Below are 72089 nucleotides of genomic sequence, written 5' to 3'. Positions count from 1 at the left end.
GCTCATGGTTTAGATGACCATTTTTAGGGTATTACAGAACCCACCTCAAGAGTGGGGAGAATCACCCACAACTCAACATGGAAGAGTTGGGAGGGGGAAGACTTACCTTTATGCCTATGACAAACAATAGTCCAAGCAATATATATGTGAGAGAGAGAGAGAGAGAGAGAGAGAGAGAGAGAGAGAGAGAGAGAGTAATTAGGGGGTATGAGGAGAGGGGGAGAGGGGGAAGTATTAAAAAAGGGAGAGAGTGAGAGATGGAGAGAGAGAGTTGGGGGTAATTAGGGGAGAGAGAGAGAGAGAGAGAGAGAGAGAGAGAGAGAGAGAGAGAGAGAGAGAGAGAGAGAGAGAGTATCAAAAAAGGGAGAGGGGAGAGAGGTTAGAGAGAGACATGTTAACGAGGGAGAAGAGAGAATGATAGTGTTGGAGGTAATTAGGGGGCAGGAGGAGAGGGGGAGAGGGGAATTTATCAACAAAGGGAGAGATGGGGAGAGAGGTGAAAAAAAAAGACAAAAGGATAGGGTAATTAGGGGGGGAGGGAAGTATCAACAAAGGAGAGAGAGAGAGAGAGAGAGAGAGAGAGAGAGAGAGAGAGAGAGAGAGAGAGAGAGAGAGAGAGAGTTGGGTACAAATAGCTATAACGTGAGAGAGATAGTGGGAGAGGTAGACTTGTGGATAGAGGGAGATATTGTCCAAAAGGGAGAGTATAAGAGGGATAGAGGGAAACATAATTTATTTAATATAAAGTGTTATATCAAGGATATATATAATATTTTTAATATATTTTATATATAAATATAACTAATTATATCATATTATATGTATTAGTAATATATATAGATATTTATATATATCAAATAAAAAATATATAATGTATATTAATATTATATATTATATATAATTATATAATTTAAGATAATAATATTTTATACATTATTGACTAATAAATTAATCATCAAAATATACAGTTGAAATTATAAAAAATCATTTATAATAAATAAACTAACAAACAATTAAAAAAACATGCAGTTGAAAAAAAATACAAAAAAATATGTGACACATTTGGGCATGTGTCCTCTACTTATATTTAAAGTTTCATAATTTTTTAAATTTTTTTTCTTGTACTTAGGCTTGTCAGACATACACCTTTTTATCTTTTTCCTCAAAAAATAGTACTACTACATGGAAATTTCAAATTTTCACCAAATCGATTTTTTTTTTTCAAAAACCAACTAGTAGCTTAGAAATTATATTCAATTTGATACACACATTGTTTTTACGTATTTTTGAAATTATGTTGATAACCTATTAAAATTTTCATGTCAAGTTGTCTAACTCTATTTTTTTGAATTTTCATCGCTACTTAGGGCCTAGTTTGGCCCCTCATGATCATGTATACACCCAAAATAGTTACAGATGAATGCATGTGATGTGGCACCATAAGGGAATGCCATGAGGTCAAGGAGAACCCAGCCCAAAAGTTGCACATACCATGTTGGAGGGTGATGCTTTGGGTTAGGATGGAATTTTGGATATTGGGATTTATATTGGATCCAATTGATTGTTGTACATCTTGGCATGTAGGGGTACAAAATGGATTTAGTATTTTTAGAGGGAGATCAAAGGATTCATGATGACATGTTTGGGAACTTATTAGTTTGAACTAGGGATGAACACCCAAGACCAAGGAGGGAGGAAGTAAGGTAGTAGTATCAATCAATCAAGAATGACACTACTATCTATAGGATGAATGAAGATGGCTTGATGAAGCTGAAAAGTTGATGATTTAGAGACCACAAATGAAATAGGTAGATTGGTAGGTTCGAATAGAAAACACTTCAAGTTGGTTTTGAATTGATGTCCACTCCTTTTGACCTCAAATCTAGTCCATCCACGTTTTTTGTTGCTTCTCTCTACTATTGATCACAAGTTTGGTCACTATCTCATGTAAACTCTTATGTTTCCCACTCCATACTATACGTGGGAATAGCTTAGGAATGGAGGCCTTTTATTTTTATGACACATCCCACAAGTGCACTTTTCTTCGAAACCTTACTCTAGCTACTATCCAAGTAGACAATCGAACAACTATATATAGTTATTTCCCATCCCACACGAATAGGGCTAGCTTGACTAGATAGTGGGGGAAGTTTTCCATATACATCTAGGCACTCCAACTTACAAAAATGGCCAAGATGAGATGACTATTGATGCCACCAAATCATTGACCCTTATAGATGTAGGCACTTGGATGCTATCTCCTCCAAGAAGGGGAGCTCCATGGACAATTGATTACCATAAATCCATCTATTTCTAAAGCTTTTATTTTTTCTATTTTCCTACAAAAACCAATGAAAATTCTGTACTATAGTATATACTATATTATATAAAAAGTAGGGGGCATGGCGTGAGGGGAGGGGAGGGGAGGTGCTCCTAGTTAAGCTCATTATTGCATCGTTACCAAGCATAACCAATATGAGGAAGACACTCTAAAAAGCATTTGTAGTCTAAAAGTATCTCATATTAAAGAGATATAAGAATGAAAGCTAAGATCGTGAATGTAAAGCCAAGATTTTAGAGTGAATATACATTTATTCGATAAATCAAGTAGATAGAGAGACCCAAGGTTGGACTAACAAACCTCTTATGTACATCATTCAATAGATTAGCCTAAAAGATTGTAAAAAAAAGGTGTATCAAAGTATTTAGAAGAGAAGGTCTCAATAATAATGAGCAACCTATCATCTTATGTTCAAAGTACGTATGACCAGACTTGAACCTACAATCATTAGATTCCGTATAACTTGCTCTAGCACACCCTACTAAAAATGGCAGGATTTGGATCTTTATATTAATTCATTCTATCAAAATTATTTTTGAACTTAATAGGATTTGGTATGGGCATCGCAAATTTCGCCATTACACAACAAACTTGATAACAGCAAAATAAAAATAAAAATAAAATGTAATCTTCAAACTACATCTCTTCTATATTTTCTCATCGAATACATAAATATAATACTTATTTGGAATCCTAATCCGAAATTCATGTGCAACAGATAAGTAAACAAAAGTTGATTGGCCCTATGTTATCTTTTGTCCTCTTCTTTCAATTAATTTTCTTGTGATGTGTGTTCATCTTATAATCAGTGTCGTTTCATATAATTTATATTGGCAATCTCCGCTATATTCCGTGCAGTGTTAAGAAACAGGTATTTATAGGCTGTTTCCACTGTTTCTTTATTTGAGAAATCTATAAACAAATATTTAAATTGTGATACCAACAAACGATTACAAACAATTAAATGTTTAAACTAGACAAAGCTTTATTATCAGAGTTCATAAATAGTCTTGAATTATGGTTTAAATTCTACCATCAAACATTGTTTGAGCAAATGCATGCATTGTTCTCAGATGCTTGCCTTCTGCTGTGAATGACTCATTGCCACCTTAATAATTACTCTCTCTCTCTCTCTTCTTTCCGCATTTTTTATCCCTAATCTTCAGTCCCATTATAGCAAAATCATAACTTCCATTCTGTGCAATGGATTTTATTAAGGTGGTAGAATTGGGTATTGTATTTGCACTGCTTATGGTTCATAATTCTATTGCTGCTCCTGAATCTGATCTGATAGAGAAGTTGCCAGGCCAAAAAGAGAAAGTTCCCTTCAAGCAGTATGGTGGGTACATTACTACTGATGAACATCATGGTAGAGCATTGTACTATTACTTTGTAGAGGCCCAGACCAATGCTACATCTAGGCCCCTGGTCTTGTGGCTCAATGGAGGTGAATAATCCATTCCATCTTCAATGATTCACTTCACTTGTCAATTTCATAAATTTTATCATCATAATCTCTTCCAATTAACTCTACCTTTTATGTGACATACATTTGAATTTTGTCAATCATGGCAGGGCCTGGATGCTCATCAGTTGGAATAGGAGCATTTGAGGAGAATGGTCCTTTCAAATTCAATGATAAAGATTTGGAACAGAACAAGTTTTCTTGGAATACAGGTACAGATTTTCAACATTCATGTGTGTATGCTTATTCCCTCTATCTTATCTTCCCATCTCTCAAATCATGTTCTCCTCAGTGATATGTCAAAGTTGTTTATGGCAGAGGCAAACATGCTGTATATAGAGAGCCCAGTTGGAGTGGGATTTTCTTACTCAAATACAACTTCAGATTATGACATTTTTAATGACACTTTGACTGGTAATTCATCTCCCACCTCAAATTCATCTCTTACCTCTTTTTAGATGGTAATGTTTATATGCTGATATTTTCTCTTCTGCACTAAGATAGGTTGAAATCTCTTAGAATACCCATGTTGATATGGTTGAAAAGGAAAAAGCTATATGAATGATCAAAATATCATAGGCATTAGGACTGTTAAAGTTCTACAATCTTATAATAGATAAGAGAAGGAGAATTGAATGAAGAAGATAAAATTTTTAGGAAGGCATTTAGAACATTTCAAGAGTCCATTTCCTATCATTCTAAAGTAATTTCAACATTACAATTATATATATGATTTATAAAATTTATTTAAATTGCAATTTGTTTATAAATTTTGATAAATATTAATATATTTAATAAAAAAATGACTAAAAATTATATTTCCTATGACTGATATAGAATTATTTAAAAAAAATACAATAGATAGCAAAAATCAGAAATAGAAACAAAAGAAAGAATTTGGTTTCTATTGCATATAGAATTTAGATTACAACAAATAATATACAACAATAATTAAAATTTTACACCATCCCCACTCCCATTAGCTCCTAAAATCAGTTACTCATTAAAACTATTCCATATGTCCTTAAAATCCACTAGTTGGGTGGAATTTTTGTCCATCAAGATTTTTGTCTATATCAAGCAAAATTAAATATTAGAATAATTAACTTGCATCCGTGGTAGTTTAGGTTACATAGGACTTAGTTGAAAAGTAATAAATTAGTGGTAGTTTGGTTGATAATATATTAATCAATAAAGTCCATGTCTTTATAAATTGTTTATCATGTGCATGGCATACTTTTAAGAAAGATGTATAAATTGCTCAAGGCTAATTTGTATATCTATTAGTCTATTTCAAATATGTGCACATAGTTTACATGTCATGAAGTTTGAGATTCATTATGAATTTTAACCATTCCAATGTGAAGTTGAACCATTTCTACATGTGAATCATCATCTCCCGAGTGATGTGGTTGATTTGTTTTTACATGACCTAATATAGCACAATCTCAAATAGTACCACCTTGATTACCATGGTGAATACATTGTTTGGTGTCTAAAGTGTAAAGCTTGAAACAATCTAGTGATGTGAATTTTGAGTTAGTCTTTGAAGTTTGGCTTGGAGGTGTGTCTAACCCTAATGAAGTTGTGTTAGAAACTCTTAAGTATTCAGTTAATAAACTAGAATATAGCGCAAGCTCAAATAGTACCACCTTGATTACCATTGCGTGTCTAATCATCATCTCCTAAGTGGTATGGTTGATTTGTTTTTAGATGACTATTAGAAACTCTTTAAGTATTCACTTAATAAACTAGAATATAGCACAAGCTCAAATAGTACCACCTTGATTACCATGGTGTGTCTAATCATCATCTCATAAGTGGTGTGGTTGATTTGTTTTTAGATGACCTAATATAGCACAAGCTCAAATAGTACCACCTTGATTACCATGGTGAGTACATTGTTTGGTGTCTATAGTGTAAAGCTTGAAACAATCCGACAATGGAAATTTTGAGTTAGTCTTTGAAGTTTGGCTTGGAGGTGTGTCTAGCCCTAATGAAGTTGTGTTAGAAACTCTTAAGTATTCACTTAATAAACTAGAATATCATAGCATCTATGTTCATAATGTATTAATAAACATCCCTAATTTCATTTCTACTATCAAATTTATTTTTTTGATACTCCCTCTACATACAATAGTATAATTATAATTCCTTCACATTTTCATCAAGTCTCTTATGTACTTATAATTATTTTATACCCCCTTATTATTTCTACCCTATCAACAACCAAGGAAACTATCCACACCTACATCTAATTTTATGTAGTGCTTTGTACCACAACTAGAGAGTTTGTGACATTTGTTAAATGACTTGATACTACTTATGTGTGTGACCCTTTTTTTTTTTTTTTTCAAATTATATTTATTTTTTCCTCAACTTTAAAAAAAAATTAATAATTGTATTCAATATTAGGAAGTCTCACTAGGCTTAGTTCTTCTTGAATGCTTGACTTTGATCCATTGATATATCTTTCTACCTTTTTCGTTGTTGGCTTCAAAATGTCCTATTCTAATCAAAAGACTATGAAATTCCTCAATGTTATCTTTAACCAATTTTCCTCCTTGTCTTAATTCATGCATTTTCTTTGACAAATCAAACTCATAGAATTGTCTCTTCAACTTCTCAACTATTATTATCTTTTCTTTTCCTCTTGTCTTAATTCATGCATTTTCTTTGACAAATCAAACTCATAATCCACTAGAATAGATTGTCTCTTCAACTTCTCAACTATTATGATCTTTTCTTTTCCTCTTCTTCCTCCATCTAGTTGAAACTTATGTCTACCATATGATTGCATTACCTTTCAGTTTGTCTTTACAAATATAACTTAGTTAGAATCTCCTTAAAATAAAAATACTCCTAGTCTAGAGCTAAGCAAAACACTAGGGTAGGAGGCAATGAACCCTTAGATTTATCTTCCACAGAACCCTCGTACATCCAGGCAAGATCCACAAAAATTCCATCCACAACCTCTTTGGCAAAAACCTAAGCACTTGACAATGCAAACACTTTTGACTTACTCCCATTCACCTTTGCAAACCCTACACCCCACTTTAACACCCTCAAAGGGACAACTCTCCAAAATGCCATTGCCATAACAAAAATAAACAAGGTACGATCCAAACTAAGGCACAAGGCAAAGGAGAAAGGCCTGATAATAGAAACATGTAGATAAGGTCTCACATTGCACAAGAAAAGAATCCAGAGGCAAGGCAGAAACAAAGAGAACCATGTAGAAAATGCCTTCACAAACCTCCTCATAATCACTACCAACACCAACATTTGGAAACAAGGCAACACCATCACAATCCTCTTCAGAGGCATCATCATCACCATCCTCTTTAGACTTGTCATCGCCCTCACTCCCAAAACCCTAACAGACTTGCTTGAACACCCACTCAAACTCTCACATACCATTTTTTTATTAAAGATATTAGTTTTTCATCATTTATGTTGTTTTCTATTATTGCTTCTAGATTAGATTGTGTGTTTATTTGCATCAACTTTTTAAAGAATGCGATTTGAAATGTCGATGCAAACAAACACACACAATCTTCTTTATTCTTATTAAAAAAATTATTCATTCATACTGATAAAATCAATAAATATTCTAGTGTATTCCCTTTCATCCACATCTATGAATGAATCAATCATTTTAGCATTTGACGAGCTATGAACGGTACTTTTGTAGTATTGACTAGAACACTAAAATCACTAATACATTTGGGGTCAAATTCCGACGGAGGTTTCCGACGGACAAGGAGCATTGTGTGAAAATTTGATTTTTTTTTTTTAAAATGCCCATGTTCGTCAGAATTCTAACGACCTCGGGCATTTTATTAAAAAAAAAAAAACACAACGTATTTTCATTTTGAAAGAAAACCGGAGCAAGCGGAGACCGTCTTGCCTCCCTGCCCCCCCCGTCGGAGCAATCTCTGCACAAGCAAGGTAAGGTTTTTTTTGCAATCAAAGGAACTCTTTGTTTTTCAATGAAGGGCAACTAATTTTTTTTCGCAATCAAGGGCAACTGGTTTTTTTTTGCAAATTAATCCATTTTGTGCATATCCTGCGATCTTAAAATTCCATGAAATGACATCTCTTTGAGGTATTCCGTCATACAGTTCACATGCCATGTGTATGCTACCCCATTTTGCGATTTTTGTTATTGGAGTATTTGCAACTAATTTCTGACAAAAAACCCCCTTCGATTATGCTTTGATGGATGTCCATACCTTGTTCCAAAGCTCCTATTTTGGCACACGCAGGGAGGATGCTGGCAAACGTTGCTTTGAGATAAACATGATTGTATTTCATGAGGATTTGAACTCAAAGCATTGGCATTATCACTTATGGCTATATTAGCTTTTTAAGATACTTTCATAGTGCACTTCACCTGTCCTAATAATGGACTATCATGAGATTCTTAAGAATGGAAATACTCCAAACATTCATGCCCTCTATGTTGTCATTGTGGTTTTCAATCATTGCGACTACATGCTTTTCAAGGACCAAGTAGTGTTCTTTTTTCATTGTTCTACTATGCTTCTCAAGCTGCACCAACATAGTTTTATTTAATGGCTTTGTTTTGATAGTGATTTCTCCATGGCTTCCACTGTCTTTTTCTTGGCACATTCAATGCATTGTCATCTATCACTACTATTTATTATCCTTTTTACCTTTATTGAGGTTGTTCTCATACATGTCATTCACTTTGTCTATTAGTATATCTCAACCAATTCACTATTGTAAGTAGAAATAAAAGATTAGTCTCATCTCTTTTACTATTTTAGACCTTCATAGTAATCTTTGCAATATATCATTTCCTTCCAATTATATGGAATAATAATTTTCTTTTTATGGAATGTGATGAAGGCTTGATTGTGTCTTCTTGAACTCACTTATTATTAGCTCCTCTATGATTACCTTAGATCTTTGTGGCTAAGAATTGTTCTTGATGAACTTATGCTCTTTATTGATTTCTTTTACTACCATTATATTATCCTAAAAAAGGCTTGTTCAATACTCCCTTAGCATGCATGTGCTCTCTTTGTATTGATCTAGGGCTACTGATTAATGTATCTATAGATCTCCCTTATTCACTATGTTGTGACAGTCATTTGCAAATTTGGGACTATCATCTTTCATAATTTGATGTCTTTAAGATGCGGGTACATTGCTTGACAAGAAAAGCTCAAGCATTTGTGAAGTTCAAAGAGTTTAAACCCCTTGTTGAATGGTCATCCAGTTGTTCTCAAAATGCAAAATGCTCAAGTAAATGAGAAATTCACTCAAAATGGTTTATCCACAACTAAAAGAAAACAACTAACCACTACATATATGCATCAACAAAACAATGTTTTATAGAGACCTAATCATGCCTTCATGGATATGTAGATCAAGTTCCTACATTTTGGACAAAAGCAATTCACACAATAATATATTTGTTTAACACACCCACCACAAAGATTTGGTTATGCAATAATATATTTGTTGTTAAATTTATCATGGAGGATTTTGTTATGCTTGTTACAATCAAGGTTTGACCAAATTAATTCTTAAATATACAAATGAAGAGTGTGGTTGGTTGGTGACTAATTACTCATTTTAACACCATTTACAAGATCATATCTAAATCAAGTGTCTCAAGAATTAAGCTACTACTAAGAAGATAGTTTGCCTAAAGCAAATGGGTTTCTTGGGTGGCTATTTATTGTAGATAACTTAGTTCCTTCATGAGAATCAATCAATTTGGAACATGTATAACTCACATTTGTGACATGTCACTAATGCAATTTCTTAGTACTTACTTGAGTACTATCTCCTGTATTGTTTTCTATCCACTTTTGTGTCCTTCTTAGAACAAATAATAGATTAATGAGAAGGTGGAAAAGGTGGATTCACCTAAGAGGGAGTGGATTTTCCCAATAATATGTTAGATTCTCCCAAGGATGGATAAACTATACACTTGAAAGGTAGATGATTAAGGATGATGACAAGGTGAATTTTCCTTAGAATGATAGGGTTGATTTTCCTAAGAACAAGTAGATTCATGTAAACTAGAGGATACAAATTTGGACAAAATAATGGAAGGAGACTAAAACTAGATAGATTCACCTAAATGGGAGTGTAGTCATCTAAGGATAGGAAAAATTCACCATTTGCGTAAGAAAGATGGATAAGATAAATGATTTATGTGAAATAGATTCACCTAAGAGAAAGTAGATTCACATAAGGATAGGTGGATTTTCCTAAAGATGAAGGGATAAGACTTAACAAAAAGAGGACTTAGGATGATGACAAGGAGGATTCATTTAAGGATATGGTATATTCACCTAAGGGATAGTGTATTCTCCCAAGAATATGGAAAAATTATTGATTGGTGGAATGACATACTAGATCAAGGAATGATACAAGGGTAGATTCACCTAAATATAGGGTAAATTCAGCTAAAAGGGTACCCATGAGATTGTGGTACTGAGTACCTATCTATGGATGGTGTATTTGGATACAAGTATGATGAAACCATGCTTGTGTATGATGAAACAAAGTCCAGATCTCTATTATAGGTCCAACATAATCGCTATTATTTGAGACACCATTTTATTAGCATATCCAATTAGGGTAATTTATGGGTTTAATTATGGATCATGTTGTCTATTTCCATGCACTATTGAACTTATTTGGATGTATTGTGATTATTTTAATTTTGAAGTTATAAATAAATTATGTTTGTACCTTAGAAAGGGTAACTCCAATTGATGTTTGGGCAGTTTATTTGAAAACTTATGGTGATTATTGCCCTATGTTATGTAATGGAGTTATTTTTACACTAAGTAATTAACTAGAAAAATGAATTTGTATTGTTGTACAAGTATGATGACACCATGCTTGTGTGTTTACATGTTTGTGCATCCTATTGAGAACCAACCTCGCTGTTGAGGTACTCAATAAATGTGGTGTTAAGTAGAAGAATGGAAAACTCAAGAAGCTATGGTGACATATTGTGGCATTAGTAGGGATTATCTCTATTGACCACACCTTTCAAAGATAGTATCCCCTAGTTCTCCTCATAGAATGGACCATTGGATGGCTCATAGTGGTATCCTATCCTACATTTATCTTGATGGCATTGCCGATAGTTGGTATGTGGTTCTTGGTACGGGTTTCCTCTTACCCTATTATCTTATTTATATCTTTGTTCCAAAATGTGGAGATTGATTTTTGTCATGCTATGATTATTTTCATGTTTGCATGTGTTTTGACATTATGCAAATAGATATGATGTCACACCATACTTATGTTCTGATATAGTGTAGGTGATGGTTACATGTTGTTGATGGTAGCGATTTGGGTTCAAAGACACAATTCCACACACACACACAAATATTTGAAGATGCATTTTATATTATTCCTTCTTAGTGGCGATTAGTGTTGGAAGATTTGCACACATGTAGAGAGGAACTCATGTTAGATACAATAGGTTGTGTTTGATAACATATGAATGTGCCTCATGATGTATACATATATCTTTGGTGTGTGACATGCATGCACATTTTTCCATAAGACACATTGCTATGTGGCATGTGCCCTATGCATGTCTTCTTTGTGAGGCATGTTGCTATGTGAAATGTGGCCCTAGGTGTGTCTTCTCTATGAGGTGTATTGCCATGATATGTTAGGATTTGTAGTGTGCATGCCACAAATGCATGCATGAGGGAATATTATTATAGTCATGTTTTTTGGGCATGTAGCCTAGGCATGTCTTCTCCATTAGGTACATGGCCATGCCATGTGGGAGTTTTTGTGTTCATGCCACAAATGCACACATGAGGGACTATTATTGGAGTCATGATGAATCTTCACTCTATTTAGCCACAATTTCTAGTCGTATAGTTATGTAATGTGCACTTTTAAGGATTGTGAAGTTTCCTTCAATTATTGATGATCTCTCATCTTTGTTGCATGGGCCAACAATTTTATTTTATCTTGTTTGAATTAGTTTAATCACTATTGTGAGTTTTCTCTATTGTGTAGTTATTGTGGCTATGTTTGATTTGCTATTGGAATTGAACACATTTATTTGACTTATTATTGGTACTATTTTTTCTTTCTTTCAATATTTATGATCTTGGTAGTTTAGTGAAACTCTTGCTATTTTTAAATGTTACCTTCTTTGTTGTGATGTGATTCCTCACCAAGATCGACGTAGATAACCTTGGATGAGTGTATATAAGGAATCAAACATTGGGAAAATTTGAGGATAGGGGTAAGTGTTTGTTGTATGGGTAGCTACGATCCACTTGTACATTCTTAGTGATTATTGACAGCTATGTCTTGGAGGCTAATCCCATTAAACAAACAAGGGGGAAGTCATACATAATTGTATGGATCCTCCCTAGTTGTGTGTGGATTCAAGACCATCATTTCATATGGTTCTTGGTTACTTTGTGAGACCATGACATCCTCTTAGACCAATATGTGAGCCTTGTATTGTTACCCCTACAATGTGGATGAATAAGTGTATGTTAAAATAAATGCTTTGCATGCCATATAGTTGCATATGAGTTGTTCACATCATCAGATCATGATTTAGAATATGTGAATTCTTTTATCCATGTGAAGTCGAATGATTGATTATGAAAATGTGTTATACATTGAAGCATAATCTGTAAGATGTTCTCTTTAAGAAAAAATATTTATGCTTTCATAGTGAAATGTTGACGAAATGGGGTCCTAGTCTAGGAAATTAAACTACAAACTTATACATTCACCATTTCAAAACATTTTATTGGGGAATAGTCAATTTGGTTCAATTTAATTCCTCTAGGAGAGACCAGCAATATGATTAATTGTTCCATTTTGATGCGATTGGATATGATTAGATATAATTTCATTGAAGATGCAAGAACTAAGTAAAATTATGCAAAATTGACAAGATTAAGCATAAGCAGGCAAATAATAAAGCAAAAAGCTAACATAGAGGTACATATTTGGAAATAAGACTCTAAAATGAACCTAATCAGTTACCTATAGGGAAAATGAGGTTAGAGATAATCTACCTATATGGAAAGTGGTTAAACTCTACCTCTAAGTGGCTCATCTTGAGCATTGTCAGTATATAGGCATTGATGGCATATTATATCTGGTTCTATCATTTTTGTGGGTGCAAAATTAACAAGGCAAAATAGTATTAGTGGGATCATGATCTCATCAAAATGGTTTTGGCTTTGCATTTATGATAGCACATTGATCACACCTTACAAAAGGTTCCAATCTCATACATAACATCCCAAAGTAAGGTCAATAATGATGTAACTTAATGCTTAAACTGGAGTTCTGGGTAGTCATATACCGATCATTTCCAGGATTGATGCTCAAACTGGAGTTCTGGGTAGTCATATACCCATGGCATAGGGTAGGGGTGACCTGCAAACAATGCTAGTTCTAGATGCTTGTTTGCTTGGTGTATAACTTGTCAAAATTAGTTCTAGATGCTTGTTTGCTTGGTGTATAACTTGTAAAATATGAAATAACCCCAAATTATAAAGAGAGTGTACCCTCTTGAAGTAGAGACTAGAAAATCCATAGGACAAAACTCCATCCCAAGTGACATATGTGAAGGATAATATAGACCCACCCCATCCCCTAAAGTTGGTGCCTCCACAAAGAAGAGAGAAAAGCAACGCAAAATGTTGAATTGTGAATGTTGTAGTAGGTTCATTTGCAACAAATGATGCACCTTCCTTTCACAATATGGAAATCTTGAGTTTTCAAATTGTTGAATTCCCATTCAAGTGGAATGTAGAAAGGAATTCAGATGTATGGTTTTTGAAGCGACTCACGTGTCTTGATGTTGATGTTAAGCTGTGATTGTTCCATAGAAGATTCAGGGACTGCAATCATTGAAGTGTGAGACCTTAATTAATGTGAAATAGAATGTGTCATGTTGCATGATATGGTGGGGATAGAACAAGTGAATTTACAATGGGAGACGATGTAACTCGATGGGCATTGTCATCAATGAGAAGACAAATATTCTCAATTGTTTCATCAATATTTGAAAGGTGAGAGTCCACAAACAGATGTGAAATGTTTAAGTAGGCCTCCCAATGAAGTGGATCTTATAGACACGAAGAATCCTATATAGAGAATCATTGAGAGCCCTTGAAGAAGCAAATTTGAACTTCGATGAAGCAATAAATGATGGAGGAATATCTTGCAAGAGGAAATCAAAGTCATTATGGTGTCATCTAGATCTGAAATGTGGTCTACTTTTCAAAAAAGTAAAGATGCTTGATAGGAATGTGTCCTAGTGGGGTGAATCTAGAAGACATATAATCCTATTGTAAAGAATCATGGAAAGTTCTAGAAGAAGCAACTTTTAATTCTGAAGTAGCAACGCGTATAAGAGTTGTTCTCATTTGTAGATGGAGTATCAAGAGGAGTATCACTAGTCCATGGCCCATGTCATTGTTGTTAAATACCTACGCTTTTGTTCATAGTCACTTGGTGTAGGAATGAATTCAAAGAGATAGGGTAGGAGATCCTACATAATGTAATTTTTTACTATCCCTTGTTTCGAGTACAAATGGTTCTCTGAATTTATCTTGACAATAGAATGTCAGAATTTAATACCATAATCTATGATGAAAACTACCAAAAATGGAAATTTATCTTAGTTCGCAATTACAAAATGCTTTTGTATAGGCCCCTCGAAGATTAAGTACATCAAATTGAGACTTTATAAATTGAGTGTATGTATTAGCAATCTCCCAAATTGTTCAATGGTCTCCAAACCTTGTCAATTTTTTATTTTTATTTTAACTCAAATATGTATGGTATAGGCATATCATTGGTTGTGTGATTTTTTTTTTCTTAAATGCTTCTACGACCAAAAGAGACAAGTTTTAGATGAAAATGGGGTCTTATGGGCCTTTTTGACACAATGGTAGGTTCTTTAGACCTGAAAATGCCCCAAAAACTAGTCAATTGCCTTAAGTTACAAACAAATCCTTGTTTGTGAGCATGCTTCTTGATCTCCAATTTTGGTGGAATGAAAGATAATATTGAATTTCTCAAGCCTTTTGGATGCTTCGAAACCACCAAAAAAAAGCTACTTTGATCATTGAAATGTTGTAGTGACTTGGATAAAAAAAGAAAACTAAGTCTAAACTTTAGAAGTTAGCTTTTTCTTGTCAAATTGTTTTCAATTTTCAAATCATCCAAGGATGCAAGAGGAGTATATTTTGTTATGACAAGATAAAAAAAAAACTGAGAATCTTTTGAAACCATTGAAACATGGGGACCCCTTCCCCCCCTCCAAAATCCCTATTTTTTCAGGATGCAATACTTAGGGGAAACATCCCCTTGCCGCACCACTTAGGGACGTCCTAGGGACTCCAAGGAGTCTCTTGACAATCTTGAGGATGCCTATGAGTCTCCCATGGCCCCCAATTAGAAACTCCAATTCTAAACAAAAATGGTGAAATTATTGTGAAAATGTCATCCGTATTAAAGGTTTGGCAATGCCCCCTAACCTTGATGGGGGCTCTGCCCCAAACCCCCCACAAGGGGCACTACCCTTTGACCCCAAACCTCTACCCACCATTCTTATTGTTAATGCAATCATTTCCATTTTTTTTATGTTGACTAGTTTAAACACTTAGTATGCCAAAGTTTCATTTGCAATTCTTATACTTATTCTTAGTTTGTTCCCAAAGTTCCAAAACTCTACCACCATTGTTAATGTTCAAATTTAAATGCAATCACTAACATATTTTTAATGTTTATTGTAAAATTTACATAGTGTGGCAAAGTTTTATTTACAGTTGTTATACTTATTCTATACACATCCTTTTATAATTAATTTTTTAAGTTGTATATATATTTGCATCCCATCCCACCCCCTTCGTCATCCCCCCGTCGTCCCCAAACTTAAGCCCTTGGTATGTTAAGATATGAAAGCTCACAATAGTTTCATTTGATATGTTAATCGAGGAAAAACCTACAATATATAGCTTCCAAGATTCCAAATCCATGAGGATCATGAAGAGGTGGAAAACAAAATAAAAGAAATTGCTTATCCAAGTTTCCAAATTTGTGACAAGGAAAAAGTAGAATCTCAATCAAAGAAGGAGAATGTGCAACTTATTATCTTATTCTACCTAAGTAAAAATATTACCTAATTAAGCTTTTTAATAGTGGAATATCACACTTAGGATAAAACATATCCAAGGTAAATAAAATATTACATTGATAGGCTTCTTTGGTTGCTCTAAAAGTGGTGCCTTATGAATTATGTTCTTGGATACTAAAGTTTCCAAATTCTGGGCACTCTTGATAGCTTCTCGTAGAGATTGTGATTCGAAGGCTTTAACCAAACCTTTCAATGGTTTCTGTTGATGTGTTTTTTATGCACTATGCAACACAAAATAAAATACTAAGTATTCTATCCTCTCTTGAACAAAATCCTTCCAAGTGCTAAACTACGTGATCAAATGGGATGACTCCAAGATTCCAATAGTCAAGTCTTGACTTTATATTTGCAGATAGACTCAATGATTGTGATGTGATATCTACTGGAATCACAAGGGGGACTTACGTTGCTTGGGTCAAGACCTATCCATTCTCATGTTTCATGATTGATTTACACTCCATGATTTAGGTCATCCTTGAGCAACATCTCGACTTAGCCAAATTTTGTTTTTTGTACCCTAATTCTTTAATTTTGACCCCTTACTAGCATTGCCTTAGGTTTTATTGGAATTCTTGCTTCTCTAGCATGGGCACATTTCTAGGGTTCATTCGCATAAATTGCTCTTGATGAGCAAGCTAGTATCATGACCATGACTTAAACAAAATTTTAACTTAGTCAAATTATCTCCTCCAAACTTCTATGGGTTCATCGCCTTCATTCTTCATCATTTGGATGTCTTTTGTCATTGGAAGGTAATTCTTGACCACCATACCTCAATCTTGACCTATGCTACCCTAAAACCCTAGAACCTAGTCATGTTTACAATTGAGATCTTGGTGACTTGATCACTTAATACAGCTTAATCATGCAGGTCTCATCTAACTCTGACTCCAACACTTAAGCAAATCAACCCTAGCAACCAAGTACTTTGGGAAATATCTTGCAACTTGACAACATGGGTAATGATGGAGGAACGGAAGGTGAGACCTATAGATGTGTGTGTGTGTGTGTGTGTGTGTGTGAGAGAGAGAGAGAGAGAGAGAGAGAGAGAGAGAGAGAGAGAGAGAGAGAGAGAGAGAGAGAGAGAGAGAGAGAGAGAGAGAGAGAGAGAGAGAGAGAGATAATGACCTAGAGAGGGTAGAGAAAGAGAAGTAGAGAGGGAGAGAAGAAGAGAGGGATGGAGAAAGAGACCCAGAGAGGGGAGAGAGAAGAGAGATAGTAGAGAGGGATAGAGAAAGAGATAGAAGAGAGATACCAATGTCAATCTTTTTCTATAAATTTTTTTTTTTCAAAAAATCGGCCTATCGTCGGAATTCCGACAATAGGCCGAGATCGTGACGGTATTCTTTCGGGGTATGAGCATCCATGACGGCCGTTGGAAAGGTTGGAGGTGATGTCGGAATTGTGACGACCACAAGGATAGTCGGAACTTCTGACACAAAGTTTTTGATGGCTTTTTTTGTCGATAGTGTGATGAAATTGTGTCGGAATCCCCACAATTTACCATCGAAATTTTGACCTGAATGTACTAGTGAATTTGTGTCAATGGTTCCATCTAAGGTCTTGACTTGACCATCCTATACTTTATCCTATGAAAAAAAAAATTATTAGAAGAATGGAACTTAGTGTTAGAATAATTACTACTTTTATGTTAGTCACACCATTTGCCTAGCTTAGATTGTTTTTGATTGTCCATATATAGCTATGCCTTCATTAGTGTGGTGGTCATTTCATACTTTTCCTTATACTTGGAATCCTCCTCAAAGGTTTTTATATAGTGAGATATTTCTTCTATCATCTTAAATTTAACCATATTTATTCTAACACTCAATAGATGTATGATGTTGTGGTACTCAAGGTCTCAATACTAATCTAACTCAATGAACCTAATCTTAGATAGAAGTCATGGAAGGAACCAATCTAACTTTGTACAAAATTATCATTTTCTTTCCACGGCTATGACCACTATGTGTATGAATCATTATATGCCTCTTTATGATATTCTAGTAACCATTGAAGGCTTCTAGGAATGTATCCCAACTAGATATATTTTCTTTCTACCGAGTATTCCTCTAAAAGGGTATTGGTATGCCACTTCTTGATGGGTGAAGAGACTTTCAAAAGTGAGATATTAATATTCTCTTCATCAAAAAAAAAGTTCATGGATAAACATGAATAACCAATCTAATCAATTATTTACTACATGTGCATTGATCTTCCCTAAAATATAGAAACATTTGGGCTTAACTAAAACATATGAATCCAATTCAACAAATACAATATGTACATAATTATAATGTAATAGAACCAACCACTTAGTGAATTCTACAACCAAACTAAACATAAAGGATTATTTTTCTCAAAGAGTAGGCTTCCTTGATAAACATATGGATTGTAGCCTACTCATTTTCCATCCAACACAATTTGAAATATGTTTGAAGATTATTTGATCGATCTTATTGTTTGAAAGTAAGAATAAAATAATATAATATTATTCAATAGGAAATGAAATATTAATAACTCTAATACCTCTTATTCAAGGGCCACGAGGAATCCCAATGAATAACTCTCTAGATGAGGATGTAGATGAATTTATGTGCATGTGTGGAAGATTTATAAAAAAGGTAGTACACATATTGAGAGATGAATATACCTATAGTAGATGAGTATTTATTTTTTATTCATTCTATACATAGTATACCCTTGAGAGATATGGCTGACATTCATCTTCTAATGTGTCATTGCTATCTATCAATCTCTATCCTTATTTGTCTTCTATTAATATTACATACATACATACATATTGATGAGCACATAGTTATACTGAAAGGGGGAGAGGGGGAGGGGAGGTAGGTAGGTTGGGGAGGGGAAATCAATATAACGACAAACTTTTACTTTTTCAACTCAATATCATATAGCATACAACTTAATCTCAATGAATATTCATTGCATATTAACATTCACATGGGATCTAACTATCATGTAACACAAATAGAACACAAGATATATGTAGAAACCCTAATGAGAGAAAACCAAATCAATGTTTTTATATAAAATATTATTTTACAAATTTGTAGACACCAACCTACTAGAAACACCATCCCCTCATTCAATTTTTGAGCACCAACTCATTAAAATCACCAACCCCTTATTCTCTTCATGAGCAACAATTCACTAGAAGCATCGACCCCTTGTTCTCTTCTTCAAACTATTATAATCTTTTCTCATAAAACTAATATAATGATAACAACAAATCTGCCACAAAACTGATTACTATCTTCTTATAAAAATGCCATAAAAACTTCACACAATACTGCTGCAAAGTCTTTTCTACCTTCACCTCTTCCAAAAATCTTCACAATTGAACTTATGGAGACAATACAAATCTTTGCACTTATTTGATACCAATGAAATCGCTGCATTTTGATCTTATTGCTGATCTCAATGTCTTTGCTTATTACCTTCTAAAATATAATCATTGTCCTCTTTAATAATCGCTGCTTCTTTAATTTATCATTAATCATTGCTGCGTATTATTCATGTTTATTCTTCACTAAAAAATCAGCCACATCAAGAATTAAGTACCGAGTCGTCTTTCATTCTCAATGGAGTCGGCAATTACTCATAGTTTCTTCTTCAACATCAGTCACACCTCTGCAATGTCTTAATGATTTGAACAATCTTAGTCGGCCATCTTAGATAATTAATCATGTTTGCAAGCTATGTATGTCTTTCTTTTCTTTTGGATTGTTAATTATTACTTCATCTTATTTAAGATACAATTTCTTAAATATGATCAATGTATAAGATTTGTATAATCACATCTTATATGGCAACACCCATTTTTCATGCTATCTTTGACATCAATGATAATTTCCACATCAATGACAATATTTTCAACACATACATACGTACATACATACACACACATATCTATTATATGACATGAAGGTTGAGATCGTTATGAAAGTCGAACCATTTCTACATGAGTTCAAATAATTTATATATCTTAAGAGATCCCAATATTTGTGAAATGTGATTGTTATATGCAACTTACTAAAAAATGATCTAACTCAATGTGATCCTTAAGAGTACCACCTAAATTATTATTATATTATTTATTGTCCTTGATGTTTCTAACCCTATTACTAAAGATGACTAGATCATCCTTATGTTACATGAATGTAAGAATTAATTATTTTATCTAATGTACTATATATACTAGGAAAGTGTAACCAAGTATAACCAAGTACTACAAGGTGTGATAATGCTCTTCACATTACCCTGGTGACCACTATTAGTACATCCACCTATGCAAGGCTAGATTTTAAATATGGTAGTTGAGCCAAATTCATAGTGAATAGTGTATGAGGGCTAATATGCCATGGTCTAGTAAATCTATAACTAATATAAAGGTTTACTATAAGTGAGTAGTCTCATATTTTTTTAAAAAAATAGCTAGTTAAATAGGTGAAGAATATTTTTAATGTACTTTGTTTGTTATGTTAATAGAAAATCAATAACCAAGTGGGAGTAGAGAGGCATAAAATAACTATCCATAATTTTGTCTAATTAGAAGGATTTCATAATCAATTTTATTTTAGAAAAAATAAAGGATATTCAACATGTATTGAATCATATATTTATTGCACCTACATATGGGTGATGAAGAACTAGCATGATCACACATATCAACAAATTTAAATCTCTATTGAATCAATTGACTATTGTTATTCATCCAATCTAACAAGAGGATACTAATATAAAAATATTTGGCGAATCTTCCAAATTCATTTGAAATATTGGTGCTCTCTTCAAGTACACAAGTTAACCTTAAACCTCAAATAGTAATTAGTGTATTAATATAGGATCTGAGAAGACAATATATGGGAGTGAAGTCAATGTTAGGAATGAAAATATACTATATGAGCAAGAATTTAGCCACCGTTGATTGTAAAAATTAATTGAAGAAGAGATTAAAAAATAGCTATTACAAGAAATAAATTTTCTATTTAAAAAATTATTAGAAGAAAGTAATAGATGTTGTGGGCAAAGACATCACAAATCAATAATAAAATGTATGGAATGAAGGAGTTTAGAAGTCTAAGATGTTTGTAACAACGTTAATCACCACTATAAACAATCAAAAACATCTACTATATTGATTAAGAAGTCTCGTAATGTATGATGCCCATGTAGAGATTTATTTGTTTCATATCCAAAACTCTTTAATGAGAAGAATATTTATTTAGGAGACAACTAAAGTGACAAATATGTGGTGAATCGGTGATTTTGGTAGAGCTCTCAAATGGTGTCTAAAAATAGATCCATAATGTTCTACATGTTCCAGAGCTAATAAAATTAAATAATATAATATATTTAATAATTATGATATACTTTTAATTAATTAATTAATGACAAAACATTAGTATGGAGGGAGGCTACCTAGACTAATATTAATATAATGGTGAATAGTAGTATAATGTTAGGAATAGTTTATGTCTATATCAATTATTACTTATCGTATCTAGAAATATAGATTAGATAGAGATTTAATTAATGCATTAAATTAGTGATAATTTAATTAATTCCCTCTTAATGAGTAACCCTAATTTATTAAGATTTATTCTAGTAAACAAATTACTAAACTATGATATGATTAGAGGATTCTATTTTAAATACTTCAAATCATAAACAACAAATCATTTGAATAAAAAATAAGTTTTCATATATTTTCTCTCTTTTCTATTTACATTTTCTAATATTGAATTATGTAGGCCATATTTTGAATATGAAAACTAATTACTGTTTATATATGTTTTCAGCCCAAGACAACTTGGCATTCCTTTTGAATTGGTTTAAAATTTTTTCAGAATTCCGAGATTTAGACTTTTACATAACAGGAGAGAGCTATGGAGGTATTTCAACCTTCTTTATTTTTATTTTTTGAAGAAATTTTGTATAAATATACTAGTTCAATTGATCAATATTTTTTTTTAAAAGAAATGATTGAAGTATAGTTTTCGGCATGATAATTATGCTCATAATTAAAGTTTATTGTAGGGCACTATATACCTCAATTGGCAACCCTTGTGTTAGATTACAACAAAAAGCCAAGCATCAAACCTATTAACCTTAAAGGAATCATTGTAAGTTTAGAGTTTTGTTTTTCCTTGAGTATATTATATCTATGTGATTTACTAATGAAAAAAATTAGAATGTGATATATCCCTCATATAATATAAGTAAAATTTTCTTTTCCAAATACCATGTCATTATGTGTAATGTTAATGACACATTTGAAATTTCAAATGGTTGCAGATGGGAAATCCTTATGTTGACATTGAGATTAGTATAAACAATGATGAATATCAATGGTCACATGGCTTGATTTCAGATGAAACTTATCAATTGACACAAACTATTTGCAATAATTCTAGATTTTGGATAGAGCAATATGTTGATCAAAATACATCCGATGCTTGTAGTGATATATACTACAAAAAGATTGATGAAATTGGAGCTATTAATATATACGATGTTACCTTAGGTAATTGCTTAAGTAATAATGCACCTAAAACACAGTTATCCAAGCTTCAAGAAGGAGTAAGTCCATGAAACCTTGAAATGAGCATATAAAGTTTTATTTAATATTTTTTTGTGTATGGGGCATGTGTTTAATCTAGGTTGATCAATATTTTCTATCCAACATGTCTTATCAAAATTTTTTCAGAAGAAGTCAAATGTTGAAAATGGAATCAACCTTTGTTCTGGAGACATCATAGATACATACCTCAACACATATGATGTGCAAAATGTAATTCATGCAAGTAGAAGTAATGATACATACTCATGGAGCTCTTGTTATGGGTATGTTTCTCTCCCTTCTTTTCTTTAAAAAAATATACTTTCTTTACTTGATGAATGTTATCATGATGGTTACAAACCCAAAATTAGATGCTAAGAGTTTCCAATCTAGTATCAAACAATCACTACAATATATATCTTTCTTTTTAATTTCATAATGATACAGTTTTACCATGAAACCTACTTGATTGAACTAGAAGATCCTACCCTAAAATACCCTAATTTAATTCATTGTTTATATCAATTTTCCTATTTCTATAACATTTATCTCTTATTTAGTTAAATTTACAAAAAAATATCTGAATTTGAAATTTACTATATTTTAGTTGGATTCTAACAAAGCAGAATCATCATAAATATCATGTAATTACAATCAATGTAATTTTTTTGTATTAATGTCATGGACATCAAAATTTTGGATGCATAATAGTATAAAAAGAATCCCTTTTAAAATAAAAATGTTAAGGGATAATACTTATAAGCCTATGTTAACGTTTGCAAAAATATGTTATCTACTTAAATTTTTGTGATAGTCTTATACTGCCATTACATATTCTAGAGAACTGATCCATAATTTGATATGCATTGCATGCAGGCCTTTGAATTATGATCAATCAAATAGAGGAATTAACATTATACCCATTCTCACCGAACTTCTAAATTCTGGTCTACCAATTATGCTTTTTAGGTAATTCTTCCTTACCAACCTAATGAAAATAAATTTATTATTATTGTTAATTCTCACTTCAAGATTTTTTTGTGACTAAATATCAAATAAAATTTACAGTGGAGATCAAGATTCAGTTGTCCCATTTACCGCAACACGAACAATTGCTAATATTCTAGCAAAGCAATCAAAGCTATTCACAATCAACGAATATGGTAGTTGGTATGATAATCAACAGGTAAGTTTTTGAAGATTAATTTTAAATTAATGAACTAGTAATACATAAATATATATATTTATGATATGTATTGATTGTATGTTATAAAAACTTAATTAGGTGGCAGGGTGGACTCAATCTTATGGGCACCCAGTGGATGGCAAGAATCAAACTATTCTAACATTTGCATCAGTGAGAGGTGCAGCACATGAAGTGCCATACACCTCTCCATCTGAAGCACTAACTTTGTTGAAGGCTTTCATTGGAAGACTACCATTGCCTACTAGTTGACCTTCATTATATAACAAGCTAATGGTAGTTCAAACAATAAGATGTTTTCAATTTTTATTTTCTCATAGAATTAATTTGCTATTAAATCTAAAATTATTTTGAACAACATTGACTATTAAATAATTGACTTCCCATGATAATTTATACAATGCCCCAGTCCTTATATTTTTAAGGTTGTATTCATTTATCGTTCCAAGCTCTTAATAGAGCCTAAAGGAACTTTTTGTCTATTTTATAATAATATTCAAGTTTACTAAGTATATACTGCAAATTTTAATACATCTTCTAAGATTTATCTCATTCATTTTTTTTGTGTATATGTTGCAATCCTAACTACACTCTCGTAAAGAGAGCTTCTAGAATAGTGCAATGTTATTTTAATAAAAGCATATTTTTCTTATATAATGTGGGCCTACAAATGAATTTTTGTATTTATCTTATATAACATCTAGGAATGTGTCCTCCATTGAGATTTGTTGTAGTGCATTTTTAAGGCATTACACATGAATTAGAGCTTTGCCATGAAAGGGTTACATTATCAAAACTAATTAAAAATAAAAAAGTTAAGTAAATATAAAAATAATAAATGTCAATTTAATAAAAAAAATCTAAGAGATTAAATCATTTAGGTCTATGAAAAACGGTGAAGAATAAATTTTGTTTAAGGTAGAATTCACTCATTTAAATATAGTAAATGATTTTTTTTTATTGTCTAAAAGTCATCGTAGATTTAGAGTAGTTTACAAATTCATTAATTCTATAGACACAATAAGAAATCACCTATAAATGGCTCAACACTACTATTAGTGAGAAACCAGGAGTCACAAATGAAAATGATTTCACTTCCTTATCAAAATGTTTCAATTTACCTAGTTAATCTCAACCTTCATGATATATAATCCATTTATGTACATATTTATATTAGAAAAAAATAGAGAGGCATAAGAGATAGACTAGAGGATAATAGTAATATGTTTTTGTCAAGATTAGTATATGTATATGGTAAATAACTAAATAATAACAAACATTAAGTTTCCACAATCCATGAGATAATATTTAGTTGCTTCCAGATTAGATTGCGTGTGATTTTTTGCATCAAAATTTCACACGCAATCTAATCTAGAAGCAACTGAATATTAACTAAATAATATTATATTTATTATTTAAATTCTTGATAGAACTCTATATTTTTATTATTTTATCTCAAAAATATACTACACATATAACTACTTTTAGATTTTTATTTAGAGAGTGGTCCATAAGGATTTAACTTGGGCCTCAAACCGATAACGTTAAAGTGGACCATCTCGCATGTCCTACTTAATGATATTAGAGTATTTAAGCCTTATTTTAAAAAATGATAAACATTATACTATAGGTTCCAAGTTGTTTAAAATATGTTTAGATGATGAATGAGAAGGATATAGTTTGCATATTAATCAAAGTTCAAATTTTTAAGGATCTTAAAGTAAAATAGTCATTTCCATTGAATCAAAACATATACGTGATTAGCTTTATTGAATTAATCATCAAGTAAATATTTTGATAATTAATTAATTCATAATTCAAGCAAATCTAGATGTTTCAATGTTTGAGGGCAAGATAAATTCAAATGCATTAGACAACCATTTAAATTGGCTAGAGTCATTTTTTCATGAATGAATATTTTGATGAAGATAAGAATAATATTGTATTTTTGAACTTATCTTAACCCATGAAGAAGTGTCTATAGGACCATGCACTTAGGTAGGAAGATTAAGAAAAGGGAAATATGAGCCTACAAGTTGGGATACATTCCTACTATCATTCATAAATAAAATTGTTTTTAACATTGATTCTTGTGGTAACATTAAGACCATTCTCATGGATTATAATACTTTCAATTACATATGCAGGATCTAGGATATTCCAAAACACCTCATAAATGCTTGTGAAAAGACAAATTTATCATCTATCTATCTCTAACATATGCCATATATGCTCTAATAATGACACATACAACTCTACACAAGAGTAGAATCCATTGTATCCATACTTCTACCAAACCTTACCTTTTTCTTAAAATGGTTTCAATAGGTTTTGATGCACCTTTATAACCAAATATAGTCTAGATCACATCAAGTATAACCAAATTAGTTTTTATGTCACAACTTTGAATATTGAATAATGTTCAATGCAATCAAGGATGGAGGGTCCAAAAATAGATTGTCCAACCTTGTAGGAAAATTGAACACAACTAAAACATTTGAAATAACATGCAACCTTGAGAGGAGGGTATAGATAGGAATAAGATATGCCCACATGACTTCTTACATGTAGAGTATAGATAGGCTCTTTGAACACAATCATAGACTCATTGTAAGGAATTTAAGTAGTGAAACAACTTCCTACACTAACCTTGAGAGGAGGGTAATGGGAAATGTTTTATAGATTGATGCAACCATGACCGATGGATCCTCAAAGAGAACTGACCAACTCATGCAACAAGAGTAACACAATGGAAGCAATAGGAAAACATAGAAGGAACATAGATTTAGATCATATTATTATCATAGAACATCTGGTATTCAACCGAATATCATCATAAATTCATAACTAAACATCCAGTAAACAACCGGTTACATGTCGGCTAACATGCCAGATTACAGCTCTATCGAAACTCTCACAATCATCGGGATCGCTAATCATGAATCTAAAATTATATCATCATCATCATTAAATTGCCTCTACCTCCTACAAATAATCACATAAAACCCTATATATACCCTCCAGAACATATCCAGGTCAACCACAAAAGATTACATTCACCAATGCAGGAAAATGAAATGTGTAAATAGGTCAGCCCTAAGAATGAAAGAAATTCCTCTGGAAAATAACAACCAAGAAGTGCAGATCAACAGGAAGGTTAGCCACACACCAAAGAACATTAGACAAGACCCCAAATAGATCCACACGCCAAGAAACCACTTCGGAAATGAAGGAAAACCAACCGGTAAGCTCAAGAACAGTCCCAAAACCCAAAAACAGTCAAACCAAGAGATATAACTTTATCGTAAAGACTCCAAATGAACTGAGAATCTAGAATTAAGCATATGAACCAACCTAAAAAATGGAAATATGATTTGCAATGAAAAAAAAACTACCACCAGAATATACCGGTAGGAACACATAAAACTACACACATTAATGAACAAGAATTAAACTTAAAAGGAAATATTTTTGGTTGATGCAAGATTGCTCATAGACCGAGGATGCTCCTGCATCAGACACCCCAAGTAGAAAGAGATGTTTTATGAGAGGATTCAAGATATAGATCCCATGCTCATTCCTAATCCAAACATCCTCCTTATCTACAAACCTCTTCCTTAGCTCCTCTAGAACCTCAACCGGGTGATCCAACTCATGAATCTCTTTATTCTCCTGTCCCTGCTTCTTACCAACTTACTTCTCTCTTTCTTTTGCAATTATGACTTATTTCTGCCACAAGACTTCATCCAGTTCACTCTCATAACCATACTGTCATCCAGTTCCATCCTACTAACAAACTTATCAACCAAGCTCATATCACCTTCCGGTATAACCTCTGCAAACAATTTCTCAGCACTGCAACTCTTCTCAACACTCAAATTCTTCACCTCATTCTCCCTTTCATTCAAAGAAGCTAATGTGAAATTCTACCCATCCTTCTCAATAGTGATTGGGTTTCTTCTATAGTTATAAATAGCTCTTCTATCAAACTGCCATGGTCTTCCTAACAAGACATGACAAGCACTCATAGGAAAAACATCACACAAGACCTCATCCCTAGAAGTTCCAATATTAAAACTCACCAAATACTGCTCTTTTACCTCCAACTTTTGATCATCTTGTAACCAACTTACCTTGTAAGGATGCTCAAGTGTCTTCAATTCAAGTTTCTCTACCATCTCCTCAAATACCAGATTATCAATACTCCTAGTATCCATAATAATCTTGCAACACTTACCACCTGATTTTCACACGGTCTGGAAAAGACTCCTCCTCTCAATAGATCCAATATCTTTACCACTCCACTCCATCAGGACTCTTCTAAACATAAGGGACTCTCCTTGCTCTGGTGCACACTCAGTTCCGGTAACTCCCCCTTCTGGTTTCTCATCTGCCACACAACTTCTTGCCATTCCCTGCTTACATTCATAAGATCTATGTCCAATTTCTCCACACTTGTAACAACTACCAAAAAATCCTCTTCTTTTCTTCTGAATTTTCTGATCTGGTTCTTTACTCCACTTAGGTTTTGATTCAAATTCCACAACCGGCTTCCCTATACTATCATTCATCTATCCTTTGTATTTCTCCTTTCCTCTAGGGTTATTCTGCTATCTTCTTCTCACCTTCTCCTCAGCCTTCAAAGCATACTGATAAGCCTCTTCAACTATAGAAATCCTCAACATACTCATCTCATCCTAAATGTTAAATGCAAGTCCATTTATGTAACTCATCACCTTTTCTCTATCCATCTCTCTATGCCCAGATCTGATCATCACCTTGTAGAATTCCTCAGTATACTCTTTCACATTCACGTTTCTCTACTTCAGGTTCTGCAACTTCTTGAATAATTCTAACTCATAGTTTCCTAGTATGAACTTAGCCTTCAATCTTGAAACCATCTGTCTCCATTGGGTGATCTTCAATTGACCATTCTCAACTTTGTCTCTCTGTAATTCTTTCCACCACAAGGCAACATGCCCCTTCAACTTAGCATGTGCCAACTAGACTCTTTGTGGGTCTTTAATATCCTCAAACTCAAAGTAGTCTTTTATCTCTCCAATCTAATCAATCAGATCCTCTAGGTTCAGTGTTTCAATTTTTTTTGAAATCTCCACTTTATGAACTTTACTCGCTTGTGCCATTGCTCTCAGAAATTTGTCCTCTCTTTCATCTTTTGGTCTCTCAACTTCCTTTGCCTCAGGATCTTCACCAACTTCTTTATACTCATCCTCAAATTCTAGATTCCTCCGCAAACTAGCTAATGCATTCCAGATCTCATTCCTGATCTCATTCTTGAAATCCTCCATCATTTTCTCCACCCTCCGAGGGTTCATCCTTCTAGGCGACATCTCCTCCTCTACCCTGGTGAACTGCCTCAACTCGACGATCCGACTACCGGTTCTGGTTGCCTCTCCTTGATGATTTGCTAAATCGACCTACAACCTACCTCCAATTGGTGATCTGTTCACCCAAAGGAATGCCTCAAGGTTCACAACCTCCATCAACAGGTTCATAATCAACTCTGATACCACTTGATGCAGCCATGACCAGTGGATCCTCAAAGAGAACTGATTGGATCATGCAAAAAGAGTAACACAATAGAAGCAATAGGAAAACATAGAAGGAACACAAATTAAGATCATATTATTATCATAGAACATCCAGTATCCAACCGGTTATCATTATACATTCATAACTGAACATTCGGTAAACAACCGTTACATGTCAGCTAACATGCCAGATTACAGCCCTACTAGAACTCTTGCAGTCATCTGGATCACTAATCATGAATCTAAAATTATATCATCATCATCAACTTGCCTCTACCTCCTACAAATAATCATATAAAACCCTATATACCCTCCAGAACATATCCGAGTCAACCACAAAATATTACATTCACCAATGCATGAAAATGGAACATGTAAATAGGTCGACCTTAAGAATGAAAGAAATTCCTCTGAAAAATCACAACGAAGAAATGCGGATCAACAGGAAGGTTGGCCACATGCCAAATAAAATTGGACAAGGCCCCAAATAGATCCACACACCAAGAAAATGCTACAAAAATGAAGGGAAACCAACCGGTAAGCTCAAGAATAGTCCCAAAACCCAAAACAGTCAAACCGAGAGCAATAAATTGTTGGTAAAGACTCCAAATGAATCGAGAATCTGGAATTAAGCACATGAACCAGCCTGGAAACCAAAAATATGATCTGCAATGAAAAGAATGCTACCACTGAAACATAGCGGTAGGAACATAGAAAACTGCACACAAAATTGAACAAGAACTAAACTTAAAAGGAAATATTTTTGGTTGATGCAAGATTTCTCATAGACCGGGGATGCTCCTACATCACAAACCCTTACAACTGTTTCCAAAAAAATAAAAAATAAACATAAATAGCATGCATACCACAACACAAGGATTTATGTGGGGAAAACTCTTTTAGGAGAAAAATACCACACTCCAAAAGCTGCCCAATATATTATTCAAAACTCAATAACAAATTACAATATACATGCAAAACAAGATTTTCATAGGAGTATCACCAACTAGAGATTCAGAGGTAACTCAATAGCTATAAGACTCTTACACACAACATCCATCTCACACACCTCATATATAGGAGATACAATACATGAAGTTATCAAATGGTATTACAAAACTATGGGATAAAACCACCCAATAAAGTAGCACCCATCTTATCTCCAATCTTAGATACCATATGATGTGTAAAAACACACATCAACACATATACCTCCCTTTTATAGCTCATTTGCGTGTCCAACGCATTTTTAGATTTCCTATTTTAGGAGACCCAACTTTTAGGGGCCATAACTTTTGAATGGGGTGTCTGATTGACAAATTGTTTAAAGTGCCTAGAATCTTATGATGTGATCTATTGGTATATAATTGGTTATGCTGGTTATAGATAATTTTGGGCCATTTTAAAGCCTCAAAATTGGCTCTAGAGCTTTCGTTTGTAATTTAAAAAAATGGAAACTAAGTTAATATCTTCAAATCTAGACACGATCTTACAATGCAAATTTATTATCATGCTTATCTATCCAATTCAAAGATTTGGGTAAAATTTTGGACCAATTCGTGCTCAAATGAAAACTTACTAAAAATAGTAACCTTATTTATATGCAAGGTTGACACACCATTTTCCTAATACTCACAAGCCACCAAAAGCTTGTTACTAGTTTACATGTAAAACTAGTTCCAAATCCTAACTACACATATCCTATCTCCTAGCTTTCTAGTTGTATTCTATTAAATTTAGAAGCAACTAAATACTGGCTTCAATTCATATAAGTGATCTGCAACAACTATAACTAGGAATCAATCCCAATGCCCAATGAAACATGTATGTTGATCCAAACCTGATAAAAAACCTTTGTTGATGTAGAAGGGTGTGTCTTCATCTGGGGGTTTTCCTTATCCAAAATTACCATATGATGAGCTAATTAGGGGTTTTGTGTGCTACCTCCCATAGGATTGAGCTCAAATTGCTTCACATGATGAACTTCAGGTGAAGAGATATTCCAAAAAATAACTCTAGATTTGTCGCCACCTATGTATATTGTAGTATCATAACCATTCTGTCCCATTCTAATTCATAGGGATAAATTGGGTGTTGTAGTGGAATGCGGTAGGATTCACTAGGATGCTCCTATATTAGACTCCCTAGGTTATTTGAGAAATGTACCTTACACATCAATATTTCTAGAAACGATTCAAATAATTCTAGTTTAGCTTCTAAGATCCATGATGAGTCCTCCACTTTTTACCTTTCCATTTTCCTAGATACTCCCTTTACTCTTTGTTTCAAGTGTTGTGCTCATTTTGACTATCTATAATTTTCTCTATCTATTCTAGTTGTTGTTATGGTAATTGATCCTAGAGAGGGAATTCTATACCATCACCATATGACTATACTCCATGAAATTGGTAAAAAAAATCAATGTAATTTTTTTGTATTAATGTCATGGACATTAAATTTTTTTAGACATAATAGTATAAAAAAATCCCTTTTAAAATAGAAATGTTAAGAGATAATACTTATAAGCCTATGTTAACATTTGCAAAAATATGTTATCTAGTTAAATTTTGGCGATAGTCTTATACTGCCATTACATATTCTAGAGAACTGATCCATAATTTGATATGCATTGCGTGCAGGCCTTTGAATTATGATCAATCAAATAGAGGAATTAACATTATACCCATTCTCACTGAACTTCTAAATTCTGGTCTACCAATTATGCTTTTTAGGTAATTCTTCCTTACCAACCTAATGAAAATAAATTTATTATTATTGTTAATTCTCACTTCAAAATTTTTTTGTGACTAATTATCAAATAAAATTCACAGTGGAGATCAAGATTCAGTTGTCCCATTTACCGCAACATGAACAATTGCTAATATTCTAGCAAAGCAATCAAAGCTATTCACAATCAACAAATACGTTAGTTGGTGTGATAATCAACAGGTAAGTTTTTTAAGATTAATTTTAAATTAATGAACTAGTAATACATAAATATATATATTTATGATATGTATTGAATGCATGTCATAAAAACTTAATTAGGTGGCAGGATGGACTCGATCTTATGGGCACCCAGTGGATGGCAAGAATCAAACTATTCTAACATTTGCATCAGTGAGAGATGCAGCACATGAAGTGCCATACACCTCTCCATCTAAAGCACTAACTTTGTTGAAGGCTTTCATTGGAAGACTACCATTGCCTACTAATTGACCTTCATTATATAACAAGCTAATGGTAGTTCAAACAATAAGATGTTTTCAATTTTTATTTTCTCATAGAATTAATTTGCTATTAAATCTAAAATTATTTTGAACAACATTGACTATTAAATAATTGACTTCCCATGATAATTTATACAATGCCTCAGTCCTTATGTTTTTAAGGTTGTATTCATTAATCGTTCCAAGCTCTTAATAGAGCCTAAAGGAACTTTTTGTCTATTTTATAATAATATTCAAGTTTACTAAGTATATACTGCAAATTTTAATACATCTTCTAAGATTTATCTCATTCATTTTTTTTGTGTATATGTTGCAATCCTAACTACACTCTCGTAAAGAGAGCTTCTAGAATAGTGCAATGTTATTTTAATAAAAGCATATTTTTCTTATATAATGTGGGCCTACAAATGAATTTTTGTATTTATCTTATATAACATCTAGGAATGTGTCCTCCATTGAGATTTGTTGTAGTGCATTTTTAAGGCATTACACATGAATTAGAGCTTCACCATGAAAGGGTTACATTATCAAAATTAATTAAAAATAAAAAAGTTAGGTAAATATAAAAAATAATATTTCAATTTAATAAATTAAATATGAGAGATTAAATCATTTAGGTCTATGAAAAATGGTGAAGAATAATTATTTTAAGGTAGAATTCACTTGCTTAAATATAGCAAATGAAAAATTTTAATTGTCTAAAAGTCATTGTAGATTTAGAGTAGTTTACAAATTAATTAATTCTATAAATACAATAAGAAATCACCTATAAATGGCTCAACACTACTATTAGTGAGAAACCAAGAGTCACAAATGAAAATGATTTCACTTCCTTATCAAAATGTTTCAATTTACCTAGTTAATTTCAACCTTCATGATATATAATCCATTTATGTACATATTTATATTAGAAAAAAATAGAGAGACATAGGAGATAGACTAGAGGATAATAGTAATATGGTTTTATCAAGATTAATATATGTATATGATAAATAACAAAATAATAACAGGCATTAAGTTTCCACAATCCATGAGATAATATTTAGTTGCTTCCGGATTAGATTTCGTGCAAATTTTTGATGCAAAAATTCACACACAATCTAATCCGGAAGCAACTGAATATTAACTAAATAATATTATATTTATTATTTCAATTCAATAGAACTCTATATTTTTATTATTTTATCTCAAAAATCTACTACACATATAACTAATTTTAGATTTTTATTTAGAGAGTGGTCCATAAGGATTTAACTTGGGCCTCAAACCAATAACGTTAAAGTAGACCATCTCGCATGTCCTACTTAATGATATTAGAATATTTAAGCCTTATTTTAAAACATGATAAACATTATACTATAGGTTCCAAGTTGTTTAAAATATGTTTAGATGATGAATGAGTATGATATAGTCTGCATATTAATCAAAGTTTAAATTTTAAAGGATCTTAAAGTAAAATAGTCATGAATCAAAACATATAAGTGATTGATTTTATTGAATTAATCACCAAGTAAATATTTTGATAATTAATTAATTCATAATTCAAGAAAATCTAGATGTTTCAATGTTTGAGGGCAAGATAAATTCAAATGCATTAGACAACTATTTAAATTGGCTAGAGTCATTATTTCATGAATGGATATTTTGATGAAGATAAGAACAATATTGTATTTATGAACTTATCTTAGCCCATGAAGAAGTGGCTATAGGACCATGCATTTAGGTAGGAAGATTAAGAAAAAGGAAAATGTGATCCTACAAGTTGGGATACATTCCTACTATCATTCATAAATAAAATTGTTTTTAACATTGATTCTTGTGGTAACATTAAGACCATTCTCATGGATTATAAAACTTTCAATTACATATGCATGATCTAGGATATTCCAAAACACCTCATACATGTTTGTGAAAAGACAAATTTATCATCCAACCATCTCTAACATATGCCATATATGCTCCAACATACAACTCTACACAAGAGTAGAATCCATTGTATCCATATTTCTACCAAACCTTACCTTTTAAAAAAAATGGTTTCAATAGGTTTTGATGCACCTTTATAACCAAATATAGTCTAGATCACATCAAATATAACCACATTAGTTTTTGTGTCACACCTTTGAATATTGAATAATGTGATGCAGTCAAGGATGGAGGGTCAAAAAATAGATTGTCTAGCCTTGTAGGAAAATTGAACACAACTAAAATGTTTGAAATAACATGCAACCTTGAGAGGAGGATATAGATAGGAATAAGATATGCCCACATGCCTTCTTACATGCAGAGTATATATAGGTTCTTTGACCACAATCATAGGCTCATTGTAAGCAAGTTAAGTAGCGGACCAAATTCCTACACTAACCTTGAGAGGAGGGTAATGGGAAAAATTTTACAAACTGATGCAGCTATGGTTGGTGGATCCTCAAAGAGAACTGACTAGCTCATGCAACAAGAGTAACACAATGGAAGCAATAGGAAAACATAGAAGGGAAATAGATTTAGATCATATAATTATCATAGAACGTCTAGTATCCAACTGGTTATCATCATACATTCATAACTGAACATCCGGTAAACAACAAGTTACATGCTGACTAACATGTCAGATTACAGCCCTACCAGAACTTTCACAGTCATCCAGATCGCTAATCATGAATCTAAAATTATATCATCATCATAAAATTGCCTCTACCTCCTACAAATGATCACATACAACCCTATGTATACCTCCAAAACATATCCGGGTCGACCACAAAAGATTACATTCACCAATGCAGGAAAATGAAATGTGTAAATAGGTCGGCCCTAAGAATGAAGGAAATTCCTCTGGAAAATCACAGCCAAGAAGTGCGGATCAACAGGGTGGTTGGCCACATGCCAAAGAACATCAGACAAGACCCCAAATAGATCCACACTCCAAGAAACCACTCTGTAAGTGAAGGAAAACCAACTAGTAAGCTCAAGAATAGTCCCAGAACCCAGAAACAGTCAAACCAAGAGTGATATCTTTCTGGTAAAGACTCCAAATGAACTGAGAATCTAGAATTAAGCACATGAACTAGCCTGCAAGCCAAAAATATGATCTGCAACGAAAATCATGCTACCACCGAAACATACCGATAGGGACACATAAAACTACACACATAACTGAACAAGAATTAAACTTAAAAGGATTGATGCAAGATTGCTCATAGACCGGGGATGCTCCTGCATTATACACCCCAAGTAGAAAGAGATGTTCCATGAGAGCCAACTTATGAACATCAAAAAGGATTCGATATATAGATCCCATGCCCATTCCTGATCCAAACATTCTCCTTATCTATAAACCTCTTCCTTAGCTCCTCCGGAACCTCAATCGGGTTCTCCAACTCATGAATATCTTTATTCTTTTGTCCTTGCTTCTTACAAACACACTGTCTCTTCTTACTACTCCCTTTCTTCTGCAATTCTGACTTATATCTGCCACAAGACTTCATCTGGTTCACTGTCATAACCATATTGTCATCCAGTTCTATCCTATTAACAGACTTATAAAACAAGCTCATATCACCTTCTCGTATAACCTCTACAACTGATTTCTCAACACTACAACTCTTCTCAAGACTTAGATTCTTCACCTCATTCTCCCTTTCCTTCAAAGAAGCTAATGTGAACTTCTGCCCATCCTTCTCAATAGTGATGAGGTTTCTTCTACAGTCATAAATAGCTCTTCTATCAAACTTCCAAGGTCTTCCTAACTAGACATGACAAGCACTCATAGGCAAAACATCACACAAGACCTCATCCCTAAAAGGTCCAATATTAAAACTCACCAAACATTGCTCTTTTACCTCCAACTTTTGATCATCTTGTAACCAACTTACCTTGTAAGGATGTAAGGATGCTCAAGTCTCTTCAATCCAAGTTTATCTACCATCTCCTTAGATACCAAATTATTAGTACTCCTAGTATCCACAATAACCTTGCAACACTTACCACCTAATTTTTACACTGTCTGGAAAAGACTCCTCCTCTCAGTAGATCCGATATCTTTACTGCTCTACTCCATCAGGACTCTTCTGAACATAAGGGACTCTCCTTACTCTTGTGCATACTTAGTTCCAGTAACTCCCCCTTCCGGTTTCTCATCTGCCACACATCTTCTTGCCATTCCCTACTTATATTCATAAGATCTATGTCCGGTTTCTCCACACTTGTAACAATTGCCAGAAAATCCTCTTCTTTTCTTTTGAATTTTCTGATCGGGTTGCTTACTCCACTTAGGTTTTGATTCAACTTCCACAACCGACTTCCCTATACTATCATTCATCTGTCCTTTGTATTTCTCCTTTCCTCTAGGGTTATTATGCTACTTCTTCTCATCTTTTTCTCAACCTTCAAAGCATACTGATAAGCCTCTTCAACTATAGAAATCCTCAACATACTCATCTCATCCTAAATGTTAAATGCAAGTCCATTTATGTACCTCGCCACCTTTTCTCTATCCATCTCTCTATGCCCAGATCTAATCATCACCTTGTAGAATTCCTCGGTATACTCTTTCACACTCATGTTTCTCTGCTTCAGGTTCTACAACTTCTTGAATAATTCCAACTCATAGTCTCCTGGTATGAACTTAGCCTTCAATCTTGCAACCATCTGTCTCCACTGGGTCATCTTCAATTCACCATTCTCAACTCTATCTCTCTGCAATTATTTCCACTACAAGGCAACATGCCCCTTCAACTTAGTCTGTGCCAACCAAACTCTTTGTGGGTCTTTAATATCCTCAAACTCAAAGTAGTCTTCTAACTCTATGATCTAATCAATTAGATCCTTTGGGTTCAATGTTCCAAAAAAGTTTGAAATCTCCACTTTATGAACTTTACTCACTTGTGCCACTGCTCTCAGAAATCTGTCCTCTCTTTCATCTTCCGGTCTCTCAGCTTCCTCTCCCTCAAGATCTTCACCGACTTCTTCATACTCATTCTCAGATTTTGGATTCCTCTGCAAACCAGCTAATGCATTCTGGATCTCATTCCTCATCTCATTCTTGAAATCCTCCATCATTTTCTCCACCCTTTGGGGGTTCATCCTTCTAGGAAGAATCTCCTCCTCTACCCGTTGAACTGCCTCAACTCAACGATCTGACTACCAGTTCCGATTGGCTCTCCTCGATGATCTGCCAAATCGACCTGAAACCTACCTCCAACCGGTGATCTATCCACAAGAAGGAATGCCTCAAGGTTCAGAACCTCCATCAATAGGTTCATAACCAATTCATATACCACTTGATGCAGCCATGACCGTTGGATCCTCAAAGAGAACTGATTGGATCATGTAGAAAGAGTAAAACAACAAAAGCAATAGGAAAACATAGAAGAAAAATAGATTCAGATCATATTATAATCATAGAACATCCGATATCCAACCGGTTATCATCATACATTCATAACTGAACATCCGGTAAACAACAAATTACATGTCGGCTAACATGCCAGATTAAAGCCCTACCAAAACTCTCACAGTCATCTAGACCGCTAATCATGAATCTAAAATTATATCATCATCATCAACTTGCCTCTACCTCCTACAAATGATCACATAAAACCCTATATATACCCCCCGGAACATATCTGGGTCAGCCACAAAAGATTACATTCACCAATGCAGGAAAATGAAACGTGTAAATAGGTCGATCCTAAGAATGAAAGAAATTCCTCCAGAAAATCACAACCAAGAAGTGTGGAACAATAGGAAGCTTGACCACACAACAAAGAAAATTGGACAAGACCCCAAATAGATCCACACACCAAGAAACTGCTTCGAAAATGAAGGAAAACCAATCGATAATTTCCAGAACAGTCTTGAAACCCAGAAATAATCAAACCGAGAGCGATAACTTGCCGGTAAAGAATCCAAATGAATTGAGAATTTGGAATTAAGCACATGAACCATCCTAGAAACCAAAAATATGATCTGCAATGAAAAGAATGCTACCACCAGAACATGCCGGTAGGAACATAGAAATTTGTACACAGAACTGAACAAGAACTAAACTTAAAAAGGAAATATTTTTGGTTGATGCAAGATTGTTCATAAATCGGGGATGCTCCTGCATCACAAACCCTTATAACTGTTACAAAACCTTAACAAAAATAAACATAAATAGCATGCATACCACAACACAAGGATTTATGTGGGGAAAACCCTTTTAGGAGAAAAATACCACACTCCAAAAGCTGCCTAATATATTATTCAAAACTCAATAACAAATTACAATATACATGCAAAACAAGATTTTCATAGGATTATCACCAACTAGAGATTGAAAGGTAACTCAATAGCTATAAGAATCTTACACACAACATCCATCTCACACCTCATATATAGGAGATACAATACATGAAGTTATAAAATGGTATTACAAAACTATGGGATAAAACCACCTAATAAAGTAGCACCCATATTATTTCCAATCTTAGATACCATATGATGTATAAAAACACATGCATCAACACATATACCTCCCTTTTATAGCTCATTTGTGTGCCCAACGCATTTTTTGATTTCCTATTTTAGGAGACCCAACTTTCGGGGGCCATAACTTTTGAATCGGGTGTCTGATTGACAAATTGTTTAAAGTGCCTGGAATCTTATGATGTGATCTATCGATATATAATTGGTTATGCTCATTATAGATACTTTTGGACCATTTTAAAGCCTCTAAAAGCCTCAAAATTGACTCTAGAGCTTTCGTTTGTAACTTTAAAAAATGGAATCTAAGTTAATATCTTCAAATCTAGACATGATCTTGAAATGAAAATTTATCATCATGCTTATCTATCCAATTCAAAGATTTGGTAAAATTTTGGAGCAATTCGTGCTCAAATGAAAACTTACTAAAAACAGTAACCTTATTTATATGCAAGGTTGAGACACCATTTTCCTAATACTCACAAGTCACCAGAAGCTTATTACCAGCTTACATGTAAAAATAGTTCTACGTCCTAACTACCCATATCCTATCTCCTAACTTTCTAGTTGTCTTTTATTAAATTTAGAAGCAACTAAATACTGGCTTCAAGTCATAGAAGTGATTTACATCAACTATAATTAGGACTCAAGCTCAATGGCCAATGAAACATGTATGTTGATCCAAACCTGATAAAAACATTCATTGATGTAGAAGGGTGTGTCTTCATCTGGGGGTTTTCCTAATCCATAATTACCATATGATGAGATAATTAGAGGTTTTGTGTGCTACCTCCCATAGGATTGAGCTCAGATTGCTTCACATGATGAACTTCAAGTGAAGAGATATTCCAAAAAAATAAGTCCAGATTTGTTGCCACCTATGTATATTGTAGTATCATCACCATTTTGTCCTCATTCCAATTCATAGGGATAAATTGGGTTTTGTAGTGAGATGCGGTAGGATTCACTAGGATGCTCCTATATTAGACTCCCTAGGTTATTTGAGAAATGCACCTTACACATCAATATTTATAGAAAGGATTCAAAGAATTCTTGTTTACCTTCTAAGATCCATGATGAGTCCTCCACTTTTTACCTTTCCATTTTCCTAGATACTCCCTTTACTCTTTGTTTCAGGTGTTGTGCTCATTTTGACTATCTATAATTTTCTCTATCTATTCTAGTTTTTGTTATGGTAATTGATCCTAGATAGGGAATTCTATTCCATCACCATCTGACTATACTCCATGAAATTGGTAAACATCTACAATGTTGAAGATTGGAAAAATGTTGATCCCCCCTAGTAATTCAACCTCTTATGAATTTCTAAAATCAAATATTTAAAGAATCTTACACTGTTTTAACTTCTTCATCTTAATCTTGTTGTATGTACCCACTAGAAACTTATCAGGTTCTAAAGGTACATCGTGGCCTCATCTCTAATGAATGTTTTTTTATGGCTTCTCTTGGCATCATCCCGATCCTTGTATTTACCATTCATTATTTCTAGACGTTGTTCAAGACTTTCTTATATATAGTCTTCATGTAGTTGGCAAATTCTTCCACCTCTACACTCCTTTTATCCATAGAGTTGATGCCTCTAAGCTCTGCAACCCCCACAGGATGTAATATGGTAATAACATCAAATAGGGTTTTTCATGTACTTCGATTTACTAAATTGTTGTATGTAAATTATTGTTGTTGTAGAATTATGTCTCAATTCCTTGTCTTGTCTCCTACCAAACATCTGAGTGTTCCCCAAGATTTTTTTTACCACCTATATTACATATTCCCACCAATACTAAGTAAGACTAGTAGGATGCACATGTAGCTTGTCATAGGCTACCAATTGGCCAACATCCTCCTGAACTTGATCTTTCTCAATCCAAAAAATAATTTTATCACTTTGAACACCATAATTAGCAAATAAGTTAGCAACCTTGCCCCCTTCACTATAGATATGGGATATATAACATTTTTCAAAGGACCTTATAAAATCTATGGAGACCTCAATCCAATAAGAAATGGACCATTAAGGATTTTTCCCTTCCTTTAAACATTGAATGATATTATTAGACTCACACCCTTTATCCACATATGAGTGTAGTTCAATTGTGTAGCTCAAGACATAAACCATGGTAAGAAGCAATAGCTTTGGAAAGGTGGTTAGTTTGATATTTTTTACAAGTTATAATTTTTTTTTTTTTAAACATGTTGGGTGTAAACAAGGATAACTTGATAAGGCTCTTTGAGTTTAATTTGCATTAATTGATACTAGAGCCAATACCAAGAGTTAAATTGTTCATAAATATAGGGTTCTATTTTTTTTGTGAGTAAATAAGAGAGAGTGCAATCCTACAACTATAGAGAACTTGCATGAGATAGAACACAGAGGATGTGTTCAGAAAGGTGGGGTACTAAGGGGTGTAGATCTAGAAATTTTGGAGACGTTGAGAGGCATCACAAGAAGGTTGGATGTGATGGAAATGACACAATAGAGAGGAGTTTTGATGGTGGGCATCAATGATGATGATGATGATGATGATGACGATGATGAAGTTGTAGCACCCAAAATCAACTTGGAAGATGAAGGTAAAAATGAAGTAGAGATCATACTTTTGAAGGAAATGGAAAAAATAGTAGTAATCCCCAATTTGATCTTCCTAATAATAATAAAAAATTGAATCTAGAAGAATTGATGAATTAGATATCAAAGATGGAGAAGTATTTAAACTATGAGTTGATTGAAGACCTAAAAGGAGTGAATTTTGCATGTAAAAAATTGATGGGACATGCGTCTTTATGATGGGATTGTGTACAAATAAATAGGTAGCATAAAGGAAAAGAAAAAATCAATTATTATAAGAGAATGGTTACAAAGTTGAAGGAAAAATTTATGCTTGCAGATTACCTAATCGACTTATTTAAAAAGTTACAAAAGTTTAGCAAAGAGAGAAGAACATGCAAGAGTACACCAAGAAGTTTAATAAATTGAACATCTGAGTAGGACATGTAGAAGATGATATTGAGAACATGTCAATATATGCGAATGGGTTGTACAATTCAATTCCAGATGAGATAAACATCATAAAAAAAGTAGCATAGAAGAAGCATATCAATATGCATTGTTTAGGTAGAGTGGAAGATTGCAAGGAGACAATAAAACAACTCCCAAGGTAGAGGCATATTTTTAGATGGAAGAGGACAATATAATAGTGGTGAAGGTTATCAAAATAAGAAAAAGGAAGCAAGCATGCTAAAATGCGAGGGAAGAGAATATTTCTCTAGAGGAGAAGGAGATTATTGTTGTGGTAGAGGATATTTTAATAGAGGTAGAGGAAGAGGACTCACTAGTAAATATTTTCAATGTGGAGAAGTAGGATACTACTACTCATTTGAATGTCCACAAATTTATTAGGGTAGTGGAAAAGAAAGGAAGCAAGTATTCATGTGGCATATAGGTTGAAAATGAAAATGATATTTCACCAAGGTATTGAGAGGATCTTGAAGGTGGAGAGTCATTAATGATGCAAAGAATTCTAGTAAATATATATGGATAAATCAGAACCAATCTAAAGAAGAAACTTGATCCAAATAAGGTGTAAAGTGAATGGGAGATGTTGTAGTCATCATGGACAACAATAGCATCGACAATATAGTATCTAAAGTGATGGTAGATAAGCTGAAATCGAAGAGGTATAAGCATCCCAGTCCATACCAAGTTTCATGGTTGTAAAAGGAGCATCATTTGTTGGTGAATGAGAAAATTTTGGTGTATTTTCAAATTGGTAATTACAAAGACATGAGATTATGTGTGATGTGTTTCCAATAGATGTATGGCATTTACTTTTGTGAAGACCATGACAATTCGATAGGCAAATTATTCATAATAGTGAATTAAATTTACATACATGCAATAAAGAAAGATGGAAAAGAGTATATTTTGAATCCATTAAATAAAAGGGAAGGAGAAAGTGAAGGCAAACCAAAGGTGTGATTGATTTATGGAAAGACATTTATCAAAGTGTTAAAGGGGAAGAATGCATTCTTTACAACTGTAGAAAAGATTGCAACACTTGAGATAGAAATAAACGATATAGAAGATGAAATTCCAATCATCACAAAAGAGCCCTTTGGAGAACATGAATGCATTGGAAAATGTAGCTGAGATTTGAGAAGAGATTTTAGTAGTGAGAAAGAACTATGCAATTGTTTTTTTTAGTTTTATAGTGATAAAGTGGATGCTAATCTGCATACAAATGGAGTGAAAGAGCATGAAGAAGAATAAAAAGTGAATCTAAATAGGAATGAGGTAAATGCTAATTTGATTGAATTTTGTAATGAATCAAATATTGATTTTCATTTCACTGATATAGTAAGAGGAAAAGAAGATTGGATAATTAAAAAAATATGAAGTGGTGAATATAAATGAGAATATTGAAATCCTTTTAATTTTCATGGAATTGATTATCTCAATTTGTGTATAGATAAACTAGATTGGGATGAAAGATTTTAGTGGAGGAGGTTGGAAAATGGTGGGCATAGGTCCCCAAGAGGAAGAAGATGCGAAGGGGAGATTTGGCAAAATAAGAGGGGAGTTGTTCCTACCAAATGTTGGAAAGGGAGTTTAGGAAGAAGTGCTTTAGTGATGAAGTTTATTGTAGGTTAATTTCAACTTGGAAGAGTAATCAATTCAATCACTCAAATCCATTTTATGATTTGTTCTCACAAATTTCCTATTGAGCATGGCTAATGTGAGAGCATTAAGGAGAGAGCTCTAATAAATTTGCATCAAACTTAAATTCTAGGATAGTTTGTAATTAGTAAAAAAAATTGGGTTTCTTCTTTATTTTTGATGGTTTTTTTTTCTTACCTTTGAAATCAAAAAATGTGAAGAGTCTAACTTCCAAGAAATAAATTCAAAGAGGAATAAAATTCATTACAACAAAAATGAGAAGGTTATGCTATGCATGGAATTGGATTAGGAACAACATTGAGCCCTGAATGAAACAAAGACAAAATATTCAGAATGGAAGGGGCGCATAGGTAGCTTTTTAGGTGTTGATTTTTCAAAAAGTAAAAAAAAACAAAGGAAAAGATGATAGGGTGTAGAGAATATAAAGAGAGTAGGCACATGGAACAAAAAAGTCAAATTGAAAATTAGGAGTGAAAAAGCTACAAGAAGCTTGAGGGTGCATAGGAGGAAGATAAAAAGTTGGGTAAAATGACAAATAAAGAAATAAAAAAGAGAAAAGTTTATGATAGATAAAATGGCATGGAAATATAGAGAATGAACAAGGTAAGGGGGAAAGCTAACACTAGAAAAAGGAGAGTGCATGAATTGCATACTAGATGGGTCTATGTGGGTAAGAATCAAAGAAGTTTAAATGTAAAACGAATGAGAAATGAAAGGGAGCACATGAGCTATGTAAAGTAGAAAGAGTAAAGGAAACTAAAGTGTCTGCTAGGCAATAAAAAAATCAATGTGTGGCAGCACTAAAGAAGTCATCTAATCCAATTTTTTTTAATAATAAAAAGGAAATGATTCATATTACATAGTGATAAGTTGTAAATGAATGAAATAGAATATATAGACACATTGCGATTGATTATTTTCACAAAGAAGACAAAAGATAGCGGTATTCGAATGAAGATACTGATCTCTCCAATTGTGTTGAAATCTCAAGTGTAGCACTCAATCTTTTTGTCTTCTAAATTCATTATTTCTTTTGGAAACCTTTTTGATCCTACACCTAGAAATCTCGTAATATTTCTGACAAAAAATTATTTAACACCACAAATTTGAAGTCTTATAAAGCATTTCCCAAGTGTCATTCCAAAATTATAGAGTGAGTGGGACATTTTTGTCATCCTTGATTCTTATCAAGGCGAGGCCTTGTCCCAAACAATCCTTCCTCCATGTAAGAAAACATGTCACAAAAATGAATACCACTTGAAATGAACTACATTATTTTCTTTTTATTGCCACTAATTATTTGTGAATGTCATTTTCAATGAAAGTTAAATTCAAATTCCTTGTTGCATAGGTAGTGATTGAGAGATAGGATTGGTGATGAGTACTAGGGTAGTTATTAGGAATTATAGATGGACCCCCATTTTAAATCAATAAAAAAGGACCATACCATCTATACGATGAATGGAGATGGCTCTATGAAATAGAATAAAAAATTTGTTAGTGATTACAAATGAGATAGGTAGAATAGTAGAACCAACTAGAAAAGAACATCACATTATTCTTCTCTTCTAACCTTGATTGTAGGTCATCTATAATCTCTATCATCCCCTCTAATATCATATAGGTTTGATTACTATCTTGCATTGAATATCACCTTTTAATATCACATTAAACTTTATGAAAATTGATAAAGATATCACAAATTTTGAACCATTACACATGAAAACATCATAACAATTTAACATTAAATTGTAGCTTTTCTATATTTTTGATTTGAATAAATAAACATTTTCTTTCTTTGGAACCGTAATCCAGTATTGGAGTGTAATATTTTAATGAATACTTCGGCCTGAAATAGAGCAAGTTACCTTTTAGTAATGTGCAGACAGATGAACAAACAAAAGTTGATGGGCCATGTTCTTGTGATTATGTATTTGTCTTATGATTATGTGATTATGCGTTCTTGCGAATCCGCCACATACCGTGCAGTGTTAAAAATAGGTATTGAAAGGTTTTTCTCACTGTTTCTTTATTTGAGAAATCTATTGATGGGCCATGTGTTACCTTTGTTATGCTGCATTGTCCTTGATGACAAAAAGGTTTTGGTGATTATATAGCTTTATCTCTATGAATAGTAGACAGGTGTAAGCAGATTAATTTTTGGTATTCATTGATAGTGAAATTTTTTGTGGAAGAGAAGAAGGTAGGTTCAGTGACCAGTGGTTCTTCAAATTCGCATTGTGGTACTTTTTGATTTAATAATCTACAGGTATGAATGCTTCAGATGGTAATATTTTATGGCTAATTTTGTGGGGATTTCTCGCAATTGTTTTAGCATCAAATTGTCAAATTGTTATTTTTGCAGTATGTTTTGTGAAACCGTGAGGGGTAAAAAGTAAAAAAGGAAGTGAAAGAAAAAAAAGAAAGAAAGATAAAAGTGTTTTCTCTTGTCAAACCATGAAAGGTAAAATGTAAAATGGAAGTGAAAGAAAAAAATAGAAAGATAAAAGTGTTTACTCTTCTATTTTTAAAAAAAATGAAAAAGATGGTCCTGAGTATTTTTCCAGTTATCAAAAATGCAAAGATTAAAAATATCTTTCTTGCTACTATATTCTTCCAAAGAAATAATCACAAGTAATTTTTTTTGAAACAAAAATTGGGAAAAGGAAAGAAGTATTTCTAAAGAGATCCTATGCAGTACATTTATTTTGGTGATAAATTTTTATTAACTCCAACCTAAGTTAGGGTTTGGTAACCCTACTCAAGGATGAACACACAAAACAGTTTTATTCTGGTTGTGATTCAGTTCTATAAAACCCGTATTACAGTTTGGGAACCTGATTAGTTGGTTTTGCTTGATGAAGGATAGATCTCTTGAATATAACAGGGTGTAACAAAAAAAAATAGAGATGGCGGTGATAGACCATCTTTCGTATTAATCTTGTTCAGTGATTGACAAGTTGAGAGTTGCATAATATGATGCACTTCTGAATTTATCAGTGCTCGTAATTGGAGATATTTTCTTGATATCATTTGTGACATAGGGGTTGGTGCTCCTTGAAGTTTGAGACTTCTAAATACAGTGTAAGGAGTGGGTGCTTCTTGAGATAATAAAATATTCTTTTATCGAGTGGTTTTTCTACCCCAAGAGGGTTTTCCACTCATGAAAATCTGTGTTGTGTGCTAATCCACTTTATGTGTTCCATTAGATGAATGCTCTGATACATTTATTTATGCTTCATTGTTGTTCTACAAAATTTTAATTCTTTATGCTGGTCACTTTGTTTTTTAATTAATTCTACCAGTCATAATTTGATGCTTTGACAAGTTCAATAAGAAGCATATCAAGATTACTCAATTATATATATTGTTTAATCAGAAATGCATGCTTCGATACAAGTTAGGGTGTCATATGTGTGTTAAAAGAGTTTTCCAAAGTAAGAAAAAATTAAAGAGAGTTAAATTGATTATTGACTCTGATTCACCCCCCCTCACAGAGTCAATCCACTTCCAACACCATGTTCATGTGATTATTTGTCTTATGATTATGTGATTATGTGTTGCAAATCCGCCACATACCGTGCAGTGTTAAAAATAGGTATTGAGAGGTTGTTTCCATTGTTTCTTTTTTTTGGGGTGGGGGGGGGAATATATAAATAACACTTTGAACTGTGACACCAACGAAAGATTATAAATAGTTAAATGTTTAAACTAGACAAAGACTTACATCAAGTATTGTTTTGAGGAAACGCCTGCTTTCTTCTCAGATGCTTGCCTTTTGCTGTGAACGACTCATTGGCCCTTTAATCTTTACTCTCTCTACTTTCTGCTTTTGTTGTCCTTAGGCTTCAGTCCCACTATAACAAAATCATTGCTTGCATTCTGTGCAATGGATTTTATTAAGATGGTAGAATTGGGTATTGTATTTGCACTGCTTATGATTCATAATGCAATTGCTGCTCCTGAATCTGATCTTATAGAGAAGTTACCAGGCCAAAGAGAGGTTGTTCACTTCAAGCAGTACAGTGGGTACATTACCACTAATGAAGAGCATGGTAGAGCTTTATATTATTACTTTGTAGAGGCCCAGAACAATGCTACATCTAGGCCCCTGGCCTTGTGTCTCAATGGAGGTAAATAATCCATTCCATCTTCAATGATTAACTTTACCTGTCAATTTAATAAATTTTACTATCATAATCTCTCCCAATTTACTCTTTCTTTTATGAAACATACATTTGATTTTTCACAGTAAAATCATCTTGTATGTGAAATGTTCTGCTTGCCCAATTGGTCTGGGATTGAAATTCTTGTTAGGTATACTCATTTATGACTGTACTAGTTTCACTACCTTATTGATCAATCATTGCAGGGCCTGGACGCTCATCACTTGGAATAGGAGCATTGATGGAGAATGGCCCTTTCAAATTCAATGGCAAGGTTTGGGAACAAAACAAGTTTTCTTGGAATACAGGTACAGATTTGTCAACATTCATATGTGTATGCTTAATCCCTCTATCTTTACACCACTCAAATCATGGGCTCCTCAGTGATATGTCAAATTGTTTATGGCAGAGGCAAACATGCTTTATGTAGAGAGTCCAATTGGAGTGGGATTTTCTTATTCAAATACAACTTCAGACTATCATTTGTTTAATGATTCTTTGACTGGTACTTCATCTCTTAACTTTTTTTCAGAAATAGAAACCAAGGAAAGGAGAACTTTGAGTCTCACACATAATTTCTTTATTTCATATAGAAGTTCAGGTTACAAGAAGTAATATAGAAAATATACAGCAGTAGTTTGAAAAGTTAGTTGTTGTACTTGAATTCATTCTCTTTAGTAATTTTGTAGAGAGGCAATCTACAATGGAAGTTAAAACTTGGTGGCGTTCAGTTAAGAGTTACAATGGCTGGACAATAAGTTGGTCTATTAATAGTTAAATTTGTGTGTGTTTATTTGTGCGTGTAAAAGAAATTAATGGCCGAGCAATATATATATCTCTGGCCTTTGGTTCCAAGCACTAAGATTCTCCCCTACTCTTCTTTTACCATAGGTCAGGGGAATGCCGAAGGTTAGAATCAAGACACAATGGATTCTTTTGTTCATTTTTTTTATATCCCACCCCTTCTATTTTGCAGGGGGAAATACATAGGAACAAATTTTAGAGCCGTTGAAGGTCATTTCTTTCCCCAAAACAACCTTTAGGTTAAGATTGAGTAGACCCATTTGAACAAGGTTCTTAAAGGTATGTCCAAATTTGTTTTTTCAACATGTATTTTATCATGCCATATCATACCTCCATAGTTTTTGTAGTACCTTATGGCCGCAAACAAAAAAGAGAGCATCAAATTCTTCATTATCAAACCAATTCCAAGCAAGAAATCATCACAATACATCATTTCAATCATCAAGCCCATCAATTCTAAATTCTTAGAAAATTTTCTATGGGAAAATTCACAAATATTTCATTACCTTAAGTTTTCATCCAGGCTATACCTTCATCTTCTTGGATCTCCTCTCATTCCGAAACAAAAATCTCACGAATAATATTTATGGTAGTCATAAATGTCCTCCATCTTTTAGCTGCACATTTGCTTCTTTAGAATAAAAAACTAGGTATTTCCATTGGTATCATAACTTAAAATACATGGAAATAATTACCTCTGTCCCACTCATAGGTAGGGGAAGAGCACCAATAGATAACATAGTTCCAATAACCGTCACTTTATTGTCATGTTGACCCCCCAATAGCTGTCATAGTGAAAACACCATTAATACATTTGTTTTGTACCAATAGCCGATCATTTTTTGTAATTAATTGGCCCATTTGTGCACCACTATTGGGACATTTGTCAACAAGTACTAGCGATTTTGAGTTGACGGTTACTGGAACATTTTTAGTTAGGTATCAGGCGACATTTTGAAATGTGTACTTTTTGACCTTTGTGCGCATAACTGATTCCACAATGTGCATCGTTACTACCTAGAAGCTAGATCAATAGCTATAAGCAGTTAAGTCGCATACGAAGACAACTAAAAAATAATAATCAAAATCCGATGTACCATTTAAGATCGGTGGGTGCGCGAAGTTAATTATGATGGCTACTAGTGCTCTTCCCCTATATCTCATAAACCTTAAGAAAATAAGAAAACTTTATAATAGTTCTAAAAGAACTCGGGTAGGTGATGGCTTACAATAGTCCTAAAATAACTTTTGAGATGATGTATTTATTCGTTATAGACCACTTTAATTTTATATTTTAGTAATTTTTCATGGTTTATATGCATTGGAAACCTCTGATATTATTGTTCTAAAAATCTTACATGCTGAACATGATTATGACAACCATATATCACATAGGAACTTACATTCTTTACAATCAACTACCTCAAAACTCCTTGGATAGTGTCTTAATACCTTGTAGACCACCTTCAATATCCATTTTATTAAAGTATCATATAATACCTTGTAGGTCACCTTCAATGTCTATTTAATCAAAGTATCATAGTTTATATTTGTAGAAACTTCTTCCTACTACTATTCTAGAGAGAGAAAAGGTTGATCACAACCACGACAATCATACAATTGAAGTGAAACCTCTTTTCCCAGTTGTCCACTCCATCTCTTGACTCCAAAATATCCTCTAAGGGTCCCAAAAAGGTCTCCACTCCTTATTTGTCATGGTAATCAAGGATTTATGTTTAAGAAAAACCCTACCAAAGTAGTCCGAAATAAGTTGGTCTTTTCAAACCCTTAAAAAACCTTAAATTTTTTGAAGGTTATCATAATTTTGGAGCCTAAATTTTATCATTAGATGAAAGTATGGTATCAAATAATGCTCATCATTGCCCTTTCTTCTCGAACTTATTGTTTTAAAAATGTTAAATAAGAGAGAACCCTCTATCTATTGTTGAGACAATCTTAATAGAAGCCATTATTAGAAGAATGGTATAAGCACCCTTCCAACATGAACCTTATTACATTCAAATGAATATCAAAATTTAATAAGACATGCATTAGTTAAAACACACAAAGCAAGAAGAGGCATACACCAATCTACATTACATAAGGAGGCTTTTATCCATTTTTGAACTTTTGCCATGATCGTTGATAAAAACTAATAATTTTCTCCTTTCTCTTATCATAATAATGTCACAAAATGATTTCAAAACATGGAAAATGGATGATATAAGATTTATTATATATTTGCTTCACATGTGTGGGATAGGAGTGAGGGAGATATCCACCTAAAATGTAAATAAAATCTATTTTCAAGGCTTAAAGCCCTCAAAGGGCCACCCAAAAGCTTTTGACATTTAAAAAGTACATGCATACGCTTGTGAAATGCAAATTGGTCGTTAGGCCATCCAAGTTAACTTGAAAGATAATGTAAAAAGTATAACATCAAAATTATAGTACTTAATGCACTATCAATGGCTTTGATTTGAAGATAGAGATCAAATGATCTAAATTTAAACTAAAGTTGTACAAAACTCAATCCTTCTATTTTTAGCTAGAAAATAATAGTGTCCAAATTATTTTTGATGTATTTAAAGGATTTTAAAGGTTTTCTATGGATATTTTAATATGTGAGAATGATTTGTGAAGACTCTAGGACCTCACTTAAGCTAGCTCAATTGAATTATAGCCAATATTTTTACTTAAATTAGTTCAATATGACTTGTATAACCAATTAAGCACAATCAACTCTATTTTCAAGTGATCCAAATAATGAGATATATCCTCAATCCAAACAATACCCTTCTAGTAAATAGAAATCCAAGACCATCAATTGAACTCAAATAATACCCATCATAACAAGTGAGTGTACTCACAACATAAGATTTGATTAAGGCCAATACCTTCCCAAAAAAAAACTAAAAAATGAAAGAAATTGGAGACCTACTCAAAAGATCAAGCTATATAGAGGGGGTCCACATTTTGCTGATACAAAGTATGATGTGTGTAAGAGAACATCACTAACTAGATTAGTTGACACTCTACCTAAAGAAATAGGTTCAATTGCTCTCTGACAAAGGATTTCAAGTGCTAAGGACAATGTATGTTTTGGTTAGTCCATAGTTCATAGACCCAACTCGATCTCTTGTGCAAAGAATTCCAAGTTCCAAAGGTACAGTCCAAGCCTAAGTAGCATTTCTAGGGCAGAATTCAAATATTTTGATATTATACATTTAGAGATCTTCCAAAGGCCAAGAAAATCATGGAAATAGTCATACATGTGGATAGTCTTTCATTATGGGTCTACTTTGTGACAAAGGATATCAGGTGCCGGGGGAAATGTATGTGTTGGTCAGTCCATAGTTCACAAACCCAACTCAATTGCCTCTATTTTGGAGAAGCTTTCAGAAGTTAATGAGAAACCTTTTTGGTTTGAGGCAAGATTGTTATTATTCTCTGCTCAAGAGTTGGTGATAGCCACACTAGTCATTGTAAACATAAAGACCACCTCAAATTCTGATATACCTATTGTGTTTTTGTGTTGTTGTTAGTTGGCAATTTTTTTGTTGTTTTTTGAGGTGTCATTGGTCAGTGTTATATTGCTAGTATAGTGAGTCATGTTTCAAGACGATCAATGTAATATTGATATATTTTCTGCTAAAGAGCTTCTATCAGCCTTGTTGAGAGTAGTGAGCATGTCCAGTTCTATGCTTTAATTACATATTGAAATTTATTTCTATTTATCTCTCTCTCTCTCTCTCTCTCTATATATATATATATACACCTATCTCTTTCTATATAAGATTTCCCTCTCTACATGATGAGGAGGTGTTAGACTGAATGGAAAACCTTGAACCAACCAGCCTCTAGGGTTCACTACTCAACCTAAACCCTACTATCAAAGGGTCCTACAAAACACCAAGTCAACCTATAGTTCCATGTCACTTACCAATACCTTATGAGATTCAAAGGATCCAATATATCCCCTTCTAAACAACAAGTACTCACAAATCTTGAGTGACTACACACACCTCTGCTTACATGAGTGGACTACTACTAGGATTAGGGGTTCGAAGGGCCCACTTGACCAATTCAAAACAACAACACTTGAAGGGGTGTTCTTACAAAATCTTGATACAAATGAAATATGATTCCATGGTCTATACTCTTTGTACCATCAACATTGACTCACTTGCTCATAGACAAACCTAATTGCAATTAAGCCTCCTTTTAGGGTAATCAGGTAATAACTTTTGATTCCCAAAGGATATAGACAAAAAAAATGTATTTCCAGATGCCCTTTTGGAACTTATCAACAATATCTCACTTTCAGGTTCCCAATCATTTTGCAGATATCCCAACCTATACTGCACCAACTGACCGATTAGGGCTATTAGGCCTACTTGACTGGACACTTTCTAAAATCTTGTATTATCCTCCTACTTGATGACTTTCCCTGACCATGGAATGTTATATCAACCTCCAAAACACTCTTCTACAACATTCAAACCCCTTCCATGTGCTCTACAACTCAATTCACATGTACTGTCCTCATTCAACCGGTCTGTCACATGATGATGCCAGACCTATGGATTCTTCATAAAACACATCAAAATGTTGGAGAAAAATTTGGGCAATAGATTATGACCTATCATATAGAGGCCTATCATATTCCACAGTTTCAAGATTCTTGACTGAGAATTGATAGGCCAAAGTCCATTACATTTGTCAAAACCTAGGGTTTTAAGGGTTTCAGACCACCCGGTAAAGTAATGCTTGCCAAACATAACATAGATCACTTAAAAAATTTAAACCAATTGAAAATGAAAGGTAAGTCACTATAGTTTTAGGATCTATATCATAATCATGCTTGTCAATCAACCTTCAATGCGGAATCAATAGAGAATCAAATGGTTCTCAGAATTTCCAACACTTTGATGCTTGTATTATGCTCCAAAAAAAACAACCTTACATATTTCGGTCTTTGGGACCTTTATAGGTTCTTACTCAATGACCGCAACCATCTCCAACTGATTTTCAAGTGAACTAACCATTGGAGTAAAAAACCAACCAAAAGTTGCAAAATTGTCATTACAACAAATGGACAACTTTTGCAACTTGTAACCAACTTAGACTCCAGACTACCTTATGACCCTAAAGACATCACATATGATTTAAATTCATCAAAAATGACTCAAATAACCCTTTGGTCACTTGGTCTCACAATTTAGACCATTGTGACCCTTATTAACCAAAATTGCTCTACAAGACCCTAAGTGACAATTTGGCCCTCACTTGGACAAAACTTGTCACACTCCAATTACACCGCCAATTACATCAATGACCCATGGGGTCTCATTAAATTCATATTAGACTAGTTTTCAACCAACATGACCTTGATCCATGCCTTCATAGGTGGTGCTCCTGCACCATACTCCCCGAGTGAAATTTATCTCAAGTCCTCTTAGAGACCAACTGCTGCAAATTACCACCCTACTTTTTGATGTCTTCCTCTAACATCCATGTAGCTTCTAAGTTGAGAAGTTCTTTCCATTTAACACAGTGCTCAAAATAGGTCTTGTATCTTGTCTTCTTGGTTTTCTTGCTATCCAAAATTCACTCCATCTTAGGTGGCTCCATAAATGGGAGGTGTTTCATCCATTCTTCATCTTCCAAAAAAATTTCACCTTCACTTTCTCCTGCAGTAGGAATCCTTTACAATGCTAGATCAAAAACATTGAGTATGGGTGAAATAGAAATATCATGAGGGAGCTCAATTTTATAAACATTAGGACCATATTTCTCTAAAATTTTACAAGGCCCAATCTTTCTCATCATCAACTTGCTATGGATTCCCTTTGGCAACCTATTTTTGTTAAGATGAACCATAACCATGTCACCTACTTGATACTGCACATCTCTCCTTCTCTGATCCACTCTTGCCTTAGTCTTTTGACTGTTCTGGTGTAGGGTATCCCTGACTTGTTGGTGAACCTCTTGCATAGCCTTTGAAAATTCATCAGCATGTCCACTCCTCTTGTCCAATCCCTGAACATCTCTCAATTCAAAAACTCCTCTTAGATGACTACTATACACAATCTCAAAAGGACTCAGACATGTACTCCTATTTGTGGAATCATTATAGGCATATTTTGCCTGAGGTATCACCACATCCCAACTACGTCCATGCTCTCTTGTCAAACATTTGAGTAGGTTTCCCAATGACCTATTCACAACCTCAGTTTGGCCATTAGTCTAAGGGTGATAGGCTGAACTAAAGGACAAATTTGTACCCAATCTTTTCCACAAGGTTATACAAAAATGTCCAACAAATTTGCAATCCCTATTAGACACAATAATCAAAGGCAACCCATGGATTTTGACAATCTATTTCAAGAACAATCCTGCAATATAGCCAACATCATTGGTGGTTTTACAAAGAATAAAGTGAGCCATCTTGTTGAACCTGTCTACCACAACAAACACATTGTCATGACTAGTCTTTGTCTTTGGTAATCCCATCACAAAGTCCATACTCAAACTTTCCCAAGGTCTTCTTGGTATAGACAAAGGTTGGTACAACCTTGCATTGGTTGAGAACCCCTTTGCTCTCTGACACACAGTACAACTCTCAAAAATATTTCTGATATCAGTTTGCATCCTTGGCTAAAAAGTAAAATCTTCTAGCTAGGTCGAAGGTCTTATTGATCCCAAAATGACCTCCTAAACCACCACTATGTTTCTCCTTCACTACATTATCCCTCATTGAACACTTAGGGATTGTCAGTATATATAATAAATTACTTAGGAAGCAAGTAATGCCTCCACTTTTTTAGAGCTTGTACCATGGCATACAACTCTAGATCATATGAGGAATACTTCCTCTTTGCTTCATTCAATTTTTCACTGAAAAAAGCCACCGATCTTCCATCTTGGCTCAATACTTCTCCTATTGCCAACCCACTTGCATCGCAATCAATGGTCAAGACCTTACTGAAATTAGACAATACTAGGACTAGGTACTTGGCAACTTTCTATTTCAAACACTCAAAACTCTGATCTGCTTCTTTGGTCCATACAAACTTCACCTTACCACCACCCTTGATGGTTTCTAACATAGGTGCACAAATATCACTGTAATTCCTAATGAATTTTCTATAAAATATTGCCAAACCATGAAAACTTCTTACCTCTTCTGCTATCTTAGGTGTAGGCCAATTCAAAATAGACTCTACCTTGGAAGAATCCATCTTCAAGTCACCCTTAGAGATGAGAAAGCCCAAGTAAACCAATTCCTACTTCATGAAGTCACACTTTTCTAAATTTATAATCATCTTCTGCTCTTGCAGCCACTTCAAGACTATCTCCAAGTGTTTCAAGTGCTCCTCCTTGCTCATATTGAACACCAATATGTCATCAAGGTAGACTACCACAAATTTCCCTATAAACTCCTGCAACACTTCATTCATTAAGCTCATAAAGGTGCTAGGGACATTTGAAAGACCAAAAGGCATCACAAGCCACTCATACAACCCTTCATTGGTTTTAAATGCAATCTTCCACTCATCCCCCTCTCTTATGCTTATCTGATGGTACCCACTCTTGAGGTCAATCTTGGATAAATAGGTAGCTCCCCCCAAATAATCTATTAGATCCTCTATCCTAGGAATAGGAAACCTATATCTGATGGTTATCCTATTGATGGCCCTAGAATCAATACAAAGCCTCCATTTCCCATCCTTCTTTGGGGCTAAGATAGTAGGTACTGCACATGGGCTAAGGCTCTTCCTCACCAACCCTTTGTCTAGTAGTTCTTGGACTTGTCTTGTTATCTCTTCATTCTATTGAGGGGTCATCTTATATGCAACCTTGTTAAGGAGTACTTCTCTTGGTATGAGGTCAATCTGATGGCTAATATCTCTGATAGCTGGTACAAAATCAGGTATTCCTTCTACAACCACTCCCTTGTACCTCTCAAGTAGTTCTCTTATCTCCTTTGGTCCTATCTCACTCACACCCTTCTTCCTTTCTTCCTTGGGCTTCATAATCAAAGCAAAGCCTACTCCACCTTCCTCCCTTAGTGTAACTAGGAATTCTTTTTCTCCCACCATCATCATAGTAGATCCTACCTGCTGTGGGTCCCCTTCTACCAACGACTGTATCTTATAAGTCACATCATCTTTTTAGAAAGAGTAAGAATTCTTTTCCCCATCATGTTGAGCCTTCCTATCATATTGCCATGGCTTGCCAAGAAACAAATGACAAGCATCCATAGGAAGGATATCACACAAAATCTTGTCTTTATACCCTCCAATACTGAATTCTACCCATGCCTATTCATTGATGAGTATGTCTTTCCCCTTGTTCAACCAATTGACTCTATATGGGTAACTATGGGGTATCCTCTCCATGTTAAACTTATTTATAGCTTTTAAAGATATAATGTTGTCAGTAGACCCTGAGTCTATTACAACTTTACAAACCTTACCTTGAATCTTATAATTGACTCTAAACAAAGCCCTTCTTTGGGATGGCTCAGTCTTCACTGGTTCCTTGAGCAGTGTCCTCTTTATCACCAGGTTCTCTCCCATTTACGATGTCAAATTCACTTCTAGAGATGTCACACTCCTTGCATCTTCTTGAATCAAAGTGGTTCTCCTCTCATTACCATGAGAAGTTGAGGCCTTCTCTGGACACTTATAAGCCAGGTGCCCCATCTGATTGCAGTTATAGCATCTCATATTGGAGAACTTGGATCCTCTACCTGACCCATTTGTCCCACCTCTTCCGTTAGGTCTTCTCCCTTGGTAGCCTCCTCTACTACTTGAATCCCCAACTTTCTCTCCTTGGCTAGACTCACCACTAGACCTTTGGTTATGACTTCTTCCTCCAAAATTTCCCCTACCTCTGAAACTTCTCCCTCCTTTACCTCTGTTACCTTTCTCACTCCTTCTCTTTTTCCCTTAGGGCCAATTGGAAGCACTTGTTCACTTTCTTCGGTGCCAAGATTCTAATCTCATCTTGGATGTTCATCCTTAGGGAATTCAAGTACCTGGCCACTTTCTCTGGTTCCTCTTCTTGTCTCTTTGATCTGAGACCGAGTTTATGAAACTCCTCCATATATGCATTCACATCAAGGTCTCTCTGTCTGAGGTTCTGCAACTTCTTATACATCTATACTTCATAATCAATGGGCATGAATTGTGCCTTGACTTTAGCCTTCATCCTTTCCCAGGGGGTTATCATACTCTTCCCCTCCTTAACTCTCTCCCCATGTACAAAGTTCTACCATGTAAGAGAAAACCCCTTCAACCTTGCCTTTAGCAACTTGACTCTCTTATCTTCAGGGATTTCCTCAATCCAGTCTATCACCTCTTCTGCTTCCATGCTTCCACTATATATAGGCATAGGCAACCCATCTATGGTGTCCCTATTGACTGACTTCAAGGCATCTACAAATTCCCTTTGATCTGCAGGTATCTCCTCTACTCACTTAGGTTCTTCCCCATCTTCTTTGTCCCATTCTTCATTAGTGTCACTTCCATCTTCCTTATCCTTACCCTTGGTCTTCTTCAGTTCTTCAAGCTTGGACTCAAGCATCTCTTTGATCAACTTCTTCACTGCATCTTGTGACATACTCTTAGGAGGTATTTTGCCAGCCTCTACTTCAACCTCTTCCTTAGACATACACTAAGACCACACCACCCAAGTTATCTTCAAAATCCTGCTTTGATACCAATATGATGAGGAGGTGTTAGACTGAAAGGAAAACCTTGAACCAACCAACCTCTAAGGTTCACTACTCAACCCAAACCCTACTATCAAAGGATTCTAGACAACACCAAGTCAGCCTATAGTTCTATGTAACTTACCAATACCTTAGGAGACTCAAAGGCTCCAATATTTCCCCTTCCAAACAACAAGCACTCACAAATCTTGAGTGACTACACACAAATCTACTTACATGAGTGGGCTAGTACTAGGATTAGGGGTTTGAAGGGCCCACTTGACCAACTCAACACAACAACCCTTGGAGGGGTTTTCTTACAACATCTTGATGCAAATGAAATAGGATTCCATGGTCTAGACTCTCTGTACCATCAACATTGACTCACTCGCTCATAGACAAACCTAATTGCAATTAGGCCTCCTTTTGGGGTAATCGGGAAATAACTTTTTATTCCCAAAAGATATAGACAAACAAATTGTATTTACAAACACCTTTTTGGAATTTCTCAACAATATCTCACTTTTAGGTTCCTAACCATTTTGCAGATATCCCAACCTATATTGCATCAACTGACCTATTAGGGCTATTAGGCCTACTTGACTAGACACTTTCCAAAATATTGTATGATCCTCCTACTTCATGAATTAGTCTGACCATGGAATGTTATATCAACCTCAAAAACACTCTTCTACAACATTCAAACCCCTTCCTTGTTCTCTACAACTCAATTCACACGTACTGTCCTCATTCAACTAGTCTATCACATGATGATGCCAGACCTATGGATTCTTCATCAAACACACCAAAATGTTGGAAAAAAATTTGGGCACTAGATTCTAACCTATCATATAGAGGCCTATCATATTCCACATTTTCAAGATTCTTGGCTGAGAATTGATAGGCCAAAGTCTATTACATTTGTCAAAACCTTGGGTTTTAAGGGTTTTAGACCACCCGGTAAAGTAATGCTTGCCAAATAGAACAGATATCACTTAAAAACTTCAAACCACTTGCAAAAGAAAGGTAAGTCACTATAGTCTTAGGATCTATATCATAATGATTCTTGCCAATCCACCTTCAATGCAGAATCAATAGAAAATCAGACGGTTCTCAGAATTTCCAGCACTTTGATGCTTGTATTATGCTCCAAAAAACAACAACCTTACATATTTCGGTCTTTGGGACATTTATAGGTTCTTACCCAATGACCACAACCATCTCCAACTTATTTTCAAGTGAACTAACTATTGGAGTACAAAACCAACCAAAAGTTGCAAAATTGTCATGACAACAAATGGATAACTTTTTCAACTTGTAACCAAATTAGACTCTAGACTACCTTAGGACCCTAAATACATCACATATGATTTAAATTCATCAAAAATGACTCAAATAACCCTTCTGTCACTTGGTCTCACAATTTAGACCATTGTGACCCTTATTGACCCAAATTGCTCTACAAGACCCCAAGTGACAATTTGACCATCACTTGGACAAAACTTGTCACACTCCAATTACACTAATTACATCAATGACCCATGGGGTCTCATTACATTCATCTTAGACTATTTGTCAACCAACATGACCTTGATCCATGCCTTCATAGATGGTGCTCCTGCACCACTACACTACTTGTATTTTTCTCCAAAACAAAAACAAAATAATGGCTTAATCATGAATATAAATATAAAAATCTAAATTTTCTAGTTGAAAACCTACTGAAGGAGGCATTGGTATAACGCATGATCAATAGATTTTATATTTATTTAACATCTATATGAAGTTGAAAAAAATAAAATGAAAAGTTTTAGATTTATCTTCAATAAAATATTTAAAATTAATGTTGTGAAATGCTCAATTCATATCATAATGGTTCCTTAAGAGTACATGCTTCTTTCCTTCACATATTCAATAAAAAATGAACATAAATGGATACAATTGTTAATACTCATTATACTAGAATTTAGAGTAAAAATCAATAACCAATATGAATGAACAAGTAGTTTTTTAAATATAGGTTAATATCTCTAATGTATTTTCTAGAATATGAGCACATAAATACGTAATTTCAAAAGAGAAACAAATTCGAGGAATGCATATTGTTCTACAACTTTGTGTTCACCTTAGATATAGGTGTGTGGTGAAAAGTTGATAATGGAAAACAACAATATTGAAAGACTAAAATAGATCCAACCACAAAACCCTAGCCTAACAATGAAAGCAATCCACCATACACAATGGAGATACCTAAGATCATGCAAATCAACAAAAACAAATCAAATACACCATTCACATGTCTAGTAGGGTTTCAATCTCCATCTCTTCCTATCTCCGTTGATCTTGCTTGATATATTTGCTCTTAGATTTTATGTGTGTACAAGAGCTTAATAAAGAATGCAAATGTGGTTGATAGAAGACTTAAGTCTATCATTAGTGATTAGGGTTGATAATGAAAGAGAGTATCCCCTTAAATAGAAGACACTATAGGAAATGGAGGGATAAGATTAAGAGGTGTAAAGATAACTGGTCGGCTAGGATTAAAGGGTAGGTAGAGGAAATAATTAAATGATAAAGGAGGTAGGTAAGAGAAGAATTAAGAGATGAGTGACATGTGTCATGGGTAGAAAAGACTAATGAATTAATTAAACGAATAAATATTTATTTAATTAATATTTAATGATGATTAATGAATTAATTAAATAAATAAAGATGTATTTAATTAATAGAAGACTTAGGATAAAATAATTAAATAAATAAAAATATTTATTTAATTAGAGAGGACAATTTTAGGTGTCTGCAATAGGTAATGGAGATTAAAGAAAATATGTATTCATCTAAATATTACTAAATATGAACTTGATTGATGAGGATGGAGAATCTACGGTGAAGGTTGCTTGAGATGAATTATTGTGGATCAAGGGGAAGATGGATGATCATTATTTATTGTTTCAAAACGGTTGGATGCGATTAAGTTATCTAAAAAAATAAAATAAAATAAATATTTGCAACCAAAAATAAGAAAGGAGATTAGTGAGGTATAAATCAAACTAATTATTTAAATATTGGATTCAATTTGAGGTGTATAGTGAACTAATTAAATAGTAAAAGTATTTACTTATATATGAAGTACAATATAGACTAATTAAAAAAAATTATTTATGAGATAAATTAAGATTAAATAATATAGTTAATTAGTTAATTAATTAATTAATGATATACTTAAAATTTATTAATTAATGATGAAAATATTAGTATGGAGGGGGACTAGCTTGGTTGTCATTAGTATTGAGGTGAATATTGATATGATGCTAGGAATATTTGAGTTGTCTACAAGAAGTTTTAGTTTTTTATATAAGGTTTTGCATGGGCGTGAAACCCTTAACATCAACCACCAAGATAGAAATAGCTACAAGAATTATTAGTTACAACTAATGGTAGTTCAAATTAGGTAAGGAATAAATTAGTATGCATTGAATTAGTGATAATTTATTTATTTTCTTTTCAATTAGTAAACCCTAACTTTTTAGGTGAATAAATTGTTAATCCATAGTATGATAAGATGATTCTATTTTTATATACCTCTGATTGTAAAAAGTAATTCATTTAAAGAAAAACAAGTTTTCATATATTTCTCTTGATTACTATCTATATTCCCTATTACTACTTTATAAACGGATATATTTTGAATACGAAAACTAATTGAGGGTTATATATGTTGCAGCACAAGATAAATTGGCATTCCTTTTGAATTGGTTTAAAAAATTTCCAGAATTCAGAGATGCAGACTTTTACTTAATAGGAGAGAGTTATGTAGGTATAAAGAATTAGAAGCATTATTTAATTTCATTTTTTTGAAGAAAGCTTGTATAATCGTACTAGTTAAACTAGTCAATATTTACTTTTAGAAATATAGATATTATTTAAATATAATTTTAGACACAATAATCATTCTCATAACTAAATTCATATTACAGGGCACTACATACCTCAATTGGCAACTCTTGTGCTCGATTACAATCACTCCTATCAACCTAAAGGGAATTATTGTATGTTTATATTTTTATCTTTGATTGAAATATATTATCTTTATATCATCATGTCATTAGAAAAAAAAATGTAGAATAATGTATCCTACATAAAAATATTAGAAAATGATACTTCTTTGAATATCATGCCACTACTTGTAATGCTTATAACACCCATAATTGAAATTTCAAATGGTTGCAGATGGGAAACCCCTATGTTGACATTGAGATTAGTATAAACAATGGTGAATTTCAATGGGCACATGGCTTAATTTCAGATGAAACTTATCATCTGACTCAAACTATCTGCAATACTTCAAGAAGATGGAAAGAGATGCTTGTTGACCAAAATACATCTGAAGCTTGTAATAATGTGTTTGACAAAGTGTTTGGAGAAAATGGAGATATTAATAATTATGATCTTACCTTGGGTAGATGTTTACGTGATGATGCATCTAAATCACAATTGTCCAAGCTTCAAGAAGAAGTAAGTCCATGAAACATTAAACAAGTATATAAAAATATATATTATTATGATGAGGGATAGATTATATCATAGTCTAATCAATATTTTTTTTTTGGTCCGACAGGTGTTGTCAAAGTTTATTATAAAGAATATGAAAGTTAAAAATGAAATTAACCTTTGTGTTGATGATGATATATTACAATACCTCAACACATATGAGGTGCAAAAGGCAATTCATTCAAGCATAAGTAATGATTCATACCCATGGGGCTTTTGTTCTAGGTATGTTCAAGATCTCTATATTTTATTCTTAATTATTATACTTTCTTTACTTAATGAATATTACCACCTTCATAGCCACAAACTCAAAATTAGATGTTAAGAGTTCCCAATATATTATTAAGAAATCACTTTAATTCTTTACACAAGTTATTATCTTTTTGGTTTGATTTTCTAATGATTAAAATTTTCCATGAAACCAACATATTTAGGTTAGAATAAAATATCATATATTAAACTCTAATTTAGTTATTTTTTTAATATAATTTTTCTCATTTTTTTTAGTCTTATTTAATTCAGTTCAAGAAAAAATAGCTTAAAATTTATTATATAATTGAATTCAAACAAGAGGAGTGACATCATAAATATCACATAAGTACAATCAAGATATATTTTTAGATTTTGTATTAGTACTATCCACTAGAAAATGTGGTACATAACGATATCTTGTAGAACTTTTTTATTTAGATACATTTGATTGTAGTTTCTCATTGTTGTAACATAGTCTAGAGGGAATTGATTCATAATTCAACATTTTTGTAGGCTTTTGACTTATGATAAAAGGAATCTGGGAATAAACATTATACTGATTCTAGCTAGACTTCTAAATTCTGCTCTACCAATTATGCTTTTTAGGTAATGCTTTCTTATCAACACAATTAACATATGTTTATTGTTATTGCTAATTCTCACTTCAATAATTTTATGTGATTAATTATCAAATGAAATCCATAGTGGCGATCAAGATTCAGTTGTCCCATTTACTGCGACAAGAACAATTGCTAATATTCTAGCCAAGAAATCAAAATTGTGTACAATCAACACATATGGTACATGGTATGACAATCAATAGGTGAGTGCTAATTTTTATTTTTAATTAAAGAGCTAGTTATATATACATAAACACATTAAAATATATGTTGATTATATCGTAAAAAATTAATTAGGTGGCAGGATGGACTCAATCATATGGACACGTAGTGGATGGCAAGAATCAAACCATTCTAACATTTGCATCAGCGAGAGGTGCATCGCATGAGGTGCCATACACTTCTCCATCCGAAGCACTGACATTGTTCAAGACTTTCATTAAAGGAATATCCTTGCCTATTAGTTGACCTTCACTTTTTAATAAGGCACCACTAGCTCAAACATGAGAATATGTTTACTTTAAATCTTTTAAAATTAGTACATTGATCAAATCTAATTATTTTTCTAATCCAACACTGATTGTCAAATAACTAAATTGACATGATGTTTTGTAAAGTTTTTAGTACATATAAGCTTTAATGTCCATTTTTCTAAGATGAATCCAAATTCAAAAGATTCTAAAGGAAATATTTATTAATTATACTTTTAATATTTTATTACAATATTTTTAATATAGCTTCAAAGATTCTATCTAAATTTTTTACTTGATCATCTTGTTTATTTTGTTTATACATAAATTGCATGCTTGTATACAATATCATCTAGATATTTTTTAGCTACCTTAAGACTATGTTGAAAAAAGATAGTGCAATGATATTATAATACAACCTAGTAGGCCACATAATCTATCTTATTTATCTTATATAAGATAGGAAGCCTACAAAGCAGTTCTAATTTTTTTTAAAAATCATCCTATATAATGTATAGGAATATGTGCATTCCCTACCTCCCTTAAAATTTATTTTAATGCCTTTTTAAGAGTCTACATGTGGCTTCAGGCTTTAATGTGAAAGTCTTGCATGTTATATATTTATAAAGAAAAATGAATAGTTTCTTAAACTAATATATAGTTGATTAATTTGAGTTTAAAAAAAATAAAATTAATTAAAATAACAAAGTTAGGTAAATACCTTAATAACAAATGTTAATTTTAAATTTAATGTAAGAGAATAAAACACTTAGTTGGAGGAAAATGGTTCAAGAGTAAATTTTAGGTAAGGTAGAATTTCATTCATCTGGGTGTATAAAGTGAATGTTTAATGTCTATAAGTCAATTTAGAATTAGAAAATTTTACAACTTTATTGATGTTTTAATTCTTTCTCTAAAAGATAAATGTAACTTGGTATGGAAATGTGGCCTAGCATGCCAAGTGATCTATAACTTATAGGATTGAACTAATGATAGATGGATGTAACATGTTTTCATTGTGATCTTTACTCTTATCTAATTATTAAAGATTAAGTCTTTTGTAAAATTGCTATCTTTCTAGTTATAAGTTATTTCAAGTTGACTTCCTTAGTTAGATTAACTTTATGGTCATGGATGAATGATCCAATAGGATTTATAAAAATTGGTTCTTGTATTAATCCCCCAACCATTCCAATGGATTTTGATGCTAACACATCTAAGATATGCAATACACTAAAGGATGTCCAAAATACTCATGAAAATATAAGGATGATTCATCTACATTAAGTATATGCCGCACATACTCTAATAATAACATATAATAATATACACAAAATTAAAATTTGTTATTAAAAAGCATGTGGTGCTCCCTATCATGACTTTAGCAAGGTCCAACATAGCTCCAAGCCAAATGAAAAATTCTAATACACACCATTTTATTGGTAGAAGAATAATGTTTTAGACATTGGATAATGTTGTGAACATGGAAACATAAGTCGAACCATTTTGGCTCACACTATGCCAATTGCATTGACCAACACAATGAGAGCTCATCTCCAAATGGCTCAAAATTGCCACTATTGAGATATGAGTCATGAATCAAAATATTCTACCTTGTTGTCAAAATTCTTCTTCTTACCTAATGAATAATAACTCCACGATATGCCATATATATGTGTATATATTTATTAAGAAAAGGATATAAACATACAATATATATTAGAAAATGATATTCACATGTTTTTCTCAATATTAATCCACAAACAATATAAATAAATAAATAATATTATGTTTACTCATTTATCTCTATAAATAATTTGTATCTTCATTACTTTATCTCACAAAGCTTCTACACACATATAATTTCATTTACATTTTCATCAAGGGAGTTATCCATAATGATTCAACTTGGGCTCCAAATGAGTGAAGTTAAATCGGATAATCTCACTTGTCATAATTACTGAAATTATCTTATTTGAGCCTTAGTGTGAAATATAAGAAACATAAAACTACCTCCCAATTTGTTTAAAATATGTTAAAAGTGTGGGTGGGTAAGATATAGTATGTCAACTAATCAAAGATGAAAAATGAAAGATTCTTCAAGAAATATAGTCCTTTCTTTTCAATAGATTCATAAAAGTTCTTGAATGAGTAGAATAGTGTGAAATATAAGAAACATAAAACTACCTCCCAATTTTTTAAAAATATGTTAAAAATGTGGGTGGGTAAGATATAGTATGTCAACTAATCAAAGATGAAAAATGAAAGATTCTTCAAGAAATATAGTCTTTTCTTTTCAATAGATTCATAAAAGTTCTTGAAGGAGTAGTTATATTAAATTCACCATCAATTAAATATTTTGGTGGTCAATTCAACCATATGTTTGTTGAACACACCCTAATACCGAGGGGGTGGGGTGGGGGGGCGGGGGCGAATAAGTATTGAATAAAACTTAAGCTTTTAGCACTATTCAAATTCCAAAACCTTAATTTGATCAATGACAAAGAAATTAACACCAATATACAAGAGAGCACCAGATTTATGTGGAAAACCAAAGAAGGAAAAAAAAAAACATGGCGAGAGCTATCTCATAATATATGAACAAGCATTGAATTTGTTTTAAGGATCATTACCTAAGGAAGAAAACCACTCTCGGAAGAACTTGTTGTTGAGGTTCACTAGCTTAGGACAAGATACAAGATATAAGGACTTCCTAAAGAGATTCATTATCTCAGAGTAGGATACAAGAAAATATGAACTCTAATCAATAATCCTTCAACATCACTACATCCAACAATCTCTTGAGAATGTAGATACTCTTGAATCACTATCTCAAGAAACCATTTTACAATTCAGCTCTAATTCTTTCACTACACACTCTAACTGCTTCACATTTGCATCTCTCTTAATCCATCCTTACTCTTTTTATCTTGCATTTTATTTTATCTTCTATATATATCATCTGCATCATCTCAAAACTCAAATTAGGTTGGCTAAAGCAAAAACAATCAATAACCCCAACAAGTCATCCTTAAAATATAATTACGGTGAAAGCAGTCCAATACAAGAGATGATTACAACATTCTAAGCAGCCCCAAACATCAACCACACTAGTGCACATCATCAAATTTTAGAAATGTGGTAATGCATAGATTAAAAGTATAACACATAGCTAGTCAACCCCAAAATGCAATTTTTAGATGAGTGCACATGATGTGGATCTCATCAAGACATATCAAGGTGCAGGGAGAACTCAACACAACCTCCAATGCTAGATAAAACCCCCAAAGGCATAGTGAAAGTAAGAGAATAATCCCTATTAGCTAGACAACCACAAATTACCTAGAAAACTAAGTTTAGACACAATGCAACACCACAAAGACCAAAAACCAAAAACCAACAATCTCCCGAAGAGATCATTAACTAAAAATCAAAATACAGATGCAGAGAGTAACAATCTCTCCCCAAAGGATAATGCATTTTGCCATAGATATCTCTCCCTCTTTGTCATCAAATGCCAAAGAAACACAAATACTAGAGTACAACCAGTTCGTAGAACTAATTACAAATACCAATTGTTATAACCAACTACTCCCCATGAGAAGTAGCTCTCCTCCATCAAAGCCAAAAAGAGGTATCTCTATTAATTTATTCCGGTCTGATGTCAATCTCCAACTGTCTAAGTCTCTACCGGTGAGGGTATTACCCCAAGCTGCTCTCTGAGATATTCAAAAGTTTCCTTAGGTAAAGGCTTTGTAAAGATATCTGCAATCTGCTCTTTAGTATTCACATAAACCAATTTCACTTCTTTTGCTTCAACATTCTCTTTTAGAAAATTGTATTTGATAGAAACATGTTTAGTTTTAGAGTGAAATACAGGATTCTTAGATATATCAATTGCTGCTGAATTATCACAATAAATGATTATAGGCTCTTTGCATTTTGCCTTTATGTCCTTCAACATTCTCTTAATCCATAATACATGAGTACAATTAGTTGTTGCTGCAACATATTCTGATTCTGCTGTTGATAGTGATGTACAACTCTGTTTCTTTCTCAACCATGAAATAAGTCTGCTACCAAGAAAGAATGCTTCACCGATGGTGCTCTTTCTATCATCTACATCTCCTTCCCAATTAGCATATGTGTATGCACATAAATCAAAATTCTCATCTTTAGGATACCATAAGCCAAGATTTGTTGTGCCTTGTAGATACCGAAAAATTCTTTTCACTTCTGATTCATGATTTTCTTTAGGATTACTCTGAAATCTTGAAACAATACATACAGCATTCATAATATCAGGTCTTATTTGTGTCAAATACAGTAAACCTCCCATCATAGATTCGTATCTTGTCGGATTAATAGGAACTGAATCATCCTTCAATGATAGTTTATCAGTTGTAGTCATAGGAGTACTTACCGATTTAGAATTTTCCATACCAAATTCCTTTAGCAGTTCCTTCAAGTACTTTGTTTGATATATGAATATACCTTTATCAGTCTGTGAAATTTGCAATCCTAAAAATAATTTTATCTCCCCAATCATAGACATTTCAAATTCTTCCTGCATCTTATTAGAGAAGTCTTTACACAATCCATCTTCTCCTCCAAAAATGATATCATCAACAAAAACTTCAATAACCAAAATGTCATCATTAGTCACTTTGAAATATAAGTTGTTGTCAGCATTAACTTTAGTATAACCAAGCTTCAAAAGATATTTGTCAAATCTAGCATACCAAGCTCTAGGAGCTTGCTTCAATCCATATAAAGCTTTCCTTAACCTGCAAATCATATCTTTGTCATTTGTCAAAGAAAATCCATTAGGTTGTTCAATGTAAACTTCCTCTTCAAGATCACCATTCAGAAATGCACATTTAACATCCATTTGATATACTTTGTAGTTCTTGTGTGCTGCAAATGCAAGAAATAGTCTGACTGCCTCAATTCTAGCTACCGATGCAAATATTTCATTGTAATCAATTCCTTCTTTCTGTGAATATCCCTTACACACTAATCTTGCTTTGTTTCTGATTACCTTACCATCTTCATTAAGTTTATTTCTAAATACCCATTTAGTTCCAATTACATTTTTGTTTTTAGGCCGGGGAACCAATGTCCATGTGTTTTTCTTTTCAATTTGTTCCAATTCATCTTGCATAGCTTTAATCCAATGTTTATCTTCACATGCCTCAAAAATAGATACTGGTTCAATTTGAGAAATTAGGCATACCTCTTCATTTGCCAGTCTCCCTCTAGTCATAACTCCTTGATACTTATTCCCAATTATCTAACTTTTAGAGTGATTCAATCTAACATACCTTGGTGTATTCACTTGCTGCTATTCTTCAATCACTGCGGAATTCTCTGATGATGCCGGTGTGACTGGATCAACATTCTGTACTGGTGTATTCTATATAGCCTCATTTGTGATTATCTCAATTGCCGGTTTAGAGTCCATAGACCTTGAATCTCTTCTAGACTGCTCATCAATCTTCACATTTGCACTCTCAATGATTTTCTACAATCTTTTATTAAAACATCTATATGCCTTACTCTCAGATGAATAACCAAGAAATATTCCTTCATCACTTCTAGGATCAAATTTACCAACATACTCATCTCTCCTAATGTAACATTTGCTTCCAAATATTCTGAAATATTTAAGAGTAGGAGTATTACCAAACCATAGTTCATGAGGGGTCTTACCAGTTTCACCTTTGATGTGAACTCTGTTGAATGCTTAAACCGGCGATGTATTCACTGCTTCTCTCCAATACACATGAGGTAGGTTTGCTTCTGATATCATGCTTCTAGTTGCATCCAGAATAGTTTTGTTCTTCCTTTCCACAACTCCATTTTGCTGGGGTGTCCGAGGTGTTGATAACTGTCTTCTGATTCCATTCACTTCAAAGAATGTATTAAATTCCTTAGATGTGAATTCACCTCCTTGATCTGATCTTAAACATTTGATTTTCTTACCGGTTTCATTCTCTACCATTTCCTTCAATAGTTTGAATTTCCCAAAAGCTTCTGATTTCTCCCTGAGAAAAGTAACCCAACACATTCTAGAATAAACATCAATGATTAGCATAAAATATCTATCTCCCTGTAGACTTCTAGTTCTTGCCGGACCACATAAATCAATATGAATTAAATCAAGAACATTATTGGATTTCTCTAGAATACTCTTAAAAATTGTTCTAACTTGCTTTCCAAATTGATATTCCTTACATATTGGATTGTGAGGTTTTACAATCTTAGGTAACCCTTACTGCCTTAGTTGTACTAATTTTTACAATGCAATCAAAATTCACATAACAAAGTCTTTTATGCCATAACCAACTTTCATCAATATGTACAATCAAGCTTGTCTTCTCATTGTTATTCAAATGAAAGATATTACCTCTAGTCTGATTATTGGTTGCAATTTACAAACCAATTCTGTTCAAGATTTTGCATTTACCATTCTTGAATTGTAACTGAAATCCCTTTTCAACTAATTGACCAACACTCAAAAGATTATGCTTCAAACCTTCAACATAATAAACGTTGTCAGTATTGTTCTTACCATCAAAAGATATAGTGCCTTTTCCTTTGATCAAACAAGATTTATCATATCCAAATCTTACTAGACCTCCATTGTATTCCTGAAAAGTTAAGAATTTACTTTTATCACTAGTCATATGATGTGAACATCTGGAATCAATGATCCATTCATCCTTTTCTTCAATTTTAGCTGCCAGGGCCTACTCTACCGGTTGTACAGTAGGTGCAGGTTGATCTTCTATTATTGCAACAAAAGCCCATCCATTGTCTGTAGGTTCCTCATTAGAATCATCAGTAACTCCTTCATCAACATAGTAACATGATTTGTCTCTATTCTTCTTAAATCTGTATCTCTGATATTCAGGGTTAGGCTTATATGTTCTTTTAACTTCTTCTCTCAATCTTGCATGTCTATCAGGACACCTAGATGCCATATGACCAATTTTATTGCAGTTAAAACATTTAAATGGCACTTTACCTTCATACTTACTTCTAACTGGACCTTTAGGCATTTTCCTTGCGAATAGTGCTTCAAGTTCTTCCATTTCTTCATTTTCCCTTCTGATATCTTCAAGTTCTTTTGCATAAAGTGCTTTCCAATCAGATTTCTCAAATGATGATGGTGCTACTGCAAATGATGATGATGCTTTGAAGGCTAAATCTATCTTAATAGTAGCAACATGACCAAATTCCTCAAGCTCAAAAGCTGAAAGTTTTCCAAACAAAGTATCTCTAGATATTGATGCATTAGGCATTGTTCTCAATTCATTAATAGCAGTTACTTTTATTTTGTATTCCAGTGGCAATGCTCTTAAAACTTTAGAAATAATCTCATCTTCACTTAAGGATCCTCCTCAACAATTTCATTAACTCTTTCCATAAAAGCAGAAATTCTTTCATCTTCTTCCATTTTTCAGATTTTCATACCTGACCAGGAAGCATTCCGGTTTTGCAATTTTGATAGTGGTATCACCTTCATTCAATGTTTCTAATTTATCCCAAATAGCTTTAGCAGTAGATTAGTCTGATAATCCCATGATTTGCTGATCTGATAATACGCTCAAAAGTGCTTCTCTTGCTTTGCATTCATTCTCCTGATCTTTAGCCAAGTTAGGTGGATTAGATTGACTCTATGTAGGATCAACATAGCCATTCTTTATAACATCCCATATGTATCTTCCAATGCAATTCAGATGTGTCTCCATTCTGATCTTCCAT

At 33.3% G+C, this 72089-nt stretch overlaps 1 protein-coding gene and 1 pseudogene across 1 annotated transcript; both read left to right on the top strand.

The window, feature by feature from the left end:
• The first annotated feature begins 3544 nt into the window (after window positions 1-3544).
• Window positions 3545-24047, top strand: LOC131074202 (serine carboxypeptidase-like 45). The gene is made up of 10 exons (XM_058010764.1): window positions 3545-3788; window positions 3917-4018; window positions 4125-4220; window positions 21831-21923; window positions 22069-22154; window positions 22327-22611; window positions 22739-22875; window positions 23468-23560; window positions 23660-23777; window positions 23877-24047. Exons 1-10 carry the CDS (start codon window positions 3545-3547, stop codon window positions 24045-24047), a joined length of 1425 nt encoding a protein of 474 aa, XP_057866747.1.
• Window positions 24048-47639: 23592 nt separating this feature from the next.
• On the top strand, window positions 47640-62953 carry LOC131074203 (serine carboxypeptidase-like 45; annotated as a pseudogene).
• The last annotated feature ends 9136 nt before the right edge of the window (window positions 62954-72089 follow it).

This window comes from Cryptomeria japonica, chromosome 8 (assembly GCF_030272615.1).
Source record: "Cryptomeria japonica chromosome 8, Sugi_1.0, whole genome shotgun sequence".
In the NCBI taxonomy this organism is placed as follows: Eukaryota; Viridiplantae; Streptophyta; class Pinopsida; order Cupressales; family Cupressaceae; genus Cryptomeria; species Cryptomeria japonica.
The sequence above is the reverse complement of the archived record's forward strand: the minus strand, read 5'-3'. Positions and strand labels throughout refer to the sequence as shown.

What these genes read in the sequence shown, in the direction of transcription:
- LOC131074202 (XM_058010764.1), top strand. Translation starts at nt 3,545, where the DNA reads ATGGATTTTATTAAGGTGGTAGAATTGGGTATTGTATTTGCACTGCTT. An exon ending in CTACCAATTATGCTTTTTAG is followed by an intron (nt 23,561 to 23,659) that starts GTAATTCTTCCT and finishes TAAAATTTACAG; the next exon opens with TGGAGATCAAGATTCAGTTG. An exon ending in GTTGGTATGATAATCAACAG is followed by an intron (nt 23,778 to 23,876) that starts GTAAGTTTTTGA and finishes AAACTTAATTAG; the next exon opens with GTGGCAGGGTGGACTCAATC.